This window comes from Zingiber officinale, chromosome 8A (genome assembly GCF_018446385.1).
Source record: "Zingiber officinale cultivar Zhangliang chromosome 8A, Zo_v1.1, whole genome shotgun sequence".
NCBI classification, from domain to species: domain Eukaryota; kingdom Viridiplantae; phylum Streptophyta; class Magnoliopsida; order Zingiberales; family Zingiberaceae; genus Zingiber; species Zingiber officinale.
Genome location: NC_056000.1, coordinates 117,108,626 through 117,180,714, shown reverse-complemented (window position 1 = coordinate 117,180,714; position 72,089 = coordinate 117,108,626). Strand labels below are relative to the sequence as shown.

General features: G+C 43.3%; 2 protein-coding genes across 2 annotated transcripts; one reads left to right on the top strand and one right to left on the bottom strand.

The window, feature by feature from the left end:
- Positions 1-41,768: 41,768 nt before the first annotated feature.
- On the bottom strand, positions 41,769-43,892 carry LOC122010042 (40S ribosomal protein S9-2-like). Its single transcript, XM_042566410.1, has 3 exons — positions 43,744-43,892; positions 43,235-43,616; positions 41,769-42,145 (listed from the first exon to the last, which is right to left on the bottom strand). Exons 1-3 carry the CDS (start codon positions 43,769-43,771, stop codon positions 41,962-41,964), a joined length of 594 nt encoding a protein of 197 aa, XP_042422344.1. The 5' UTR covers positions 43,772-43,892; the 3' UTR covers positions 41,769-41,961.
- A 206-nt stretch (positions 43,893-44,098) lies between these two features.
- On the top strand, positions 44,099-44,674 carry LOC122011155 (protein SRC2-like). Its single transcript, XM_042567577.1, has one exon. The coding sequence runs from the start codon at positions 44,099-44,101 to the stop codon at positions 44,672-44,674; it is 576 nt and encodes a 191-aa protein (XP_042423511.1).
- The last annotated feature ends 27,415 nt before the right edge of the window (positions 44,675-72,089 follow it).

Below are 72,089 nucleotides of genomic sequence, written 5' to 3'. Positions count from 1 at the left end.
TTTAATTATTCACATGTCATACATAATTTAGGCAGGTTAATAGTAGGATGTGCTAACTTTGTGGATGCAGGATCCAACTATTATGGCTTATAGTTATTATGTGTGTGATTGGACCCTTGGACATGTCAAGGGCATTTATTATGTGTGCATGATTGTATTATAAAATACAGCAGGAGCTGTATTTAGTTTTATTAGGATTTTATTTTTTGATCTAAATACATGTACATTCCTTTTATGGAATATAGGATCGATGGATATAAATTTTATTTTATATTCGATCTAGTTTACACATTCCTTCGAGGAATATAGGATCGAAAAATGTAAAATTCTATTTATGTCGCGGATCAAATCTTACAAGGCATGGAACCTTTTGAGGATCAGAGTGGCGTAGCGGAACAAGGAGCAAGATGGATGCGACAACTAGACCCGGTGGCGGTGGCCAAAGATGGCAGCAGCTAGGGATGATGACACACGGAGGACAACAATAGATAAAAGTCATAATAGTTGAAAATTAGTTTTTCTATTTATTGCTTTTGTATTGTGCTGTGTGTGAATGTTAGTGTACATGTTTAGTAGGCTAGCATCATCAAAATTCCTCACTTTAAATAACTAAGTGGGAGAGGAATTTATTTTAGTGAATTCCACGGTCTCCATTACTGGTTTGTAAGTTATGCAAACAAACTTGCGCGTTGGCTCTGAGTGCCTTCCTCCATATCGGATGAGTTTATTTGCGGATCACTAGACCAAACTTCCATTTCGGATGACTATAGGAAATTAATTAAGAGCGTATGATCTTCCCCATCGGAAGGGGCACAATCTTATTAATGGACTTAGTGTCAAGTAATGGTATACACTTAGGCACGTCTAATAGTATCATCCCCATCGGAGTCACTGCTATTATTTGTGTGACCAAAGGAAACCAACTATTAATTTTATTTGTCAAAAAGTTAGGTTGAAAAGATAATAAAATTAATGGGATAAACCCTCCTTTTACAAATGTTGAATTTGTGTACGTCCATACTATCGTGGCATACAAAATTCACGGTGTTTTAAAGTGTTGGTTAATTTAAAATGGTATTGTTTGAGGAATCAATATTATTTTAAATTTAGAGTTCTGACCAAAATTTATTTTGTGATTCTTAGGATGACTTTCAACCCACTAGCCATTTTTCTAAAAGAAAATAAACTTACTGGTCCCAACTATATAGATTGGAAAAGAAACATGGACATTGTTTTAACTGTTGAGAGCTATAAGTTTGTACTGTTAGAGGAATGCCCAGAAACACCTAGCAATGATTCTACCCCAGAGGAGATTCAGCATCATAGTAAATGGGTAAAAGCTGATGAGATGGCGCGGTGTTACATCTTGGCTTCGATGTCAAATGTATTGCAACATCAGCATCAGGACTTACCAACAGCCTATGATATAATGAACAATCTCAAGGAACTCTTCGAACATCAGAATCAGGCTGCTAGGCAAGAGGCAATGAGAAAACTGATGATAGCAACCATGACTGAGGGGACTCCCGTGAGGGATCATATTTTCAAGATGATGGCTTACTTAAACGAAATACAAGTTCTTGGAGGGGAAATTGATGGGGAAACCTAGGTCGATATCATCCTCCAAACGCTGCCCAGAAGTTTTGAGCATTTTCGCCTGAACTATAATATGAATAAAAGGATGTATTCATTGAACTTCAGGCAGCCGAAGGGTTGTTTCGTCAATATTCTCAAATTCACTATGCTGAAAATGATTCTACTTCTAAGCCGAAAGGCAAGAAGAAGAAGAAACAAAGTGGCTCAGCAAAGAAGGTGAATAAACCTCAAGGTGCAGGACAAAAAGATGGAATAAAGAAGCCGAAGGGCAAGTGCTTTATTTGCAAGCAGACTGGACATTGGAAGGCGAACTGTCCTCGTAGGAAATAGAAAAATAAAGGGGTTCCAGGAAACCCGACTACTATTTGATAGAGAGATAACTGTCTACATGGGTAATGCTACTAAGGTGGCGGTTGTTGCAGTGGGAGACGTCTACTTATCATTTGATAGGAATAGGAAATTGGTTTTAAGGAATTGTCTTTATGTACCCAGTTTTAGAAAGAATTTAATTTCAGTTTCTAAACTGTATTTGGATGGATATTCAGTTTCCTTTAGTAACAATGTGGTTATAAAGAGAAATAAAGTGATTATCTGTTCTGGTGCATTGGTTGGCAATTTATATACTTTAAATCTAATCTCTCCCACAAAGCAAAATATAGAAATTAATAACACATCTTCTAACTTTAATAAGAGAAAAGAACCTTTGAAAATGAACCAAACACATCTTTGGCATCTAAGGCTTGGTCATATTAACTTAAGTAGGATTCAAAGGCTTGTAGCCGATGGACTCTTGGGTCCATTAGAGTTGGAAAACTTTCCAACGTGTGAATCCTGCTTGGAAGGTAAGATGACCAAGAGACCTTTTAAGGCCAAGGGTATAGAGCCAAAGAATCGTTAGAATTGGTTCATTCTGATTTGTGTGGTCCTATATCTATCCAGACTACAGGTGGATTTGAATATTTGGTCTCTTTTATAGACGATTATTCAAGATATGGATACATTTACCTAATGTGTCGCAAGTCTGATTGCTTTGATAAGTTCAAAGAGTACAAGGCTGATGTGGAGAAACGTCTAGGTAAAAGTATCAAGACACTACGGTCTGATCGTGGTGGCGAATACCTCTTAGGAGAGTTTAGGAATTACTTATCAGAGGCCGGGATTCAATTCCAATTATCCGCACCTAGTACACTCCAACAGAATGGTGTGGCAGAATGAAGGAATAGGACTCTTATGGAGATGGTTAGATCGATGATGAGTTATTCAGAATTACCAAATTCGTTTTGGGGATACGCTCTAGAAATAGCAGCGCACATTCTGAACTTAGTACCTTCTAAATCAGTATCTTCTACTCCCACAGAATTATGGAATGGGTGGAAGCCCAGTCTAAGACATATTCAGATTTGGGGTAGTCCAGCACATGTGCTGAAACAAGATGCTGATAAGTTAGAATCTCGTATAGAAGTTCGTATGTTTGTGGGGTATCCCAGAGGAATGAAAGGCGGTTTATTTTATAGTCCTAAAGACCAGAAGGTCATTGTTAGCACCAATGCCCAGTTTTTAGAAGAAGACTATATAATGGATCACAAGCCCAGTAGTAAAATTGTTCTAGAAGAACTTAGAGAGGACACGTCTACTTCAGTACCAACAGTACAAGATGAAGTACCACAAGAGACTGCAACACGTGTCACACATGATACACAACCACAGACGGTGCCTCGTCGTAGTGGGAGGGTTGTAAGGCAGCCCGAGAGATTCATGTTTTTGGGTGAGTCTTCGGACTTAATCCCAGGCAAACATGAACCAGATCCCCGGACATATGATGAAGCACTCCAAGATATAGATGCAGTATCTTGGCAAAAGGCAATGAATTCCGAAATAGAATTTATGTATTTTAATAAGGTCTGGGAGCTTGTAGAACCACCTGATGGTGTAAAAGTCATTGGATGCAAGTGGATCTATAAAAGGAAAAGAGGGACAGATGGAAAGGTAGAAACCTTCAAAGCAAGGCTTGTTGCGAAGGGGTACACTCAGAAAGAGGGAATCGATTATGAGGAGATCTTTTCACCGGTAGCTTTGCTTAAGTCTATCCGGATACTCTTATCCATTGCCGCTCATATGAATTATGAGATTTGGCAAATGGATGTCAAGACAGCTTTCCTTAATGAAAGTCTTGAAGAAAACATCCATATGAAGCAACCAGAAGGGTTCATTGAAAAAGGGCAAAGAGCATCTAGTGTGCAAGCTTAATCGGTCCATTTATGGACTGAAGCAAGCTTCAAGATCTTGGAACATCCAGTTTAATGAAGTAATCCAATCATATGGATTTATTCAGTGTCCGGATGAGTCTTGTGTATACAAGAAGTGTAACAAAAATATGGTGGTATTTCTTGTACTATACATAGACGATATTTTGCTAATTGGCAACAATGTCAAGGTATTATCAAACGTAAGGGTATGGTTGTCCAAACAATTTGATATGAAGGACTTAGGAGAATGTGCACACATCCTTGGGATCAAAGTTATAAGGGATCGCAAGAAAAGAATGTTGTGCCTATCCCAAGCTTTATATATAGATACAATCCTTGCTCGTTTTAGCATGCAAAACTCCAAGAAATGTTTCTTACCTTTTAGGCAAGGAGTAGCCTTATCTAAAGAGATGTCACCAAAAACATCAAAGGAGATTGAGGACATGAAGGCAGTTCCTTATGCTTCGGCTGTAGGAAGCCTTATGTATGCAATGTTGTGAACGAGACCAGATATCTGTTTTTCTGTGGGCATGGTTAGCAGATATCAAAGTAACCCTGGACAAGGACATTAGACTGCAGTAAAGCATATATTAAAGTACCTGAGAATGACTAAAGATTATATGCTAGTTTACCAAGCAGACGATTTACTCCATGTGGGTTACACGGATTCGGACTTCCAATCAGATAGGGACAACAGTAAGTCTACATCAGGCTATGTGCTTACTTTAGGAGGTGGAGCCATTGCATGGAGGAGTGTTAAGCAGAAATGCGTCTCAGACTCAACCATGGAAGCTGAGTATGTGGCAGCCTCTGAGGCAGCCAAAGAAGTTGTATGGCTCAGGAACTTTCTAATGGACTTAGATGTGATTCCTGGTTTGCCCAAGATCGTCACAATTTATTGTGATAATAGTGGAGCAGTTGCAAACCCGAAGGAACCACGAGCCCATAAGGCAAGTAAACATATAGAGCGCAAGTACCACCTGATACAAGACATCGTCAAGCGAGGAGAAGTTGTCATCGCCAAAATAGCATCAGCAGATAACGTGGCAGATCTTTCACTAAGGCCCTTCCGGCGAAAGCTTATGATCGGCATGTGGAGGGGATGGGAATCAGATGTATGGCAACAGATATGGCAGCTTAGACTTTTAGTATAAGTGGGAGATTGTTGGAGTGTATACTTAAAAGTTTAGCTTTTGTACACATTTATTTTGAAACAAAGAATCACATTGGTCAAATGTTTACATTTATTTGTTAAATGTAATTGTTCAATTAATTTATATAGTAGATAACATGGAGTGTGGAGTCACACTTAGAAGATCATATTGTCGGTTCTCTATAAATTATAAACAGTTGCTCACGACTAAGATGGAAAGGAACAAACCATCAGAATAGACGTAGTGTAATTAAGTAGTAGTTTATCTTGACTAATAAATTACACTGATACACTTTAAGTGTATTGAGTAGGATCATTTAGGTAAGTTCTTTTGTACTGACTTAGTAAAAGAATTAGACCTTAGTTATTATGGAAGTGTGTGCTCTTAATCCTTATATAATAACAAGCATGTATATTTAATATTTATTTCTTTGACTTATCAAAGGATGAGGTTTAGCTCGATAAATCAATATGCCCGATAAGTTGGGAAATGATATTACTTATAGTATGTGTTGTTGATTATAGAAGAAATCTGTGTCCTAGTTATCTAGGTTGAGAATGTCCTCAAGAGGAGCTCATAAGGATTGTCATGTTAAACCCTGCAGGTGGACCTAGTCCAACATGACAATAAAGTTGGGTGGTGCTACTCTTGGAGCTATATATTAATTAAATGAGTTGTCAGTAACTCACTTAATTAGTGGACATTCGTAATTTTAAACACAGGGAGACTAACACACTCATGATAAGAAGGAGCCCATAATGTAATTTGGGATTGGTGCGGTAGTGCGGTAATAACTCTCTTGTGGAATGAGTTATTATCGATGAACTTGAGTTGTGTGTTCGGGGCGAGCACGGGATACTCAAGCTCATCGGAAGGCCAAAACCAATTTCTCCTCTAGGTCCCTGTTGTAGCCTCAATAAAGCCTCAAGTCCATCCAAAGAAAAGTCTATCTTGGTGTCCAAGAATGGGTCAGATCATTGCTTGGTGACCAAGCAATGGCCGGCCACATATTCTCTAGAAGTGGCCGGCCCTTGCCTTGGGCAAGGGGGCCGACCGCAATATTTAAATTAGGAATGTTATTTTTGAATTTTTAAATTTCCTCAGATATTTACAATTTGTAAAAAGAGAGATTTTAAAAATTTATAAAATTTTCCTAATTTAAATTAAGCCACAAGGTTTTAAAAGAGAGTTGTAAAATTTATAAAACTTTCTTTTAAAAAGAAATATTATTAGAGATGTTTTAAATTTTAAAACTTGGTTTTAAATTTTAAAACTTTCCTTTTAATATCCACATTAGAAAAAAAAGAGAGTTTGTAAAATTTTATTAGAAGTTTTCTTCTTTTAAATTTTATAAAAAAAAATTCTTTCTTTCCCTTTTAATAAGTGGTCGGCCACCTTGCTTGGTGCCCAAGCAAGGGGCCGGTCAAATAATTAAACATCAACATATAGTTGTTTAATTAATAAATCAATCTAGGATTGATTAATTAAAAGGAAAGAAAAAGAAAAAATTAAAAGAAATAGGAATGAGTCTAATTTTTTATAAAACTCTTTCCATAATTTTCCATTGGGAAACTAATATAAAAAGGGGGGAAGGGGAGGCCTTGAAAAACATAACAATTAATATTGTGTTGTTGGAGATCATCAAGTGGTCGGCCCCTCTCTCTCTCTTCCCTTTGCTCTCTTTTGCTCCTTTGAGGTGGTGGTGGCCGAATTCTAGAGAAGGAGGAGAAGCTTTCCGGGTGGTGTTCGTCTTGGAGGATCGTCGCCCACACGACGTCTAAGAGGAGGTGAGGGATACGGCAGAAGATCTTGAGGTTTTTAGCATACAAGGAAGAGGTATAACTAGTATTTAATTTCCCCATCATACTAGTTAATTTTTCTTTGTATAAATACCAAATACAAGAGGCATTCAATTCTTGTTTTTCGAATTTAATTTCGATGTTGTGTTCTTTTTCTTTTTTCCTTGTGATTTGATTGTTCCTTTTGGTTAACCTAGAGTTATATAAGGAAATTAAATATTAACTTTCTTTAAAAGGCTTTGTCTAGTCGGTGGTGGTTGCTCCCATATCCAAGAAGGCCAAGTGCCTCGCCATGCAGCACTAGAAGCTAATTTTGGAAACTAATATTTAATTGAATTTATAACCTAGGTGATTTGGATCAAACGTGTTAACTTCCGCAGGAGATCCAAATCTAAACCTAAAAGAACATATAAGTTAAACTTGGAATCAAACGTGTTAAGTTCCGCAGGAGATACAAGTTTAACTTAAAAGAACACATGGTAGCTAGGAAAGGTTCAGATCACATACAAAATTTTTGTACAGTGGAGTCATTGGGTTTTCCGAGTAGCAACCAACAATTGGTATCAGAGCTAGGGTTTTGCCTCTGTGTATTTGGTATTAGTTTAATTATTCACATGTCATACATAATTTAGGCAGGTTAATAGTAGGATGTGCTAACTTTGTGGATGCAGGATCCAACTATTATGGCTTATAGTTATTATGTGTGTGATTGGACCCTTGGACATGTCAAGGGCATTTATTATGTGTGCATGATTGTATTATAAAATACAGCAGGAGCTGTATTTAGTTTTATTAGGATTTTATTTTTTGATCTAGATACATGTACATTCCTTTTATGGAATATAGGATCGATGGATATAAATTTTATTTTATATTCGATCTAGTTTACACATTCCTTCGAGGAATATAGGATCGAAAAATGTAAAATTCTATTTATGTCGCGGATCGAATCTTGCAAGGTGTGGAACCTTTTGAGGATCAGAGTGGCGTAGCGGAACAAGGAGCAAGATGGATGCGACAACTAGACCCGGTGGCGGTGGCCAAAGATGGCAGCAGCTAGGGATGATGACACACGGAGGACAACAATAGATAAAAGTCATAATAGTTGAAAATTAGTTTTTCTATTTATTGCTTTTGTATTGTGCTGTGTGTGAATGTTAGTGTACATGTTTAGTAGGCTAGCATCATCAAAATTCCTCACTTTAAATAACTAAGTGGGAGAGGAATTTATTTTAGTGAATTCCACGGTCTCCATTACTGGTTTGTAAGTGATGCAAACAAACTTGCGCGTTGGCTCTGAGTGCCTTCCTCCATATCGGATGAGTTTGTTTGCAGATCACTAGACCAAACTTCCAGGCACGTCTAATAGTATCCTCCCCCTCGGAGTCACTGCTATTATTTGTGTGACCAAAGGAAACCAACTATTAATTTCATTTATCAAAAAGTTAGGTTGAAAAGATAATAAAATTAATGGGATAAACCCTCCTTTTACAAATGTTGAATTTGTATACGTCCACACTATCGTGGCATACAAAATTCACGGTGTTTTAAGGTGTTGGTTAATTTAAAATAGTATTGTTTGAGGAATCAATATTATTTTAAATTTAGAGTTCTGACCAAAATTTATTTTGTTATTCTTAGGATGACTTTCAATCCACTGGCTATTATTCTAAAAGAAAACAAACTTACTGGGCCCAACTATATAGATTGGAAAAGAAACATGGACATTGTTTTAACTGCTGAGAGCTATAAGTTTGTACTGTTAGAGGAATGCCCAGAAACACCTAGCAATGATTCTACCCCAGAGGAGATTCAGCATCATAGTAAATGGGTAAAAGCTGATGAGATGGTGTGGTGTTACATCTTGGCTTCGATGTCAAATGTATGGCAACATCAGCATCAGGACTTACCAACAGCCTATGATATAATGAACAATCTCAAGGAACTCTTCGAACATCAGAATCGGGCTGCTAGGCAAGAGGCAATGAGAAAACTGATGATAGCCACCATGACTGAGGGGACTCCCGTGAGGGATCATATTCTCAAGATGATGGCTTACTTAAACGAAATACAAGTTCTTGGAGGGGAAATTGATGGGGAAACCTAGGTCGATATCATCCTCCAAATGCTGCCCAGAAGTTTTGAGCATTTTCGCCTGAACTATAATATGAATAAAAGGATGTATTCATTGGCGGAACTTCTGACAGAACTTCAGGCAGCCGAAGGGTTGTTTCGTCAATATTCTCAAATTCACTATGCTGAAAATGGTTCTACTTCTAAGCCGAAAGGCAAGAAGAAGAAGAAACAAAGTGGCTCAGCAAAGAAGGTGAATAAACCTCAAGGTGCAGGACAAAAAGCTGGAATAAAGAAGCCGAAGGGCAAGTGCTTTATTTGCAAGCAGACTGGACATTGGAAGGCGAACTATCCTCGTAGGAAATAGAACAATAAAGGGGTTCCAGGAAACCCGATGACTATTTGATAGAGAGATAACTGTCTACATGGGTAATGCTACTAAGGTGGCGACTGTTGCAGTGGGAGACGTCTACTTATCATTTGATAGGAATAGGAAATTGGTTTTAAGGAATTGTCTTTATGTACCCAGTTTTAGAAAGAATTTAATTTCAGTTTCTAAACTGTATTTGGATGGATATTCAGTTTCCTTTAGTAACAATGTGGTTATAAAGAGAAATAAAGTGATTATCTGTTCTGGTGCATTGGTTGGCAATTTATATACTTTAAATCTAATCTCTCCCACAAAGAAAAATATGGAAATTAATAACACATCTTCTAACTCTAATAAGAGAAAAGAACCTTCGGAAATGAACCAAACACATCTTTGGCATCTAAGGCTTGGTCATATTAACTTAAGTAGGATTCAAAGGCTTGTAGCCGATGGACTCTTGGGTCCATTAGAGTTGGAAAACTTTCCAACGTGTGAATCCTGCTTGGAAGGTAAGATGACCAAGAGATCTTTTAAGGCCAAGGGTATAGAGCCAAAGAATCGTTAGAATTGGTTCATTCTGATTTGTGTGGTCCTATGTCTATCCAGACTACAGGTGGTTTTGAATATTTTGTCTCTTTTATAGACGATTATTCAAGATATGGATACATTTACCTAATGCGCTGCAAGTCTGAGTGCTTTGATAAGTTCAAATAGTACAAGGCTGATGTGAAGAAACGTCTAGGTAAAAGTATCAAGACACTACGGTCTGATCGTGGTGGCGAATACCTCTTAGGAGAGTTTAGGAATTACTTATCAGAGGCCGGGATTCAATTCCAATTATCCACACCTGGTACACTCCAACAGAATGGTGTGGCAGAACGTAGGAATAGGACGCTTATGGAGATGGTTAGATCGATGATGAGTTATTCAGAATTACCAAATTCGTTTTGGGGATACGCTCTGGAAACAGCAGCGCACATTCTGAACTTAGTACCTTCTAAATCAGTATCTTCTACTCCCACAGAATTATGGAATAGGTGGAAGCCTAGTCTAAGACATATTCGGATTTGGGGTAGTCTCGCACATGTGCTGAAACAAGATGCTGATAAGTTAGAATCTCGTACAGAAGTTTGTATGTTTATGTGGTATCCCAAAGGAATGAAAGGCGGTTTATTTTATAGTCCTAAAGACCAGAAGGTCATTGTTAGCAGCAATGCCCAGTTTTTAGAAGAAGACTATATAATGGATCACAAGCCCAGTAGTAAAATTGTTCTAGAAGAACTTAGAGAGGACACATCTACTTCAGTACCAACAGTATAAGATGAAGTACCACAAGAGACTGCAACACGTGTCACACATGATACACAACCACAGACGGTGCCTCGTCGTAGTGGGAGGGTTGTAAGGCAGCCCGAGAGATTCATGTTTTTGGGTGAGTCTTCGGACTTGATCCCAGGCAAACATGAACCGGATCCCCGGACATATGATGAAGCACTCCAAGATATAGATGCAGTATATTGGCAAAAGGCAATGAATTCCGAAATAGAATCTATGTATTTTAATAAGGTCTGGGAGCTTGTAGAACCACCTGATGGTGTAAAAGTCATTGGATGCAAGTGGATCTATAAAAGGAAAAGAGGGACAGATGGGAAGGTAGAAACCTTCAAAGTAAGGCTTGTTGCGAAGAGGTACACTCAGAAAGAGGGAATCGATTATGAGGAGACCTTTTCGCCGGTAGCTATGCTTAAGTCTATCCGGATACTCTTATCCATTGCCGCTCATATGGATTATGAGATTTGGCAAATGTATGTCAAGACAGCTTTCCTTAATGAAAGTCTTGAAGAAAACATCCATATGAAGCAACCAGAAGGGTTCATTGAAAAGGGCAAAGAGCATCTAGTGTGCAAGCTTAATTTGTCCATTTATGAACTGAAGCAAGCTTCAAGATCTTGGAACATCCGGTTTAATGAAGTAATCCAATCATATGGATTTATTCAGTGTCCGGATGAGTCTTGTGTATACAAGAAGTGTAACAAAAACATGGTGATATTTCTTGTACTATACGTAGACGATATTTTGTTAATTGGCAACAATGTCAAGGTATTATCAGACGTAAGGGTATAGTTGTCCAAACAATTTGATGTGAAGGACTTAGGAGAATGTGCACACATCCTTGGGATCAAAGTTATAAGGGATCGCAAGAAAAGAATGTTGTGCCTATCCCAAGCTTTATATATAGATACAATCCTTGCTCGTTTTAGCATGCAAAACTCCAAGAAAGGTTTCTCACCTTTTAGGCATGGAGTAGCCTTATCTAAAGAGATGTCTCCAAAAACATCAAAGGAGATTGAGGACATGAAGGCAGTTCCTTATGCTTCGGCTGTAGGAAGCCTTATGTATGCAATGTTGTGTACGAAACCAGATATCTGTTTTTCCGTGGGCATGGTTAGCAGATATCAAAGTAACCCTGGACAAGGACATTGGACTGCAGTAAAGCATATATTAAAGTACCTGAGAAGGACTAGAGATTATATGCTAGTTTACCAAGCTGACGATTTACTCCCTGTGGGTTACACGGATTCGGACTTCCAATCAGATAGGGACAACAGTAAGTCTACATCAGGCTATGTGCTTACTTTAGGAGGTGGAGCCATTGCATGGAGGAGTGTTAAGCAGAAATGCGTCTCAGACTCAACCATGGAAGCTGAGTATGTAGCAGCGTCTGAGGCAGCCAAAGAAGTTGTATGGCTCAGGAACTTTCTAATGGACTTAGATGTGATTCCTGGTTTGCCCAAGATCGTCACAATTTATTGTGATAATAGTGGAGCAGTTGCAAACCCGAAGGAACCACGAGCCCATAAGGCAAGTAAACATATAGAGCACAAGTACCACCTGATACAAGACATCGTCAAGCGAGGAGAAGTTGTCGTCGCCAAGATAGCATCAGCAGATAACCTGGCAGATCCTTTCACTAAGGCCCTTCCGGCGAAAGCTTATGATTGGCATGTGGAGGGGATGGGAATCAGATGTATGGCAACAGATATGGCAGCTTAGACTTTTAGTATAAGTGGGAGATTGTTGGAGTGTATACTTAAAAGTTTAGCTTTTGTACACATTTATTTTGAAACAAAGAATCACATTGGTCAAATGTTTACATTTATTTGTTAAATGTAATTGTTCAATTAATTTATATAGTAGATAACATGGAGTGTGGAGTCACACTTAGAAGATCATATTGTCGGTTCTTTATAAATTATAAACAGTTGCTCACGACTAAGATGGAAAGGAACAAACCATCAGAATAGACGTAGTGTAATTAAGTATTAGTTTATCTTGACTAATAAATTACACTGATACACTTTAAGTGTATTGAGTAGGATCATTTAGGTAAGTTCTTTTTGTACTGACTTAGTAAAAGAACTATACCTTAGTTATTATGGAAGTGTGTGCTCTTAATCCTAATATAATAACAAGCATGTATATTTAATATTTATTTCTTTGACTTATCAAAGGGTGAGGTTTAGCTCGATAAATCAATATGCCCGATAAGTTGGGAAATGATATTACTTATAGTATGTGTTGTTGATTATAGAAGGAATCTGTGTCCTAGTTATCTAGGTTGAGAATGTCCCCAAGAGGAGCTCATAAGGATTGTCATGTTAAACCCTACAGGTGGACCTAGTCCAACATGACAATAAAGTTGGGTGGTACTACTCTTGGAGCTATATATTAATTAAATGAGTTGTCAGTAACTCACTTAATTAGTGGGCATTCGTAAACTTAAACACAGGGAGACTAACAAACTCATGATAAGAAGGAGCCCATAATGTAATTTGGGATTGGTGCGGTAGTGCGGTAACAACTCTCTAGTGGAATGAGTTATTATCGATGAACTTGAGTTGAATGTTCGGGGCGAGCACGGGATACTCAAGCTCATTGAAGGCCAAAACCAATTTCTCCTCTAGGTCCCTGTTGTAGTCTCAATAAAGTCTCAAGTCCATGCAAAGAAAAGTCTATCTTGGTGTCCAAGAAGGGGTCTGTTCATTGCTTGGTGACCAAGCAATGGCCGGCCACATATTCTCTAGAAGTGGTCGGCCCTTGCCTTGGGCAAGGGGGCCGGCCGCAATATTTAAATTAGGAAGGTTGTTTTTGATTTTTTAAATTTCCTCAGATATTTATAATTTGTAAAAAGAGAGATTTTAAAAATTTATAAAATTTTCCTAATTTAAATTAAGCCACAAGGTTTTAAAAGAGAGTTGTAAAATTTATAAAACTTTTTTTTAAAAAGAAATATTATTAGAGATGTTTTAAATTTTAAAACTTGGTTTTAAATTTTAAAACTTTCCTTTTAATATCCACATTAGAAAAAAAAGAGAGTTTGTAAAATTTTATTAGAAGTTTTCTTCTTTTAAATTTTATAAAAAAAACTTCTTTCTTTCCCTTTTAATAAGTGGTCGGCCACCTTGCTTGGTGCCCAAGCAAGGGGCCGGTCAAATAATTAAACATCAACAAATAGTTGTTTAATTAATAAATCAATCTAGGATTGATTATTTAAAAGGAATGAAAAAGAAAAAATTAAAAGGAAATAGGAATGAGTCTAATTTTTTATAAAACTCTTTCCAGAATTTTCCGTTGGGAAACTAATATAAAAAGGGGGGAAGGGGAGGCCTTGAAAAACATAACAATTGATATTGTGTTGTTTGAGATCATCAAGTGGCTGGCCCCTCTCCCTCTCTTCCCTTTGCTCTCTTTTGCTCCTTTGTGGTGGTGGTAGTCGAATTCTAGAGAAGGAGGAGAAGCTTTCCGGGTGGTGTTCGTCTTGGAGGATCGTCGCCGACACGACGTCTAAGAGGAGGCGAGTGATACGACAGAAGATCTTGAGGTTTTAGCATACAAGGAAGAGGTATAACTAGTATTTAATTTCCGCATCATACTAGTTAATTTTTCTTTGTATAAATATCAAATACAAGAGGCATTCAATTCTTGTTTTTCGAATTTAATTTCGATGTTGTGTTCTTTTTCTTTTTTCCTTGTGATTTGATTGTTCCTTTTGGTTAACCTAGAGTTATATAAGGAAATTAAATATTAACTTTCCTTAAAAGACTTTGTCTAGTCGGTGGTGGTTGCTCCCATATCCAAGAAGGCCAAGTGCCTCGCCATGCAGTACTGGAAGCCAATTTTGGGAACTAATATTTAATTGAATTTATAACCTAGGTGATTTGGATCAAACGTGTTAAGTTTCGCAGGAGTTCCAAATCTAAACCTAAAAGAACATATAAGTTAAACTTGGAATCAAACGTGTTAAGTTCCGCAGGAGATACAAGTTTAACTTAAAAGAACACATGGTAGTTAGGAAAGGTTCAGATCACATACAAAATTTTTGTATAGTGGAGCCATTGGGTTTTCCGAGTAGCAACCAACAGTTTCAACATCTAATTAATAGGATCTTCCTCTACTGTTCTCCTTTCTCATGGCCTCCTGCCTGGCAGCCCGATTCTTGTGTCCGAAGAGTTCCTTGATATTGAGCATCATGTCATAGGCAGTGGGGAAGGTCTGATGTTGATGTTGCAGCACATTTGACATAGAAGCCAAAATGTAACACCGCGCTATCTCATCTACCTTGACACATTTGCTATGTCTCTCTATCTCCTCTTTACTAGTATTTTTATCAGACACACTAGGACAGACCTCAAGAAGTACGAACTTATATTCTTCAGCAGTTAAGACAATATCCAAGTTTTGTTTCCAATTAATATAATTTGGACCAGTAAGTTTGTTTTCTTTTAAAATAACAGCAAGAGGATTGAAAGTCATTTTGAAATCCTGAGAATCACAAAATAAAATATTTGGTCAAAACTTTAGAATTTAAAATAATATTGATTCCTCAAACAATATATTTAAATTCACCAACACCTCAAAACACCGTGAATTTTGTATGCCACGATAGTGTGGACGTATACTAATTCAAACATTTGTAAGAGGAGGTTTTACCCATTAATTTTATTATCTTGTCAACCTAACTTTATGACAAATAAAATTAATAGTTGGTTTATCTTCGGTCACACAAATAATAGAGTGACCCCGATGGGGAGAATACTATTAAATGCACCTAAGTATATACCATTACTTGATACTTAGTCTATTAATTAGGATTGTGCCCCTTCAGATGGAGAAGATCACACATACCAAATTAATTTACTATAATCATCTATAGAGGAAGTTTGATCTAGTGATCCATAAACAAACTCATCCGATATGGAGGAAGGCACTTAAAGCCAACACGCAAGTTTGAATGCATCACATACAAACCAGTAATGGAGACCGTGGAATTTATTTAAATAATCTCTCTCCTACTTAGTTATTTAAATTGAGAAATTTTAACATGCACACACATCACAGCACATAAAATAGCATATAAAGACAATAAATATGAAAATAAAATTTCCAACTATTATGGCCTCATCCAACGTTGTCCTCCAATATTCTGCCAATGGATCAAGCTGTCGCATATGCCTCTAATGGATCAAGCCATCGCGTCTATCTCCCTTCCTTCTCCGCCGCACCTCCGGTCCTCAAAATAGCACCACGCATAGCAAGGATACAAGCCGCAACAAAAAGAAATAAAATTTACATTTATCGATCCTATATTCCACAAAGGAATTTACATGTAATCTAGATCGAACAAAATGTAAAAAATAATAATACGACAACCAGCTGTATTTTAATTATTACAATCATACACACAAAACAACCTTGACATGCCTGAGGGTTCAAATCACACACAAACATAAAAAGCCATAATAGTTTGATGCCTGCAACCACAGAGTTAATCTATCTTACACATCCTACTATTATCCTGCCTAAACTTGTATATGAGCAGTGCATAATTTAACTGAAAATCAATCACACATAACCAGAAAACTCGCTCTGATACCACTTGAAAGCGCTTAAATTCCGTTCTGTTTTAATTTCCTTGTACAAAAAAAATATACAATAACAGAACTCTTCCTAGCAACTCGCATGTTCGATCAAAGATGTGTTCGATCAATCAAGTAAGTTCTTGAATGGTCAAAGCACACCTTGATCGAAATACAAGATCACTGGAGTCTTGTGTTGGTATTCAAAATCGATACGCAAAATCGATATAAAGAAAAATGAAACTAGATACGCAGCGGAATTAAAGAACTAGTTGTACCTTTTCTTTGTAGCTAAAGACCTCTTGATCTTCTGGCGTATTCCTCTCCTCTTCTTGGGCGTCGTGTGGACGACGATCTACCAAGAACAAAACCACCCTCCTTCTCTTCTCTTCTAAAACCACCGGCCACAAAAAGGAGTCTCTAGGATGGGGCACCTTCTAATCTTCTTCCTCTCCTTCCTCTTCCTTTTCTTCAAGCTGTCGGCCACCAAGAAGAAGAAGTACCGCCGGCCCTAGCTAGGAGAGGAAAGGGGGTGGGCCTTGCAAGGTGAGAAAGGGGCGGGCCTTGGTGGAGGTGGCGTCGGCCCTAGGTGGGGTTGAAGGTGGCGCCGGTCACAAGGAGAAGAAGAGGTGGATGTGGCGCCGACCCTAGGTGGAAGAAGGGGCACCGGCCACAAGGAGAGAAGAAGATTGTGGAGAATTAGAAAGTTAGGTTTTAGGGGCCACATCCTACTCCTTTTTATAGACTTGTCGTCGGTTACAAGGAAAGAAAAATTAACAAAATTTTGTTTAGAGAAAATATAAACAAACTATGTTAAATCAAACCAAGTTAAGTTAAACTAAACCAAGTTAAGTTAAACAAAACCAAGTTAAGTTAGACCAAACTAAGTTAAGTTAAACCAAACCAAGTTAAGTTAAACCAAACCAAGTTAAGTTAAACCAAACTAAGTTAAACCAAACTCGATATGGATGGGTGGATGTGAGGCTTTATATATAGAGGCTACAACAGGGACCTAGAGGAGGAATTGGTTTAGATCTCCTGATCGGCTTGGGTTTCCCATGTTCGCCCCGAACACCCAACTCAAGTCCATCAGTAATAACTCATACCACTAAAGGGTTATTATTGAACTACCGCACCAATCCCATATTACAATATGGGCTCCTTCTCATTATGAGTGTGTTAAACTCCTTGTGTTTAAGATATCGTATGTTTATTAATTAAATGAGTTATTGATAACTCAATTAATTAACATCTAATTCCAAGAGTAGTACCACTCAACTTTATTATCATGTCGGACTAAGTCCACCTGTAGGATTTACATGATAATCCTTATGAGCTCCTCAAGGGGACATCATCAACATAAATAATTAGGACACAGATTCCTTCTATAATCAACAACACACTATATAAATAGTACTATCTCCCAACTTATCGGGCCTATTGATTTAACGAATAAATCTCACTCATTGATAAGTTAAAGAAATAAATATTAAGTATACGTGCTCGTTATTATATAGGGATTAAGAGGGTGTGCATCCATAATAATAGAGGTTTTGTTCTTTTACATAGTCAGTATAAATCGAACAACCTCAAACGGTCCTACTCAATACACATATAGTGTACTAGTGTAATTTTATAGTCAAGATAGACTAATACCAAATTACACTACACCCGTTCCAATGGTTTGTCTCAATCCATCTTGGTTGTGAGCTACTATTTATAATTTATAAGAAACTGATAACATGATCTTCTATGTGGCACCACACACCATGTTATCTACAATATAAATTAAATGGGCAACTACATTGACATATATATAAATATAAAATGCAGACATTTGACCAAAGTGATTCTCATTTCAAAATATTTCAAAACAGATGTTCATACAAAAGATAGGCTTATAGTATACATCCCAACACCATTCACAGGTGATAGTAGACCACTAGAATATTCCCTAACGTATGGCAGTTATTCCCTAACAGGAGGTTACGATTCCCTTACATTGTTATCACTTAGTACTCTCCGCCCCACCCGGGTGTAGCTACAGACAGCTTGGGATGACCGTTTAGATGTACCACCCGCTTAAGTCTTGATGAGGAGGATGAGCTGTGGCAAGGACCCCATCTTTCATGCCTTGAACACTAAAGGATCGGCCAGGAGTTATCTTAGTGAAAGTAGCAGGCCTAGTTACATGGCTCAAGCTAAGGAAGTTCGATGAGTCGAGGACAAGTCAGGAAGAGAACGAACTTCATCTTATGTCTCAGATTTGGGGGCCCTGCCCTGCCTGTGCCTAACCAGGAATTATACAGCTGACGACATGAGGCGGTCTAACTCCCTCTTTCTCCTGACTGTTGACTGACACGTCCCCTTGACTTTTAACTGTCACATCCCCTTCACTATTGACTACCCTTGACTGTCATGTCCCCTTAACTTTTGACTGTCTGACCTTATCAAGCTCTACCTTTATACACCCTATCAAACTGCTACAAGGTGTAGCAGCTAATTGTCCAAGTGGTTGCTGCCTGCAGCGCTTGTAGCAGGCGTCAACCTAGCACGTTGTAATATAAATCCTTCCTTTCTTCTAATATATATTAGGATCACGGTAGAGAATTATAACTTAAAATGAAACGAATTACCATTGGTTATGAAATGTGGGAATTGATGATTGGTCATTTCCCTGCAAATGATATAAGCAAAAACTGATAAGAAAGCAGCTAGCGCTTGTTCATTGTAGGATACATCATTGTACAAGTTGAAAACCAGACAGTGGAGAAAAGCTTACGATCAAGATTGGAGAGAATTTGAAAAGCAAACCAACGTAGTATATGTGTTCGGTGGTAGTTTCGCGAACTTCTAGCCAACTCGAGAACAAGCATGCGATTGTAAGTTGTCCAAATAGCTTGTGTCGCCTTTGCTTTTTCCTGCCCGGCAGGAACATGCTGCGAAGGAAGAGGCGAGAGCGAGAGCAACGAGGGAAATTTAGAATTTGGAAAATTTCTCTTGCCGCCGATTTGAATAGAAGGCGAAAGGGGAGAGAAAATAAAAGGTTTTTTTTTTTTGCAAAGGAATCGAGCTAGCAACACCACGTCTGCGCATCGCTCACCGTCGCGCACAAAGCGTCTCTTAGCATATATATATATATATATATATATATATATATATATATATATATATATATATATAATGTAGGATAAAAAATTATTGATATAAAAAATAACGTGGTTCAGATTTAATATAATATTCTTCTCGATATACTTGTTAGATATATGTCAATAAACAAAAGGTGGAGAGGAAAGATGCTCTATTGTGAATAAGATTTTAATCTCACATTGAGAGTTTCAAGTAATATTGGTTGATTTATATCAATTCACAAGCATTGGCATTGTAAGCAAATGCATGGGGAGAGACTCTCTCTTACGCGTGGGTCGTAAGGGGTGCAAATTCAGGATTCATATTGCAATGAACCAAGTTGACTTATGTGTGAGCACGATCTACGCACGTCAAATGTCAGATCAATCAGGATAAAATTTGCTCAAATGGAACAACTAATATTTTATCACATGAATAATTCTTTTGTTTGTTGCTAATGCAAAATAGATGCATTAATGTGTCATTAATGTGAGAATCCATAACCATCGAGTGAAACGTCCAACCATCAACGGTCGACTGTTGACTTTTTTATCCGAGAAGTAAATGGCCTTTACGCGATCATTTAACACCGTCAAGGGTGGTCACTCTTATATAAGGAGGTTATGATCCTGGGCAATAAAAAAGAAGAGAAAGAAAGCAATAGTAAAAGAAAACTTTATCCACATGTGTTCCCCTCGAAGCCTTTTTATTCGTCATGCAATTTTCGCTCGGTAGATTTCCTGCATTAGCATTCAGGTACGAATCCAGTTCACCGTAGGTGTTTAGTGGTGATCGCAGTCTGCTATTGTATCTTGGAAACAGATGACCCATGACAATCTCAAAGCACCGTTAGAGGTGGGGGTAAATATATTTTAAGGAAATTGAGTTGAATGCAGACCTCGGCTTCTCTATTATTGAGCACTCAGAAATTCACTCGAACTCAAGATTACCTCCTGAGTCCTTAGCAATGACTCAGCACTCGGAGCATTTGGCTAACTTGGCACCTGGAGCATTAGACTTACTCGGCACTCGAAGCACTTGGTTCACTCGACAGTCAACACTTAAGAACTCAACCAACTGTGTGACTTAACACCTTGAGCACTCGGCCAACTCAGCACTCGGGTGACTAAAACTCGAGTAACTCGATAGCTAAGCACTCGGCTAACTTTCAAACAATGAAATAAAAGATTTTGATATCGAAAAAATTAAGTATATTGTTTAAATTTTATTATACAGTAAATGGATAGATAAACAACTTAAATAAGTTCACATTTCTATAAATTTTTAGTTTTTTAACATTTATAATTTTTAAATATTTTTTTATGAAAAAATAAAATATAAATAAAAATCTAGAATAATCATCGCGAACCATAAATCCAATCATAATCAATAGTTTCGAATAGTAAATCATAACTACTTTTGACGGTATAAAAATTTTTTAATCGTCCAACCGATAATTTTAAGAGACAAGTTCTTCTGGATTACTTTTTGTGATTCAAGAGATGTGTCACTTGCATTTACGGTCAAATCACGATCACAATCTAGTCGCAAATAGTTGCGATCCCTTCCTGCGTTCACCATCCCCATCAGGTTATAGTTTTTGTTCGGAGCGGGCGGCCAGAGGCCGCCCGGAGGACACCTCACTTGGTGCCCAATAATCTGACTACTTATCCACCACCGGAGACCTTCGGACGGCCTTCGGGCGGCCTCCGACCACCCGATCCGAATAAAAACTATAATATGATGGAGACGGTAAATCTAGAAAGGGATCACAACCATTTACGACTGGATCACGATCACGATCCAATCATAAATACAAATGACATATCCTTTAGATAAAAAAAATAATCCAAGAAATCTGTGCTCTAATTTTAAATCATCAAGTTATTCTAAATACAGGTCTCCCCGTACCTCCAAGAATGTTGAACTGAACATGCTGACTTTTGAAAATAAATTCATAAACATAACTCTTAAAATATGGATGGTTTAAATAGATATTAAATCATTAAATATTATGGTCAAGTTTAAATTATTTAAACTTTCCATTTTACATATAGCAAAAATAATTAGAGTTTTGTTTAACACGGACTTTTATTGATGAGGATTAGACGAATTTACCCTTTGAGTTCTTTTGTTCCATAATTTTCTAATAAAATCTCTACTTTAATTTGATTCACAGTAGAGTTTTTGGTCATGTGTAGTTCAAAATTGGATAAAAAGTAGATGGACAATGGACATCCCTTTTTTTTTATTTAAATATTCAGAATGATGCTCCTTTTTTCATTTATTATCATACAACACTCTATTTCACGTCAGTTTTTTTTTTTTTAAATTATCCTTACTTTTGATGATATCGTAGGGACTAAGAATTCATAAATTATGATTAATAATAATAACATTATATTTTAGTGGTAATAGAGCCTAGTTATTATAATATGAATATTTTATTTTTATCGACATTAGTCAATAATATAATACAGTCATACTTTAACTCTTATAATACTAAGAGCAACCGCAACGTTGTTAAACTTGGAACATTAATGCTGACATGGATATTGATCCTGTCCGAAAACTGAGTCGGACGAAGGCTGGTCGTGACGGCCTAGTTGTTGACGGAAAGTCGTGGGTGATCCGGCTCCCACGGGCGGCTGACGATGCTGCAGGCCCCTGCACACACTCAGACGACCCCCCCTCACGTTCGAGACCAGAAGCCAGGGAAAAAGTCCCCGAGTCAGGCCCTCCGACGCTCAAGTCAGGTCCTTTTTCCCCAGAAAATGCAAAGAGAAGCAAAAAACGACTGAAAGTGAAAAGCTGTGGAAAAAAGTGACGAGAGAGCGTACCCGAGTACGAAGAATCCTCCCCTTTTTATGCACCTGCCTCGCTTCTAGAACCTGCGACTATGTCAGAAAGTGTTAGACGCGGGGCTTTGTCGTGTAGTCCCGGACACCTGTCGTGCTGCTATTGGTTGTGAAAGCATCTTCTCGTTTAGGAACCTCCGCATTTACACATGGATTTTGTCTTGTAATGAAGGACATCTGTCAGGCTGCTATTGGTTATGAGGACATCTTTTCGTTTAGAAACCTCCGCCTTCGCACATATCGCTGGTATGTAATGATTACCCCTTGAAGGACAATTGTGATTCTCCGACTTCCACACGTCTTAGTTCATCCGATCTATTGTGGCCTGCATCTGCCTCGCATCCTCCAATTAGATCCAGCCTCTAAGCGTCACCTGCCAGTCGGGCTGACTCTGAACAGCTCTGTCGATCTCGGTCTGTACCCTGTATCTTGTATACCCTGGCCCTCGACTGTAGGCCTGTAGATCGAGCTGCCTTTAAACAGCTCTGCCGATCCCGACCTATACCCTGCACTTTGTATTTCCTGGCCCTCGATCGTAGGCCTGTAGATCGAGCTATCCTTAAACAGCTCTGCCGATCCCGACCTATACCCTGCACTTTGTATTTCCTGGCCCTCGACCGTAGGCCTGTAGATCGAGCTGCCCTTAAACAGCTCTGCCGATCCCGACCTATACCCTGCACTTTGTATTTCCTGGCCCTCGACCGTAGGCCTGTAGATCGAGCTGCCCTTAAACAGCTCTGTCGACCGTAGGTCTGTAGATCGAGCTGCCCTTAAACAGCTCTGCCGATCCCGACCTATACCCTGCACTTTGTATTTCCTGGCCCTCGACCGTAGGCCTGTAGATCGAGCTGCCTTTAAACAGCTCTGCCGATCTCGACCTGTGATTTGTGACTTGTACTTCCGGGCCTTCGAATCGCAGGCCTGTAGATCGAGCTGTCTCTACACAGCTCTGCCGATCCCGACCTGTACCATGTGTTCCGCCTGTCGTCTCCCTTTGTCTTTCAACTACTTTGCCCCCTTGATCGACAAGTCTGTCTGACCTCTGACTACCCCATATGCTTGACTTTGACTGCCTAGTCAGTTTACTATTGACTGCCAAGTCACCTTGACTATTGACTGCCACATCATCTTGACTTTTGACCGCTATATGGCATTGACCCTTCTCACTCTTTCCTTTTGGGCCCCTCCATTGCCAGCCGTATCACAAGCCTCCCCCACAAATCTAGTCGAAGGAGGACGACAGTCTGACTGACTAGACCTCAGCACATCTCTAAGATCTCAGCATATCTTTGTGACCTCAGCATATCTCTGTGTCTTACCATACCTTCTGTGCCCCCTGCTTCCTGCCTCACGTACCAACCTTTGTGTCCCGTCGCCTGGGATACCATGCCTCCTTAATTGCTTTACCAGTTGCTTGGGGTACCGTGCCCATGTAGTTGCTTTGACTTGGGTACCCACCCTCTTTTTAAAGAGGCATACAGTCACTTCTGTATTCTATCCTTCTTCTTTCACGCTTTCCTACTTTCTTTTGATAACCCACGTTCCACCAGTTTCTTTCCCACGCGATGCATTCTCCTTCTTCTGATGAGGTTGATCAACCATCCTCCCAAACGCGGATAGATCAACTCGCCTCGTAACTTGCCGAGAAAGAATGCGAACTGGAGCGCATGTCCAGGGATCGAGCCCGTCTGCTGGCCGCCTTGCAGGACATGGGCGCCCTGTATCGTCTTGCAAAATCTCGCGTGCATGCGGAAAAGGCGATGAAGGAAGAACGCCAGTCTAGCCTGCAGCACCAATTTAGCCTCCAAGAACGTTTGCAGCAAGAGCATGATACGGAGCTATCTCTCCTCCGTGCGTGTCTCAACGCTAAGCAAGACACGATCGCTCAGCAACAAACAGTCATCAGATCCTTACACGCGGAGCTGGCTCGAGCCTTGAACTCCCCAGAGGCTCCTGAGTCCCCAGATATTTCTTCACACAGCAGTGCTCATGCTCCATAACCAATCCTTTCCCCGAGTTAAAGCTAGTCCGGGTTTTAGTTGTCTCAGTGGCCTCTGACCCACGGGACGTTCCTTCTTGTAGCCTCAGCTATATCGCCCACTTATCGAGTTGTGCTGCTATACTTGTATATTTGTCCTTTTCCTGCATAGTCTTTCCTGATCAAATTTCCTCTAGCAAGCATTCTTAGAAACTGACCCGTATGTAAGAGATAAGAGTTGCATCATGACCCATTTTTATGAATTTTGGATAATCAAATCAGTATAATACTTGAAAATTAAAACTGTAATGAATGGGCAAAACCTGATTTCGCAATTAATATTGATGCTTTATGGGTAAGGTGGATGACCTCCCGTATTCAGTACCTTGCATATTTGCTGCATATTTGCAATTTGCATAAAGGAGCTAAAACAAGATCAGATGTAGTTGACCTGATTATTTGAAGACGCTCTGCTCAGCGTGAGGCATATCAGTCTGAAAGGTGGTTAGGCGTGGGCGCCGGGCTCACTTTTGATTCTCGCAGGGGAGCTGATTTTTGATTCCCGCATGGGAGCCGACCTGAAAGGTCGTTGGGCGTGAGAGCAGAGCTCACTTTTAATTCTCGCATGGGAGCCGACCCGAAAGGTCGTTGGGCGTGAGAACAGAGCTCACTTATAACTCGCACTAAGGCGAGAGTCTGGGGCTACCAACCTAAAAGGTCGTTGGGCGTGGGCACAGGGCTCACTTTTAATTCTCGCATGGGAGCCGACCCGAAAGGTCGTTGGGCGTGAGGATAGAGCTCACTTATAACTCGCACTGAGACGAGAGTCTGGGACAACCGACCTAAAAGGTCGTTGGGCGTGAGCGCAGGGCTCACTTTTGATTCTCGCATGGGAGCCGACCTGAAAGGTCGTTGGGCGTGAGAATAAAGCTCACTTATAACTCGCACTGAGGCGAGAGTCTGGGACAATCGACCTAAAAGGTCGTTGGGCGTGAGCATAGGGCTCACTTTTGATTCTCGCATGGGAGCTGACCTGAAAGGTCGTTGGGCGTGAGAACAGGGCTCACTTATAACACCGAGGCGAGTGCAGGGCTCACCGACCTAAAGGTCGTTGGGCGTGGGCACGGGCTCACTTTTAATTCGTATGGGAGCCGACCTAAAAGGTGGTTGGGCGTGAGCAGGCTCACTTATAACTTGCAGGCGAGAGTCAGGACAACCGACCTAAAGGTCGTTGGGCGTGAGCACGGGCTCACTTTTGATTCTCATATGGGAGCCGACCTAGGTCGTGAGGGCAGAGCTCACTTATAACTCGCAGTGAGGCGAGAGTCTGGGACAACCGACCTGGAAAGAGAACAGGGCTCGCTTTTGATTCTCGCATGGGAGCCGACACGAAGGTCGTTGGGCGTGAGCAGGGGCTCACTTATAACTTCGCCTTGAGGCGAGTGCAGGATACTCGGTCCGAGACCGGTGGCGGCAGTCTTTGATGCGGGACCGGTGTGATACTCGGTCCGAGGCCGGTGGTCTTATCTTGGCCTGAGACCAGGTATGATACTCCGGTCCGAGACCGGTGGCGATGGTGCTAGTCTGAGATCAGGTATGATACTCCGGTCCGAGACCGGTGGCGATGGTGCTGGTCTGAGACTAGGTATGATACTCCGGTCCGAGACTGGTGGCGATGGTGCTGGTCTGAGACCAGGTATGATACTCCGGTCCGAGACCGGTGACGATGGTGCTGGTCTGAAACCAGTTGGACCCCAAACGGCAAAGGTATAGATGAATTGCCCTTTTCCGCTTTCATCCATCTTGCCTATGCCGACCTAATTGCTTTTGTCGATCTGGTCGTTATTGCTAGCCTTGGGCTTACTCATCCGCACCACTTTTCTCCCTGCAATCGCATTATGTATGGTATAGGATTAGGAATAAAGAAGGGAGCACATAAACCTTATTTGACCCTTGGGCCATAGTGCCCTCGTAGTTTACGATGACCCCACAGCTTTCGTGATGCGCTGGGTTAGATGATCTGATCAGGAGATACCTACGCAGAACTACTTACTCGGATGATCCGAGCAAGCAACACCCCCACAGGCCTGCTCGCTACTTCTCTGATCTGACACTCACTCCTGCTGACCTGCCCTGTCTCATTCTCGGCCCTTTTGAATTGCCTAGATTCTGAAGCTTTATGAAACTTCCCGCTTAGTCTCGGGCCTTTCATGAAGAATGCATCTTCTTTAGGCCACGCCCCTTCATGATTGCTTTGCCATGTCAATCCTTAATGCACTTCTTCTCGCGACGACACCTGTTCGAAGCCTTTATTGCTCACGCCTCCTGACGCCAGCTTCTGACCCTTTTTCGCACCCTTCGGCGCTTACTTCCTATTAGACGACGCTGGGGCGTATTACCCAAAAAAATACTTGGCTCGACTCTCGATGTTTCCTAGGAATGAATGGACTTTATAAACCCTAAAGGTAGTCCGCCGTCTTCACTTTGACGCTTCGCTATCCTCTTCCTCTCGTTCGTGGCTGTTTCTGGTAGTGCAACTTCTCGTCTTCCTGCTTGCGCCCGACCTGTGACCCCTCTTGTCTTCGACCCCCTCAATTGCTTACTCCTTGTAATCATGGATGGTAAGGAAATCTTCTTGTATTCATGCTATATCTCTGATTTAGACCATCATGACCTGTCTTTACTGCAATCCCACTTGAAGCTAGATTCCCCATATGAGCTTCGTCTCCCTTCGCCAAATGAACACCCTTCTTCTCCTCCCGAAGGTTTTGTCACTGTCTTTAGGGATCAAATCTTAGGCGGCCTTCGCTTTCCTTTACATCCTTTCTTCTCCGAGTTGTGTCAGTATTGCGGCATCGGCATTTCTCAGTTTGCCCCCAATGTATTCCGAGCCATCTGCGGAGTCATCATCTTGTGCCACATTTATCAAATTCCCTTGACCGCTCAACTATTCCATCATTTCTATTCCTTCAGGCGGGCCGAGCCGGGGGTGTTCAACGTACAGGCCAAGCCGGGCTATAAATTTTTTAATGACTTACCTTCTTCCAATAAAGGCTGGAGATCTCACTTTTTCTTTCTTAAGCCCCCCGTCCCCTTAGCTGGGCCTTCCCAATGGCGTTCCATCCTTCCTTCGGACTTCCCTTCACATGTTCATGAACCTGCCTGCTCCACAGCCTCGGACAAGCTGACCGGTGTTGTTGTTCGCTTGTCCGTGCTGATGCTAGAAGGCATTCTGTGCGCTTTTGGTCTTAGCCCTGTTTCAACAGAAATTGGAGCTCCTTTTGGTAAGTTGCTATTTTTTATATGTCGTTCTTCGCTAACTGAGGTGCTTTTTCCTCTTATTTTTGTAGTGGCTTCCATTCTCCGTTCTTTTGCCAGTCAGGAGAAACCATCTATGGCCGTTCTGCAAGCTCTGAACGAAGAGTTAACACAAGGCCTATCTTCTGATCCCGCTGCTTCCGTCGGTCTACAGCCTTTGGAACCCCAAACCTCAGATGCGGTAGCCACCTCGATACTTATTGAACCACCTGCCCCCAGCCCTACAGACTCAGCCATACTCCGAGTCCCTGATCGACCTGCAACTGAGCTATCGCCGGCAGGACAAGTGCCCTCTCCCCCTCCTACTATGAAGCTGCGTCTTGCGCGCAAGGGCAAAAGAGTGGCACCAGTCACCGCGACTTCTCCTCCACCCCCTCGTCGTCAACGTGTAGTTGGTATCTCTTCTCCTTCTAGGTCCTCGGATACAAGATTGGCCCAGGAGAAGGCCTCTGATCTGGGAATTGCAGACCTGTCATTGTACATGACAGCTCCGGCACCGATCCAGAGCTTATTACCTGCCCCGTCTTCGTCCTCTGGAGATCGGTCCCAGGGCTCGATGACTCCCTCGACCTCTCCTCTTCTTATGCCTACAAGCTCAGCTGCACCGACCCCGGAACTGTCTTCCACGGAGCTAGCTTTCGAGGCTTCCTGGAGACTTCCCTCAGAGACCGATCCGACTTATGCACCCGCTACCGCCCTACCTTCTATCCTTGGTAGGGTTGATTTCTATGGGGACTTGGCCACTTCCTGGCAATCAGCCAATCGTCAATTCTGGGAGAGCAGTTCCCCTTTGGAGGGGTTTGATCAAATTGCCCGTTCCTTGGTAGCGGTAAACTCCTTTTCTTCTCCTGGGTATTCATACATTTCTATAACCCCCTTTCCCTTCCTATGGCCATTTGCAGACCTGTTTCGCGAGTTTAAGCGCCGTTCAACAAGCGGCTGAGCTTCAGTGAGAGAATGCGGTGCTCAAGGCCCGTCTTCGGGAACTAGAGCCTCCTGTGGCTTCCTCAGCTCCTCCTGAGCCTTCACTTGGAAATTTGGATGCCTATCTGCGTGCCGCTGGGGAATCTGCGGCCTCTGCCCGAGCCATCTCCCATGCCGCCTTCGATAAGCTACAAAAGTTGGAGGCGTCCTTAAAGACAAGTGAATCCTCATTGGCTTCGGAAGCGGAGCACCATCGAGCGGCAGTTTCTGAACTGAAAAATAAAGAGGCAGAGCTGCTTTCCCGATCAGCTGAGTTGACACTGTTACGGCAAAGTCAGGAGCTCCTGCAAATGGGACTGGCCGATGCCCAAGCTCTGGCTCTTGCTTCCGCTGCCCGGGAGGCAACCATGCGGACTGGGAAACTTGCCAAGCCACTCTTCAGTCTTTGCAAGCAGATCTCTTGAAGGCCCAGGAAGCAGCATCTCAGGGCCAGAGCGACTTATCCATGGCCCGCGCTGCGGCTGCCGAGAACAAAAACAGCTTGGAAGTATACCAGGATGGCGAACCAGGGCGGCTGAAAGCCTACAAACTGGCCTATATCCGCTCTTCCTTATTCCTCCGAAAGCTGGGGAGCTGGATGATCTTGCTGCTATGTCATGGGGCCGTTGGCGGGGTCAGACATGCATTCGAGCAAGGTTTTCTACGCTCGGCACCTCCTGCCACCTTTCTAGACACAGCTCGCTTATCTAGGGAATTGTCGCAGGAAACTTTTCCTTCCTTTGAAGCGGATGATGGACTTTTCCTCCTGGAGGATCCTCCCCTTTCGGCCGACCAGACTTCCATTAATATTTCTGCCCAAGGTCTTCCTGCTACTGTTCCTGAAGCGTTTGCTGATCTTGCGTCTTCCTCCATAGTGCTGGCCGAACCCGTGCTCCTTCCATTAGTATCCAATGACCCTGCAACCTCTTCCCCGGATGTTGCGTAGTCGGAAACATGCTGTAATGTTAACATTTATGCGCTAATGCTGAATCTCTCATGACTATACTTATCTGTGTGGTTATGCTGAACTTTTGATGACTATACTTATCCGCCCTTATATCTGGATGGTCATGCTGCTTCCCCTCCATGTATCCTTAGCTTGCCTCTTTTCTTAGTAGGTCGTCCACGGCTTTAGCTGATCTCTATTAATAAGCTCGCCCTTGCTTATTTTGCTTTGCTACGTTGCTCTTCTTCTAATAATTGCTTTTATACCGAGCCCGGCGAGAGCTAGATTTTATTTTTTATCTCTGATGCATGTCCATGAAGCCCGCTGATTTGATCTACCTACCTTTCTAATAGCCCTTCTGTACACTTTTGTCCTGTTCGGAGCGATCACTTTATGAGGCATCTCGTATCTCGAGCCCCTGCCTTTCCTATAATGCCCCCTGGTTATACTCTCGAGGATCATCACAAGGCGTTCCCTGTCTATCTCTGCCCCTGTATCAACCGTCCGTTGTCAACTTACGAAAATGTCCTTCCTCCGTAATACCTATAAGTATCTTCTTACTCTCTTCCTTCTGTTATGATTCGCCATCACCACGGAGCACTCAGACGTCGCCGCCGTAGACTGACTTCCCCTGAGACTTTGCCGAGATCCTTCCTTTTCTCCAGGCCTCTCCTTTTCGCTTGTTCTTTCTCCTTCCTGAGGTAATCTCTTTTGTAGTACCTCTTCTTTTTGGTTCTCCCTACTAGCGGAGCACTTCCCGGACGCTTCGACTTTTGCTGAGTTGGATTGGGATGACCTACGGTATACTTACAAAATCCCTACTAGCTTTCGCCCCATCATCCCTACTGGTGCGAACCTATACTTCGATCCTCCGCCTGGTTCTTGTACTTTCTTCACTGAACAATTTGTATCTGGCCTTCGTCTACCCCCACATCCTTTGTTATCTGGAGTATGCCGCTACTTTAAGATCCCCCTAGGTCAATTGACTCCCAATTCCATAAAGATTTTGTGTGGCTTCGTAATACTCTGCGAAGTTTGTGAGGTTTCCTGGTCAGCTCCCCTTTTTCACTGCTTCTTCGCTCTTGCTCGGCACGCTGACGGTCTTTTTTATTTCCAAACTCGCAGTCATACTGCTTTCTTCTCTCCTCTTCCTCCTCCCAGCGCTAACTGGAGGAAAAAATTCTTTGTTTCTAGAGGAAACAAGCTGGCCTATGCATTGGCAATTTGAGCTGCCTCTACCTCCGGCACTGGAAGAATTCCATATGGACCTCCCCTTTACTATGGCTGCAACCCAGATGGAGGATTGGCGCTTGAATCTAACAAGACTGCTATCTGAAGACCTACTTTCTTATTTCAGGCTGAGCCCCCCTTCTCCTGAAACATCGCACTCCTTAGGTAAGTTCATGCTGAGCCCCCCCTTTCGATCATTTTCTCTGTTAGAATGACCTTTCGTGTTGGTGCCTACAGCTGAGGTTTTGTATCGCGCATCAGAGGTTCTGTCTTTGCCCCTCAGTGATCTGGAAACACTGCGGCGCGGTCGGGTAATCTTGGAGAGGAGGTTACTCCCTCATCTTGGATCCACCTCATTTGGGGCAACGACTCAGCCTACTTCCAACCCCGCCTCACACAACGCTTCTCCTTCGTCTGCCGCCCCGAGCCAAAGTCGGGGTCGTGATCAAGCCGGCCGTCTGGCCAGACGCGTCTTCCGAGGAGCCTCCCGGGCTTCTAGACGTGCTCGCACAGCCCTTCATCACGCAAGTCAAGGCTCATCCGGTCGGGACGCTACAGACAGGGGTGCTTCATCCTTTTCACAGGGTCAGCCTTGCTCTGATAATTCTGACTCTGACAACCAACCCCTGCTTCACAGACGGCATCGAAGACCAGGTCTGACTTCACAAACGCTTGATCCTGTTCCTTCTACTACCATATTGCTCCCCGCTGCCACCGTGGCTGGCTCTAACACCACTCCCCTCTTCATTCTTGTTTTATTTATCTGGCAGCCTCTCCCAACCCTTACAGGGGAAGACCAGCGGCATTCCGCTCTGCCCCTACCCCTGCTGAGGAAACCAGCTCAAGCGAGCGTCATGACACAGTGCCAACTGAGCACATTCCCAGGCCACCTCCTGCTGCTCCTGGTTCTGCCGCCGGCCCTTCTCGACCTTCCTCCTCCGACCACTATCGTTACAAAATCACTATCCCTTCTGAAGCTGCTTTAGTTCGGCGACATGACGTCCCCACGAGCCTTCTGATGATGAAAGGCTGTCTCGACAGTTTGTGGGCAGAGAGCATGAGTCAAATGGATAGCGCGCCGCCATTAGTCCAGATGGATAGGTTCTCGAAGTCCTGGGCTAAAGTAAGTACTCCTTACCTTACACTTGTTATTAGTTTGCCTTAACTGAAGGTTATATCTTCCATCCAGACTGATGCAGAATCTTTAGTTCTGAACCAATCTTTCCACAACCTCCATTATCAAAGCAAAGAACTCCGAGAGAGAGTCTCTGAATTAGAGCTGCAACTGAATGACCCAGCCCAAGCTAGTTATGCATTGCGAGCAAAAATCCAAGCCTTAACCAATTAGACCAACCGACAGAAAAGGTCCCTGATACAGGTCAAAAATGAGCTCCAAGCTTTGAAGGAGGAAAGAGATGCATCTGAGGCAGGGTATCAGCAACAACTAGCCCACCTGGCTCAGGAAATACAGTCCAAGGACACCCTTCTGCAGGAGAGGAACAATAAATTGGAGGTTCAGGCAGCTCAGTTGGAAACTCAAGGAGCTGAGCTGAGGGCTCTGAGGGCGGAACTATCCTAGTCTCGGGCGGCTTTGACGGGAGTATCTACTGCCCTGGCGGTCTATCAAGAAGGAGAGAATGATCGTTGCCTGCGAAGTCAAATGTCCTATCTGAGCTCTCCTGAATTTTTATCCCAGGCTGGGGCATGCTTTTCTGCGACCGTACCCTACACGGAGACTGGAGTTATCCGACAACTTCACGCACAGAACTTCTTGAACTCCATCCCTCCCGCAGACTTCTTGGATCAAGACAAGATCATTCAAGGTTTTCCGGACGAGATCTTTGCCCCTTTTAAATGATCTGTACCAACTGCTTAAACTGACGAATTTTTACATGTACATACGTATCTTTGAGTTTTTACTTGACTATCCTACTATCTCCAGGCCCTTCGCCTGACCTGGCTTACACCAACAGAGTCAGCCCCCTCAAACCCGATAGGGCCGTAGGTAGTTAGCACTCCAAGGTCGGTCTAGCTTCCTTCCTTGAGCATCCTGCAAATAATAGGCCCCTGATGTCAATTTCTTGATAACTTTGTATGGTCCGTCCCATTGAGGCGCCAACTTTGTCACTTCCCCTAAGGGTTTCACCTGCTTCCAGACTAGGTATCCTTCTCCGAAGAATCGGGGGATCACCCTTCTATTATAATTTTGTCTCATCCTCTGTCTATAGGCTTCCAACCTGGCAGCTGTTTGTTCACGAATTTCGCTAATGAAATCTAGTTCGGCCAACCGCCGCTCTGTGTTCCCTTCGTCATACATCATTCTTCTGACGGATGGTATCCCGACCTCCAAAGGTACCACTGCTTCATTGCCATATACTAAATGGAAATGTGTCAGACCTGTACTTTCTCGGGGTGTCGTACGATAAGCCCACAAAATACTCGGCAGCTCGTCCACCCAATTGCCTCCCGTGTGATCCAGCTTCACTTTGAGCCCTCGCACTATTTCTCGATTGACTACCTCTGTCTGACCATTGCTTTGAGGATGAGCCACCGAAGTAAAGGCATGAGCTATGCCGAACCCCTTGCACCAATTTTGTATCTTGCGTCCATGAAATTGTCTGCCATTGTCCGACACTAACTTATGAGGCAAGCCGAATCTGCAAAAGTTATTCTTCCACAAGAACTGGATCACCGCATCTTCAGTAATTCTGGCCAGAGCTTCCGCCTCTACCCACTTGGAGAAGTAATCTACTGCTACCAACAAAAAGCATCTTTGCCCTGTAGCCATCGGGAAAGGTCCTACAATATTCATACCCCATTGGTCAAATGGACAAGACACGATAGAAGTTTTCAGCAGCTCTGTGGGTCGGTGCGTCAAGTTCTGATACTTCTGGCATGACAAACAAGTATTCACCAGCTTCTGTGCATCCTTTTGCAGGGTAGGCCAGAAATACCCGGCCAATAGTACTTTCCGAGCCAGCGTTCTTCCGCCTGCCTGATTGTCATAGCACCCCAAATGTATCTCCCGCAAGACCTGATCTGCTTCTTCCATATTCAAGCACTTGAGTAGAGGTCTGGAGAAAGACCTTTTGTACAGTTGATCTCCAATCATAACATAAGAATGGGCCTGTCTCCTGAGCATACGCGCTTCCTCTAAGTTGGTTGGTACAATTCCTTGCTGGAGGAAATTTATTATGGGTGCCCTCCAATCAATTACTCCTCCCAGGTTATTTTGTAGATCTATCTGAGCTACAAGTACGGTCTGTGCTATAGATCTGTCAAGTACCCAAGTGGTCAGGGAGCTGGCCATTTTAGCTAATTCATCCGCTCTTTCATTTTCAGCCCTGGAAATCTTAGTGACTGTGACTTCTTTAAAGTCTTTTCTCATCTTCTCATAGGCTTCCTTGTAAACTTGCATCTTTTCGTTGTTTACCTCAAAATGTCCAATCACCTGTTGAGTTACTAGCTGTGAATCTGAATATATTACGACTCAGCTTGCCCCCATATACCGAGCTGCTTGCAGACCTGCTAATAGGGCTTCATATTCTGCCTCATTGTTGGTAGCTCTGAAATTTAGCCGTACAGCCAGCTGCATAATGTCTCCCTGCGGAGATATTAGAAGTGCACCTACACCACTTCCATGATGGGTAGCCGACCCGTCTACATAAACTTTCCAAACCTCCTCCGAATCTGCTTGATAAACCTCTGTCAAGAAATCCGCCAGGGCCTGTGCTTTGATCGCGGTTCGGGGATGATACTATATATCATATTCCCCTAACTCGGTTGCCCATTTGATAAGCCGACCTGCTACTTCCACCTTGGTGAGAGCTCGACCCATTGTACTGTTTGTCAGGACGATAATAGGATGCGCCAAAAAATACAGTCGGAGGCGCCGAGCCATGAGAACAAGTCCGTAAACCAACTTCTCCAGGGCTGTGTACCGAGACTCAGCCCCGTTCAATAGATGGCTGAAAAAATACACTGGCCGTTGTACATTGTCCTGCTCTTTAACTAGCACGGCCCCCACGGCCTCGGGGGTGGCTGATAAATAGACCCAAAGGGGTTCTCCAACAACATGTTTGAACAGCGATGGTAAAGATTCCAGGTATTACTTTAGCTCCTCGAAGACCTGTGTGCACTCTTCCGTCCACTGAAACTTAGCTGCTTTCCTGAGCACTTTGAAGAAGGGCGCGGCTCGATCTGCAGATCTGGAAATGAATCTGGACAGCGCCGTTATCCTGCCTACTAACTTCTGCGTTTCCTTGAGATTCTGAGGGATATGCATGTTTCGGAGTGCTTGAACCTTCTCAAAATTGGCTTCTATCCCTCGTTCAGTCACCAGATATCCCAGAAACTTCCCTCCTTTGGCCCCGAACAGACATTTCAGAGGATTCAGCTTTACATCATATTGTCTCAGAGTCCCACAGGTCTCTTCTACATCTCTTATTAGATTGGACGCCAGGGGGGAATTGATTAAGATGTCATCAACATAGACTTCAACGTTCCGCCCGATCTGACTCTGAAAGACTTTGTCCATCATCCTTTGGTAGGTGGCCCCAGCATTCCTAAGTCCAAATGGCATGACCGTGTAGCAGAAAGTACCATCAGCCGTTATGAAGCTAACCTTCTCCTGATCCTTCCTAGCTAAGGGTAGCTGATGATATCCTTGATAAGCATCCATCATGCATATCCTCTCACAGCCAACAGTTGAATCCATCATCTGATCGATCCGCGGGAGAGGATAACAGTCTTTGGGGGTGGCTTTATTGAGGTCGCGGAAGTCTATGCACACCCTCCACTTGTTGTTAGGCTTCTTTACTAATACAACGTTAGAAAGCCAGGACGGGAATTGCACCTCCCGAATATGTCCCGCCTTCTTGAGCTGATCCACTTCAGCTCGGATAATTTTATTCTGGTCGGCAGAGAAATTTCTCTTCTTCTGCTTGACTGGCTTGGCTTCAGGTATTAAATGCAGCTTGTGCTCAGCTATCTCTGGTTTGACTCCGGGCAGTTCTTCCGGGGACCAAGCAAAAACGTCCCTATTACGGATCAGACACTGTATCAGCTCCGACTTAAGCTCCGGTGGTAAGTCACTAGCAATGCGAGTGATGCTCTCTGCTCTGTCAGTATGCAACTGAATCTCTTCCCAAGGGATAGGCTCCTCGGCAAGAGGTAGAGGCTCCTCTTGGATAGCGTGCACACCACCGTCCTGAGTCCTCCTGCTCTTGCGTGCCTCCACCCGGACCATATCAATGTAGCAACTACGAGACACCTTCTGCTCTCCCTTGACTTCTCCGACCCGCTCGCCGACCGGGAACTTAATCTTCTGGTGAAAAGTGGAAACAGCAACCCTGAACTCATGCAGAGCTAGCCTTCCCAGGATGACATTGTAAGAGGAAGGAGAATCTACCACTATAAAGGTGCTCCTCCTGGTGCGCACCAGTGGCTCAGTGCCCATGGATATGGCCAGCTTAATCTGACCCATGGGCTTGACTTCGTTACCTGTGAACCCGTATAAAGAAGTGGTTATGGGTTGGAGCCTTGCAGCATCAATCTGCATCTCCTCGAACGCAGCTCTAAACAAAATATTGACCGAGCTCCCGGTATCCACAAAGACCCGAGCCACTCGGCTGTTAGCAATAACGGCCTTGATTATGAGAGCATCGTCGTGGGGTAGTTCCAGACCCTCCAAGTCTTGTGGCCCAAATCTAATAACAGGGCCAGACGCCTGCTCGTAGCTGCACCCCACAGCTCCCACATATAACCGCCGACCGTGTGACTTACGGGCCCGGCCTGAGTCCCCGTCGGTGGGCCCTCCTGAAATTATGCCGATCTCCCGTATAGCAGCGTTACCCCGGTTTTCCAGCTCCCCGACATCTCTTCGGTCTTCCACGGGACCAGCTTGGTTAGAAGGACCAGCTAGGTCGGGTCGGGTCTGACGAGCACGTCCGGCTGCGGCCCGTTCTTCCTCCATTCTTTGTACTTGGGGCGCTAACTCCGGAGGGGGCAAACCCTGCTCTGCAGCTCGCTTGGAATCACGGGCGAATTGGAAGCAGTTACTGAGATCATGCGTCCTGGACCGATGATATGTGCAATATGGTACTCCCCTTGGTCCAAGTCTGGGCGCGTGTATGGCAGCAACTCGCGGAGCTGGTCTGACTCCCTGAGCGGGCTGAGGGGCAGGCCTGGGTTGAACGCGCTGAAGAGGCTGAGCTGGCTGTGGTGCTCTCCTTTCAGGTCGGTTACCAGGAGCCACTGTCTTTTCGTCCTTCCTCCTAGCTGCCTGAGCTTCCTCCACTTTGATGTAGCAAGAAGCTTTCTCCACCATATCATCAAAACTTCGGGCGGGGTTTTTGATGAGGTCCCTGAAGAATTCTCCTTCTAGCAATCCGTGGGAGAAGGCGCTCATCAGTATTTCTGAGGTGGCGGAGGGGACGTCATTGGCCACCTGACTGAACCGATTGATATAGCTCCGCAGAGACTCGGTCGGACCCTGTTTAAGAGCGAAAAGACAGTGGTCGGTTTTTTGATACTTACGACTGCTGGCGAAACGACGTAAGAAGGCCGTTTTAAAATCCAAGAAGCGATTGATGGACTCTGGGGGCAGTCCATCGAACCACTTCTGCGCCGAACCCGACAGGGTATGTAGGAATACTCGGCATTTGACAGCATCGCTGTATTGATACAACATAGCCGCGTTCTTGAACTTTCGCAGATGCTCTTCCGAATCTTTGCTTCCGTCGTATTCTCCGATGTTCGGGGCTCGATAACCCCTTGGTAGGTTTTCCCTCAAGATCTGAGCCAAGAAGGGTACCTTGTCATCCGGATCTTCGGGCAGATCTTTGGCAGAGATTATAGCTTTTCCCTTTCCTGAATCCCGGGGTGGATGTAGAGAGCTTTCCGCCACCGACGCCTGCGGCTCTTCTTTCTTCGGACTATGCTCGCGAGGTCCAGGTTGATGATAGTTGCAGCGAGGCTCTCGGAATGAAGTACGAGGGAGTTCTTCTGGCTGCTTCCTCTTTGAGCCCCTGTCCGAGACAGGAGCTGGTTCTTTGGATGCTTCAGGCGCTAGGCGAGGTCGTGAAACTGTTCCTTGTTTTTCAGAGGCGGCTCGCTTTTTGACCTCTTTGAAGAGCTCGTACTCCCCCGCAGTCATGGTGACATTAATCCTCCTGCTGGAACTTCGACCAGAGTCCTCCATCTTCACGCTTCGGATCAGGATGTTGTGCTTCCCACAGACAGCGCCAAATTTGATCCTGTCCGAAAGCTGAGTCGGACGAAGGCTGGTCGCGACGGCCTGGTTGTTGACAAAAAGTCGTGGGTGATCCAGCTCCCACGGGCGGCTGACAATGCTGCAGGCCCCTGCACACACTCAGACGATCCCCCCTCACGTTAGAGACCAGAACTCAGGGAAAAAGTCCCCGGGTCAAGCCCTCCGACGCTCAAGTCAGGTCCTTTTTCCCCAGAAAATGCAAAGAGAAGTAAAAAACGACTGAAAGTGAAAAGCTGTGGAAAAAAGTGACGAGAGAGCGTACCCGCGTACGAAGAATTCTCCCCTTTTTATGCACCCGCCTCGCTTCTAGAACCTGCGACTATGTCAGAAAGCGTTAGACGCGGGGCTTTGTCGTGTAGTCCCGGACACCTGTCGTGCTGCTATTGGTTGTGAAAGCATCTTCTCGTTTAGGAACCTCCGCCTTTACAAATGGGTTTTGTCTTGTAATGAAGGACATCTGTCAGGCTGCTATTGGTTATGAGGACATCTTTTCATTTATAAACCTCCGCCTTCGCACATATCGCTGGTATGTAATGATTACCCCTTGACGGACAATTGTGATTCTCCGACTTCCGCACAGCTTAGTTCATCCAATCTATTGTGGCCTGCATCTGCCTCGCATCCTCCGATCAGATCCAGCCTCTAAGCGTCACCTGCCAGTCGGGCTGACTCTGAACAGCTCTGTCGATCTTGGTATATACCCTGTATCTTGTATACCCTGGCCCTCGACTGTAGGCCTGTAGATCGAGCTACCTTTAAACAGCTCTGCCGATCCCGACCTATACCCTGCACTTTGTATACCCTGGCCCTCGACTGTAGGCCTGTAGATCGAGCTGCCTTTAAACAGCTCTGCCGATCCCGACCTATACCCTGCACTTTGTATTTCCTGGCCCTCGACCGTAGGCCTGTAGATCGAGCTGCCTTTAAACAGCTCTGCCGATCCCGACCTGTCCTCGACCGTAGGCCTGTAGATCGAGCTGCCCTTAAACAGCTCTGCCGATCCCGACCTATACCTTGCATTTTGTATTTCCTGGCCCTCGACCGTAGGCCTGTAGATCGAGCTGCCCTTAAACAGCTCTGCCGATCCCGACCTATACCCTGCACTTTGTATTTCCTGGCCCTCGACCGTGGGCCTGTAGATCGAGCTGCCTTTAAACAGCTCTGCCGATCCCGACCTGTGATTTGTGACTTGTACTTCCGGGCCTTCGAATCGCAGGCCTGTAGATCGAGCTGTCTCTACACAGCTCTGCCGATCCCGACCTGTACCCTGTATTCCGCCTGTCGTCTCCCTTTGTCTTTCAACTGCTTTGCCCCCTTGATCGACAAGTCTGTCTGACCTCTGACTACCCCATATGCTTGACTTTGACTGTCTAGTCAGCTTGACTATTGACTGCCAAGTCACCTTGACTATTAACTGTCACATCATCTTGACTTTTGACCGCTATATGGCCTTGACCCTTCTCACCCTTTCCTTTTGGGCCCCTCCATTGCCAGCCGTATCAGATATCAACGCTGTTAAACTTGGAACGTTAATGCTGACATGGAATCCTTTTATTGCACTGTAGCATTAACGCGTTCAAAGTTCTGAACGCGTTAATGTCTATAGTTTTCAAAAAAAATAATAAAAAAAAATTATTAGCGTGTTCAAACGTTAAAGCGTTGCAGTTGCTCTAAAAACACTAGTTAATATTAAATTAGTATAGTTACTATAACTATACAAATCATAACTACAACAATTATATAACAGTTACCTATGATATATGATCTCTAAGATACACAACCAACTATACATAATAATAATAATAATAATAATAATAATAATAATAATAATAATAATAATATTTAAACTCTACTCTATTTTATTATATTTTTACTTTTTTCTTTTTTTTTATTTTTTTTATTTTGTTTGTTATTTTTATTTTTTTTATTTTTTAAAGTTTTTTTATTTTTTAAGTTTTTTTTATTTTTTTAAAAAAAATTTTGGTTTTTAATTTTTTTTTATGTTTTCTTACATTTTTATTTTTATGTTTTTTAACATTTTTTATTATTTTTTACATTTTTAAAAAAATATATTTTTTTACGTTTTTTCTATTATTTTAAAAAAAATTATGTTTTTTTCTCATTTTTAAATTTTTTTAATGTTTTTTATTTTTTAAAAAAGTTTTTTTTAAATTTTTTATTTTTTATTATTTTTATGGGTGTTTATTATTTATACATTTTTTAAAATTTTAAAAGTTTATTTTTTAAAAAAAAAATTTACGTTTTTCTTTTTTGTCACATTTTTCTCTTATCTAAGGGTATTTTGGGTAAAAAAAATTCATTGACCCCAGAATCAAGAAAAATCTCAATTTTTCAAGATTTTCCGATTCCTGATTACATGCCCTTTTTGTCGACGTATCGGGCATAAAACATTACCCAGGAATAATCAATTACCTAAATCAAAAAGAGTTTTTTTGATAACTTTGGATGGATAACTAAGGTTACCAAGAATAATTGTCAACCAAACGCACCCTTATGGTAATCATAATCCTAAACTTATAAACCCAAATTCATTATAGGATCTACTATGTCACATCACTCGCATGATAGTACGATAATTAAGATATAAAGTGTTGTCACATAAGATATTGGAGTTAAAACTTGACACATCCGAGCATAGCTTCCCCCATGCTTTAGCCAATTACACTAATGACTAGTAGTCATCTGTAATTTATCTTCCCGTGTTGTCCTAGGGACGGGTTGACAAGAGTGTTGGGGGTGAGTAAGAGTGATCGTGGATCGAGTTAGTTTGATTTTGGAGGTAAAAAACTATCCAGCCCTACTAGCTAAGATAAAGCAATATCAGAACCCTACATCCGGCCCTATATCCGACGATTCTTATGTATCAGATATCCGACAGATTGTCAAGTATTTGGATATCGAATTTTATATCTAATGAAATATAAAATATAAAATATAAATATAAATACACTAAAAAAATAAAATATTTTAAAATGATAATAGACATTACTCATTACACGTTGTAGCAGCTTATCAACAGTAGCTGCTATAAGTAGGGATGATCGTGGATCGAATTAGTTCGATTATTGGGGTAAAAAACTATCTGACCCTACTAGATCAGATAATACAGTATTAGGACCCTACATCCGGCCCTATATCCGATGGAATTTTTTTCGATTTGATTTGGATCAGTATGAGCAGGTTGATCGATTTGACGGATTGATTGCTCACCCCTAACGACAAACACATCGCATTTTACCACAAATATGACAAAAGTTGATTCGTTCGCCCTCAGCGCCCCCCCCCCTCCCCCCCGGGCCCCACGTCAACTTGTCTATAGGTCAATATAAAAAAAAAATAAATCGCAGATAACTATTAACTATTAGTACAGTGGTCAAGACATGAAAAAAAATATAATCAGACAAGCCGAGTTTCGACCCAATAATCTAATATAATAATACTTCATATCTTAATCATCGTATCATTTCGAGAGGACATATACTCATACATAATAGCACATTAGCCTAGTTTTTTTTTTTTTTTGCAGAATAATAAAAAGGGCTTAAAAAATTAAACATATCTGTTATTGTAAAAATATCCTTATGCTTTTATAACTTTGTTCCAAATTAATACACGTATTAACCTTACTCAAAACTGCTACAACTACTTATAACATAAATCAACATATTGAACAAAACTGCTGCAACAATATTAAAACAAATTCAACTTACGACAATAACAAATTTAATCAAGTAGAAATAATTTTTCTTTAGGTTGTAGCACTTTTAACTAAAGTTATTATCTATTTTTGCACCCCTAATTGTTGCTGTGCTTTATCCTCATCTTCTGACCTTATCGTTATCAGTTCACTCTCTATTCATACGAACAATCAAATAAACAAGGACACCAAATCAACTGTTGAAGCAAATAAACAAGGAGCTTGATAATCTCTGAGAATAATCATCAAAATCCATGTTTAGTAAAATGAGAAAATGACTGGTGTTGATAAGTTAAACTACTGAATTGGAAATGAAAATAAATAGATAGAAAACTCAATGGGAAAATAAAAAATAGAGAGCTACTAATTCAAGTTAATGCTTAAACATAATGCTCATTCCTCATCATCCTCATCACCGTCGCCTCCGGCTGCCTTCTTTGCAGCAGCCTTCTGGTTCTTTCTCTTAACTCTTCCAGGACGGCCACCTCCAAATGGACTAGTCAATGAGAAATCGATATGCTTGGCAGAATCGACTCTAACCATAAATGAAGGAATGTTGACAACTTGCCTTCCGACTCTGCAAGCAAGGCCAAAGTTTAATATTATAACACTAGCCAAACAAAAATCATTATATGATATCGAGGAAAAACTCGTATACATACAACACAAAGAGAGTAAGTTCAATGCCAACAAGAATAATAGGTTTACATAGAAGCCTACACGTCTTCTTAGCAAATAAAATTAGTGATGATGACAACAATATGTACATAATAGATTATGCAAGACAATAAATAAAGATCTTGTTACAATCAATAATTGGTCATTTATCAAGGGGTGCTAATCTGATATTGTCTGCATTCTCAGTCAGAAGGATACTGCTCCTTGATCTTCACCTTATCATGGCAAAGTTAGATCAAACGCGCACACACACATATAAGCAGGATAATATATGAATGTCTTGTTGAGAAACTAGATGGTTTTTCAAAATGCCTTCTAGTTCTGAGGAGCATCTATCTATATTCAAGTTTTAATAGGTCCAAAAAATATTTCCACAGCAAACACAACTCTAACAGCATGTTTTCTATTGTTTGGGTTTTGACTAAGACACTAGACCATAATGCGATAATCCAGATAGTTAAGTGGCAATACAATATCCATTATCACTTATGAAACAAGAGTGTTCATCAATTGACATGGAAACAAGAGAACAGAACCAAATTTTCGAAACAGAAAAAAGAATGGAACAAAACTATTTAGCCAAAGGAAACATTCTTTTTATCCCTATACTAAGGATACAATCTTCAAACAACCGCATTTTACGAACTCAAACATCATATGCAAAATTAGAAGTGGCCACAATGTTTTTTGCCACAATCACTAGAAACTAACTTACAAACTAACTTCAAGTTCATACTTTCTGTTCTAAGCATCCAAATTGATAGTAGCAATTCATATGTAACCAAAGAAAAAGAGGGTAAAAAATACAAAAACAAACACTTATAATCACAAAAAGGTAGCATCCACTGAGATAAACGAAGTGATTCTAACTGCTCATGTTCAAGTAGAAGTAAAGATGACAACAGAAGCGAAAAGTTAAGGCTTTTCAACAACTAAATGGATAAATAATTAACATGCTCTTTGGCTCATAATAGGAAAGCCAACTAACCTGATGTGTCGCTGCCTGATCAGTACACGAGCGTGGTGGATCGACTTGGCCATCCCTGACTTGAACACGAGCGTCTGAAGGCGGCGTTCCAGAAAGTTCTCCACAGTAAGCGCAAGAACGTAATCGAGCTTGTTCTGACCCTCCCCCAGGAGTCCGTAACGGTTCATCCTCCGGAGCAGGGCCTCGCCCTCAAAGATCCGGCGGGGGTTCTTCTCGTCGAGGGTGAGAAGCTCCCTGGCAGCGTTCCGGATACGGCTCAATGCGTACTGGACTCTCCACAGTTCGCGCTTGCACCGGAGGCCATACTCACCCACCAGCTTCAGCTCCGCGTCCAGCCGCTCCTTCTCGTAGGGCCGGCGGGGCTTCTTGAAGGTCTTCCCATCTACCAAACATCAACCGTTAACTACGATTTTCGAAGCAGATCCAGACCAGAATCCGGGGGAAAAAAATATTATCTTTCATGCAGTACGAATGCAACCCAATCGAAGATCAATAGAAGAGGATCTTACAGTTGCGGTAGAAGCTGACATGCACCATGTCTCGTTCGCAAGCTTTGCCTCAAGACGGAGGAGATCAAGAGCCGCCGCGGCGGAAGAAATGACAATATAGCACAGTTCGTTGCCCTTGTCGATGATAATAGAAACCCTAAAAATAGACCGGTCCAATAAACCGCACCGTATACGAGATTGCATGCGGGCCGGTGGTCCGGTCTGGTTTTTAAACGTTGATTAATATGCATCGCCCAGTTTGCGGTCTTCCTCGTCCCCGATTCCCCCTCTGCGATCCCTGGCGGAAGGCTGGAAGCTCCGTCGAGGTCGGCCAGGCGATGGGTTACCCGCCGTGGAAAATCCGCTGAGATCGGCCATGGATTACCGCACGCTGGAGATCACATTGGGCTCGGCCAAGGGCCTGAAGCAAGTCAACGTCTTCTCCAAGATGGCTGTCTATGCCGTCGTCTCCGTCTCCAGCGACCGCCGATCGTCCCACCGCACGCCTTCTGATCCGCACGGCGGGCGCAACCCTATCTGGCATTCGACCCTGCGCCTCGCCGTCCCCGCTGAAGGCGCCCTCTCCGGCAGCCACTCGCTCCACATCCTCCTCCGCACCGAGCGCGCCTGCCCCCTCGGCGATCGCGACGTCGGCGAGGTCCGCGTGCCCCTCGCCGATCTGTTCAACTCGGAGGGAAACGAGGGACGGCGGAGCGTCCGGCACATCAGCTACCAGGTTTGCCCGATCGGGTCGGGCAGACCGAAAGGGGTGCTCAATTTCTCTTACAAGCTCGGCGAGCGCATCCCGGCGCCGGATCCTGATCCGATCACCGACTTCGCCTACCCGTCCGCCGTGGACGCTCACGGCGCGCGGCCTTGCTACCGTGACAGCAGGCGAGCTCGTGACGGCGACGCTCCCCATCTAGTCGACCCCTATTCGCCGCCCCTGTGATGCAAAGGAAACGCCGGTACTTCAATTGCGGTAAAATCCCAATGAAAAATAATTGCAACGAATGAAATCCAATCGATTCGAATTTTATTGAGACGATCATTGTTGTTGCTGCTGTTGTGGTTGGAGGGGACACAATTTTTTTAAGAAATAATTTTTTTAAAAAATAACTATTTGTTTTTGATCGATTTTGTTCAATGTATTTAACTTGCGTTGATTCAAATCTCACTTCCTTTTGCCTTCTCTAATGATTAGTGATACGGAGAATACAGGGAGATCCCATGCAGGATAAAACGGTCGGGTAGAGTCTCCCACCCATCGGATCATCCGAGATACTCTCGATAGGATTTCTTGAATCGTTAGACTCTGCTCCCTTGATATTCCGTATCAGATTTCTTAAGTTATTAGGCTCTGCTCACTAAGACTCTCAACCTCTTAATACAAAAACGAAATACCCGTAATATATGGGTGATGTGAGTGCACAATATTATAAAAATATATTAATAAAATATTTTCCTTACTTTAATATAGCATTTAATCATGACATTTATTTAATACGGAGATTGCAAAGTGCTATAAAAGGATCCCGCACCCTGCAAGCACAAGTATACTTCTTCATCAAAAAACACTTACTGACATCTACTGTTCTTTACATATATTTCCTCCACCTCACTAATTTGAGTGTCAGAGTAGCATCGCCGAGGACCCCCTCCCTTGGTCTATCTACTAATCCTCCTTCTTCCTCCTTTGGTGTCTTCTGTAAGTCTCCTCTTCTCGAAGTCTTCTTCTTTGGTCAACCTTCTAGCCAACTCATCAATGCTCCAGCTTCACCAATTTCAAATGAGATCAAATTTGATGTCGTTTGTGGGAACATACACCTGATATGGAACGTGAAAATCGATAACGTCGAAAAATTCACAATTGTCACCTTGTCACAGGAAGACCTCGACTTGCTAGTGATGACTATATATTTGTTTATTTTCTTATTCAATGATATGTTTATAACTTGTTCTTGTGTATTGTGTTTTATACATGTTTGACGAAATGTGTGTGTGGTGTATACATATGGATTGTGGTGGATTGATCACCTTATAGAGGAGAAGTGTTAGATTGTATGACCGTGGGGTGGCCATGTGACAGGGGGATCCCCTTTAAGTAGACTTTCTAGAACGATTCTCTTGTAAAGAGACTGATTCTCTATAAAGGAATTTCTAATTAGAGATTAGAGATTTTTTTCCCAAATTAATGTTAGGAAGTAACTTATATAATCTAGCAATTATATGACCTAGAGACCCTATGACAGAGGATATCCCTTTAATCGAACTCTCTAGGTCACCTCTTCCATTTAATTGTATTAATCTACCATTAGAAAGTGTATTAGATAACTCTAGTGATTGTATCACCGAAGGGGCATAGGGTAACCCTTTAACTAGACTTTCTAAAGTTGGTTCATTACTTAATGACGTTAGAACTTAAGTAAACTCTTTGGTGCGATTTTTGCGGGATTGTGCCGGACTTTAGTTAGAAACCCTACAAGAATGTAGGTATAGAGGTAAGGAGATGAATAATACATAGGGATATTAACTAGCATCATAGTAAAACTGAAGCCCTAGAATCTTCTGTTGGTGCAATCGACCTCTAAGGTTTCGATATTTGACAATGTACCGAAGTCTTCTTCTTTGGTCAACCTTCTAATCAACTCATCGGTAGTCCAGCTTCACCAATTTCAAACGAGATCAAATTTGATGTCGTTTGTGAGAACATACACCTGATATGGAACGTGAAAATCGATAACGTCGAAAAATTCACAATTGTCACCTTGTCACAGGAAGACCTCGACTTGCTAGTGATGACTATATATTTGCTTATTTTCTTATTCAATGATATGTTTATAACTTGTTCTTATGCATTGTGTTTTATACATGTTTGACGAAATATGTGTGTGGTGTATACATATGGATTGTGGTGGATTGGTCACCTTGTGGAGGAGAAGTGTTAGATTATATGACCGTGTGGCGGCCTTGTGACAAGGTGATCCCCTTTAAGTAGACTTTCTAGAATGATTCTCTTGTAAAGAGACCGATTCTTTATAAAGGAATTTCTAATTAGAGGTTAGAGATTTTTTTCCCAAATTAATGTTAGTAAGTAACTTGTATAATCTAGTAATTATATGACCCGGAGACCCTATGACAGAGGATACCCCTTTAATCGAACTCTCTAGGTCACCTCTTCCATTTAATTGTATTAATCTACCATTAGAAAGTGTATTAGATAACTCTAGTGATTGTATCACCGAAGGGGCATAGGATAACCCTTTAACTGGACTTTCTAAAGTTGGTTCATTATTTAATGACGTTAGAACTTAAGTAAACTCTTCGGTGCGATTTTTACAGGATTGTGCCGGACTTTAGTTAGAAACCCTACAAGAATGTAGGCATAAAGATAAGGAGATGAACAATGCATAGGGATATTAACTAGCATCATAGTAAAAATGAAACCCTAGAATCTTCTGTTGGTGCAATCGACCTCTAGGGTTTCGATATTTGACAATGTACCTAAGTCTAGTCAGTTTGGCCAAGGATTGAATAGAACTTAATGTTTGGAAGAAAGAAGTCTAGTCATGACTAAATGACTAGAAAGGATAAGTCTTAACCAAAAGATAGGCAAGTGAGAAGTTTACTAAGTGACTAGTCCTAACTAGAGGTTAGGCAAAGGAAAGTCTTGGTGAGTGAAGTCATGATCTAGTAAATAAAGGTAGGTAATGGAAGTCCTGGTGAGTGAAGTCAGATCCTAGTGAATGAAGTTAGGTAGTGAAAGTACTAGTGAGTGAAGTTGGGCCCTAGTGAGTGAAGCTAGGTAGTGGAAGTCCTAGTTGTTGGGGATCAGTGGCAGGCTAGAATGGGGTTGAATAGACAACGCCCCCAATTTGTGGTTCTTCTTATAATTGTTAGTTACACAGTGGAATAATACAAAACAAACAAACTAAATACTAAAGGAAAGACAAACCGCTAACACGCTCATTTAACGTGGTTTGGAAACAAAGCTCCTACTCCACGGTTGTCTGTAAGATGAACGATCCTGATCCGTTGGTGGATAACTCTCTAGCAAACTCCGGCTAGCTCACATAGCTTCTTGTAGGTGGAAAAATCTCACCATAACTCTCACAAGAACATTTGAGACGGTAGGTCACTGGTAGACTACTAATAGAGGTTAACCACCTCTATTTCGTCAACCTTAACCAAGCTCCCAAGCCTTGGTTATATAGGTCACGGGTTGGAAAATCCTGCCTACCATTCGACTTCCCTCTGTGAAAATTCGACCATTACATCCCAACGGTTTGATACTAGTCAACTGATGAAAGTATCAATTGATAGTACCCCGAGTACAATCTTTCAGTACTCGGACCCTCATGCTCACGACTCACTTAACTCTTTCTCGTAGCTTTCATCTCTTACCTTCAAGCCTACTTCCTTTGGATCTCGTCCCTCGGATGCATTCAAGCCTATGGTTTGTCCCAATGTCATCCTTCGCGTATACCTCAAAGTCGCTTCCCTCGGCTCTTGTCCTTGCTATCTTGTCCACGACCCCTCGGATGCTCCATCCTTCACCGGACTTGAAGCTATCAAACTGAGTCATATGTGTATCCTGCAAATCTACACACTAGTAGTACACTCCTGACGATATCCAGTGATATCCTTTTGGGAGTTAGTGTCGTCGACACTGGGCATGGGCTGCCAGAAGATCGTACGGCAGAAACTTTCACTATCACTTCAGAGATATGCTCGGCCTATTAAGGTACTGTGTTAGAGACATTTTACTGACAAGTCTTTTCAGGGAATGCTTTGAGAAGCGTGCTCACTTTAGGAAACATGAACGTGCGCTATCGGAGCTCTGTATAAAGGGGGGTCCATGTATCAGCGGACGTATACGATATTCACTGTTTGCGCTATAGTTTTCTTGTTGCTCTGCTTCATTCCTCATCACCGATGACTGACTTGAGCGTCGGAAGGCCAACGCCGGGGACCCCTTCCCTGGCTCAGCACTGACGTAGTCTGTGTTGTAGGTCTGCACAAAGTCCACAGGAGGTCAGCGTGAGCGCCACATCCCTAGCTTTCCGTCTCTTCGATTTTCAGACAGGATCATATTTGGCGACATCTGTAGGAACGTCACCTACATCCGAGCCGAGAAGATGGAGAACGCTGGACGACTCACCACCGTAACGCTCACTCAGGAAGAGGTTGATATGCTCATTCAAGCCCGAGTAGCAAAAATGATCGAGTAACAACAACAACAGGTGCTAGCCGATCGGCAAGCGCCACTGTAGGCGAGCGGAGCAAGAAGATCGAGCGGAGCAAATCTCTGTATGGGGGCAAAATAGAAGGTCGGCCGCCACACAAGGGGAGATGCCGCCCGCGTCGATCCCCTTTCACCACGCCTTGTTCCAAACCCCCTCGGAGATAGCCCAGGTGCATCAAGAGCGGGGATCGTCTTCGGATGACGCTCCCATTCAATATGCACGAAAAGGCAAGGCTCGCCCGAACGGATCAACCGGCAGTTCTCAGAGGAGATCTTACAAGACCCTCTGCCCAGACACTATACCCCGCTGGCGATCGGGACGTACAACAGATCAATCAATTCAGACGATCATCTGGATCGGTTCGACAATGAGGCCACGTTGCACCAATATACAAACGGAGCAAAGTCTAGAGTCTTTCTCACTACGCTCTCTAGATCGATGCAGCACTGGTTCTGAAGATTGCCGGATGGCTCAATACGGAGCTTCAATGACTTCCGATCCGCGTTCCAGCACCATTTCGCCAGCAGCCAACACTACCAGAAGACGAGCGTCAGTCTCTTTGCCCTGAAGCAAGGGTCCAAGGAAGCGCTCCGAGCGTACATACAGTGCTTTAACCAAGTGACCATGGACATCCCCTCAATCTCGTCTGAGACAATGATGAACACCTTCACTCAGGGGCTCGCCGAGGGAGATTTTTTCCGATCGCTCATTAGGAAGCCGCCCAGGGACTTTGACCACATGCTCAAGAAAGCCAATGAATACATAAATGTGGAAAAAGCTCTAGCAGACAGAAGAAAAGAGGCACCGATCAAACCTTCAGCGTCGACCATCAAGCAGTCATCAGCCGCCCAAGGGGCCAAGGGCCGAAGGAGCACGGCCGCACCAGGAGATCAGGACGTATTTCGTTAAGCATGTGGCTTCCGATCCGCCGAAGACAACAAAAGGAAAGTTGTGGGTGCCGATGTTCTGCTCTTTCCATCAGTAGGCGACACACAACACGCATGATTGCCGTCTGACACCAATCGTCAGTCGACCGGCTCCGCGCGGATACTGCCGCCGATCTCCTTCTCTTGATCGGCGACAAAGGCATCGATCTGCTGATCGGCGAGATGGAGACAAGAGGGCGCCCGAGCGGCACCACCAGCATCAGCGGAGGGATGAAACTGACCCCTCCCGAGTCCAAGCCGAGCGAAACACACCCTCTGCTCGGGAAGAAAAAAATAGGAACAACGCTTCTCGAGGAGAGATAGGCATGATCGCTTGAGGACCAACCGACGGCGACTCCAACAGAGCCAGGAAGTCATACGCTCGATGGTTGAAGATCCACGCAGTGGGATGCAGCAAGGAGAAGGTCGAAGGGCCCTAAATCAGCTTTGGTCCCAGCGACTTGGAGGGAGTGGTGATCCCTCACGATGACTCACTGATCATCCGAGCGGTAATTGCTAACTACACAATTCACCGAACTTTTATTGATACAGGAAGTTCGGTGAACATTATTTTCAAGAAGACATTCGATCAGTTACAAATTGATCGAAGCGAGCTGCTGCCTATGACGACTCCACTATATGGCTTCACAGGTAATGAAGTACTACCGCTCGGACAAACTCGCGCTGACCATCTTACTCGGAGAAGAGCCATTGAGGAGAACCAGGACCACCAACTTCATCATGGTGGACGCGCCATCGACCTACAATGTCATATTGGGCCAACCGGCCCTCAACGAGTTCATGGCGATAGCATCTGTTGAGACCTTGATGTCCGCTAGAGGGGGTAAATAGCGTCTCACCCAAAATGTCGCTTCCTACAATGGTTAGTATGTACAGCGGAATATAAAAATAAATACTAACAATAGAAAGCAAACCTAACACGTTGATTTAACGTGGTTCGGAGATAAAGCTCCTACTCCACGACTGTCCGTAAGGTGGACGATCCCGATCCGTTGATGGATGATTCCCCGAAGAACTTCCGGCTAGCTTTGCGTAGCTCCTTGTGGGTGGAGAAACCTCGCCACAACCTCGTACAAGTACGCTAGATCACTTGGGCACTTGGAGACTCTAATTAGGGTTAAGCACCACTAATTTTGTCAACCTTGTCGAAACACCCCGAGCTCTATTAAATAGAGCTCGGGAGGAAAACACCTACTATTTTCCTCGCCACCAATCGACTGGTACAACCACCAATTGACTGGTCCTAAGTGAAATTTGACCGTTACAAGCCAACGGTCTGCTACCAGTCAACTACTACAGTATTGCTATAGTAATGTTGTAGTAGCGCTACAGTAAAACCCTAATCCTAGGATTTAACCCCCGAGTACATTCACTCAGCACTCGTCCTCGCCCGACCAACCTAGACCTAGTCTTCTAGCCTCTTCCATCAGCCTTACGCCCCTCGGATGCCTCCCCATCCTTCACGTCTTGCCTTCTAGAGATTCCATCGGCCTTGTCATTGTTGTCGGGTCTTCCTTTGCGAAGAGGTTGCGCCCCCGGGACTTCATCCATTGCCAAATTACACTTGGACTTATGTTGCAAAGACTACATGCTTGTACTTACACCGCCAAGACTTATCCTTGGACTTTCCTCCTTTGCCAAGATCACACTTGGACTTTCCTTATTGTACTTGTTGTTGGACCGCGGCGGCCGGCTAGAAGGGGGGTTGAATAGCCTGAAAATAAAAATGCAAACCCTTCTCGAACTCTTAAACTAACACTTGCAGCAGTCTTTAACTTTATCTAAGTCTTTTAAAGGACAGGATTTATCTAATATTATTTTTAAATTCTTAATTTCTCTTTCTAACTTGCAGCAGTCTTTGGTTAGCAACTTAACAAATTTAAAAAGTTTATCGGGAGGAAGAGATCGTACCTCACTTACCTTGTCGATCTCGTTGTCCGTGTCTCCCCCTGAACTACTGCTTTCTTCCGACGTAGCTCCCCCTTCATCGATGCTCTCGATGATCATCTCGGAAGAACTTGAATCGCAGTCGTCGTCTTGCTGACTTGACATTAATGCGAGTCCGGAGAATGCCTCGACTTCCGATTCGGATGACGTATCGTCCCACGTCGCCTTTAGGACTTTGCGCTTTTGGACAGGCTTCTTACCTTTATCCTTATCCTTGTTCCTCAGCTTGGGGCAGTTGTCTTTGACGTGTCCTTCTTCGTCGCAGTGGTAGCGTATGGTCCTTTTCTTTCTGCCCTGCGAATGGTTAGTAGTTCTAGATTTACAAAGCTTTTTAAACCGTCTTACCATCATTATCATTTCCCCATCGTCGAGAGAAGATTCCAACTCAGGTTTGTCTCTCAATGCTTTGAGGGTGACGTTGTTCTTGGGCTCCTTCGTACCTGCACATCTTGATTCGTGCACTTCAAATGTCGAGAAAAATTCTTTTAGTGTAATTTTTTCTAAATCTTTCGAAATGTAAAAGGCTTCTAATAATGATGCCCATTTTGAATTTCTTGGAAAAGAATTTAAAGTGTACCTTAGCGAATCTCGGTTACTTACCTTTTCTCCGAGATTCGACAGTCCGGTGATGATCTCTTTGATTCTCGAGTGCAGATGCGCAACTGTCTCGTCTTCCCCAAGTCGCAGGCTGGTGAGCTGATTGCGAAGTAGATCCCGTCTAGCGAGCTTGGCTTCGAACGTTCCTTCGTGCAGCTCAAGGAACTTCTCCAAAAGTTCCTTTGCCGAGTCGTAGTTCCCTATCTGGTTGACTTCTTGTGGTAGAAGAACGCTTAGCAGATGGTATTCTGCTTTGTCATTCGCCACGTAGTCGGCCTGTTCCTTTTTCATCCATTGATTTTTTTCTTTGCCCTCTGAAGCTATAAAGCCAAATTCCATTATTAAAATTAATTCAAAATCAGTTGTAAAGAATACCTGCATTCGCTTTTTTCAGGTAGTGAAATCCCCTTCAAATTTCGGCGGGTAGATGCTTGGTCCGACCATTATCTTTGCTTCGATTGACGATTAGTCCTCCTGAAGCGCCTTGGCTCTGATACCACTTGTTGGACCGCAGCGGCCGGTTAGAAGGGGGTTGAATAGCCTGAAAATAAAAACACAAACGCTTCTCGAACTCTTAAACTGGCACTTTTAAAATAATGAAAGCAGAAAGTAAATCAGAAAAGACGAGGCACACTGGATTTGACTTGGTTACAACCGGGGAGGTTGTTAATCCAAGAAAGATGATCGCACTACTATCTCCTTCAGGTGGAGAAGCCTCTTACAGCAATGAAGCACAAAAAAAGAAGCTAAACTACAGATGAAATACAAGTGCTGAAAAGAATTGCTTGAGTTCTGATTGATGAAAAGCTTCTAGGCCTTGTCAGGGCGCCCTGAGGGTTCTGGGCGCCCTGGGGGGATAAACTTTATCCCCCCAATGTTCAAATCGAGTCAAAACTTGATCCTGTGAAAAAGTCAACTCCGGGCACCCGGAAGGGTTCTGGGCACCCTGGGGGATAAACTTTATCCCCCAACGTTCATATCGAGTCAAAACTCGATCCTGTGAAAAAGTCAACTCCGGGCGCCCGGAAGGGTTCCGAGCGCCCCGGACAGCTCCAGGCGCCCCGGCTGGAAAAGTCAACCCCATTGACTTTTTCCATCCCGGGTCTTCTGCTCCGGCTCCGTTCGCCTTAGACCGAGTCTTCCGCTTGCTTGGGTGATCTCTGCCATCCAGAATAGGACTCACCCGAACCTAACTTCCGGTCTTCTCGAGCAGGCTTCCGCTCCGACTTCTTGTTCCTCGGAATCGCCACGTGTTTCCTTCTCGTCTGTCAACGTACTCATCCGTAGTCTTCGTCTCTCAGTCGCACCCCGTGCCGACCTTCTCGCTAACTGCGTCTCTTGCTCCCCGAGCAGTCTTCCGCTCCGGCTTCTCGTCCCTCGGAACCACTGCACGCTTCCTTCTCGTCCGCTGGCGTACTCTTCCACAGCGCCTCATCCCTCGGATGCACCGCGTGTCGTCCTTCTCGCTAGCTGCGTCTTCCGCTCGACTATCTGTGTTCCTAAGTTCCTGCACACTTAGCACTTAGATACAAGGTTAAAAATGCGCAGGGCTTAGCTTAACTTGTTGATCACACCAAAATAATATTGGGGTTCCAACACCTGTATCCTGCACACTTACAATGCATATCAAATACAATAATAAACCTAACTTAAACATTTGCCTAAACATCAAAACTTAGGGCACCTAGATTGCTCCAACAGTATCTACTTATTGCCAAAAAATCAAGTTCATGGTAGAGGACTAGGTCGGCGAGCTCAAGAACGATCAGCTGGCCGCTCAGCGGTGTTACGTCGAGATGGTCAAGTCCGAGGTGAGAAGCGCTCGGAAGACTCTGCGATTGGAAGTAAATGCGATCATGGAAAAACCTCCTACCCTGGTGTATGAAGAAAAGGAGGAGGTTCAGATCCACCCTAGCCGAGCGGAAGCCACAACCTTCATTGTCGCCGACCTAGAGGTGGAAAAGAAGGCAGAGCTGGTCGCCTGCCTTCGACAAAATCACAATGTGTTTGCCTGGTCGACCCATGAGCTTCCCGGTATCTCCCCAAGTGTTGCTCAACATGAGCTTCATGTTCGACGGGACGCTCGGCCGGTGAAGCAAAGAAAAAGGCACTTCAGCACGGAGCAAAATGTGATCATATGGGTGGAGATAGAGAAGCTACTGGAGGTCAGCCATATAAGGGAAGTTCAATTCCCAAGCTGGCTAACCAATGTTGTGTTAGTCTCCAAGCTGAGCAACAAATGGCAGGTCTGCATCGACTTCCGTGATCTAAATAGGGCATGCCCGAAGGACTTCTATCCCCTGCCCAGGATAGACCAGATGATGGACTCGACGGCGGGCTACGAGCTGATCTGCATGCTCGATGCGTATCAAGGGTACCACCAAGTACCCATCGCCCGAGAAGACCAGGAGAAGGTCAGCTTCCTTACGGTCGATAGAACATACTATTACAACATCATGTCGTTCGGACTCAAGAACTGTTGCTTGGTCCTAGGAAGATTGTACCGGCTCCATTGTATAAAAATTTTGTACAAGTGTCGAACCTTTCCTAACAACCTATTGTGTTCTTTAGAAATTAAATTCGGAATCGTAAACGGAACTTAACATTATTGATTCCAAATTTAACTTATCTGTTCTTAATGGTTTAGACTTGGATCGCAAACGATGCTTAACATTATTGATCCAAATCCACCTATGTTATAAATTTAATTAAATATTAATTTCAGAAATCGACTTCCAGGTTAAACATGGCTAGGCACTAGGCCTTCTTGGATATAGGAGCAACCACCACTTCCTAGACAATGTCTTTCAATGAAATCTAATATTTAATTTCCTTATATAACCCTAGGTTTAACCAAAAAGAACAATCAAATCACAAATTTAAAAAATAAAAAAAAAACACAAACTCGAATCACAAATTCGAAACCTAGAATTATATGTCTCTTATGTTTGGAATTCATACAAAAGAAAAACTAGTATGATGCAGAAAACAATTATTAGTCATACCTTTCTTTGTATACAACGACCTCTTGATCTTCTACCGTATTCCTCTTCTTATCTCGGACGTCGTGTGGGCGACGATCTACTGAGACGAGAACCACGCAAGCTCCTTCTTCTCCAAGCTAGTTTCGGCCACCACAAAAAAACTCCAAGAGTGTGAGGTTCGGCCACCACCACCAAGCTCCAAGCGATGCTAGAAACAAAGCCTCATTTCTCTCCTTCTTCTCCAAGCAAGATCCGGCCACCTTCCAAGCTCCCAAGGATGAAGAGGTTCGGCCAAGGAGAAGAAAGAAAAAGGAGAAGAGAGAATAAGAAGGGTCGGCCACACCAAGGAAGAGAGTAGGAGAATAGAATAGAGTTGTTACCTATGAATGCACCCCGACCCCCTCTTTTATAATCCTTGGTCTTGGCAAATAAGGAAAAATTAAATAAAATCTTCCTTATTTTCTTTGCCATGAAAATAAAATTTTAATTAATTAAAAATAATTTCCTTTTCTTAAATCCACATGGTCGGCCACCTCATTGCTCCAAGCAAGGAAAGATTTAACACAAAATTAAAACTTCCTAATTTGTTTCCGAAATTTTAAAATAAAAATTTCTCTAATAATTTTCCCTTCATGGTTGGTTATAAAAGGTTTAAAATCTTTCTATTAAAACATGTGGATGATTTCCAAAAAGGAAAGTTATCTTTAAAATTAAAATCTCCTTACAATCAACAAATAAAGAAAGATATCAAATCTTTTCTTAATCTTTTGTAAAGGAAATATTTAATTTAAAACTCTCTTTTTAAATCATGAACATGGTTAAAAAAAAAGAAAGTTTTATCAAAAATTAAAATCTTCCTTTTAACTACAAATAAAGAAAGATATTAAATCTTTTCTCTTAATCTTTTGTAGAAAGCTATAAAAGGAAGGATTTAAATTTTAAACTCTCTTTTAAAACCATGGCTTCCACATAAGAAAAATTTTAAAACAAAATCCCTTTTATTTTCCTAGCGGCCGACCACCTAAGCTTGGGACCCAAGCTTGGCCGGCCACCTTAAATTGGCTCCACTCTTAACTTTGGTCGGCCCTAGCTTGGGCTCCAAGCTAGCTTGGTCGGCCACCTTAAGGTGGGTAGAAAGGTGGGTGTAGGTAGGTATAATACTTTATAAATAAGAGGCTATGATAGGGACCGAGAGAAGGAATTGGTTTTGGTCTCCCGATGAAATTAAGCTTCCCGTGTTCACCTCAAACACCCAACTTAATTTCATCAAGAATAATTCATACCACTAAAGAATTATTATTGAACTACCACACCAATCCCAAATTACATTTTGGGCTCCTTCTTATCATGTGATCCGGTGGTAAGGACGGGGGACCCTCATGGGAGGAGGGTCAAAGACACGTGGAGGTCAACCCCAAGTTCACACCGAACGGAGGATGCCGGGCCGAACGGAAGGATGCCCTGCCGAACGAAGGATGTCGGGCCGAACGAAGGATGCCGGGCCGAACAGAAGGATGCCGGGCCGAACGAAGGATGCCGGGCCGAACGGAAGGATGCCCTGCCGAACGGAAGGATGCCGGGCTGAACGGAAGGATGCTGGGCCGAACGGAAGGATGCCCTGCCGAACGAAGGATGCCGGGCCGAACGGGAAGGATGCCGGGATGAACGGAAGAATGTCGGGCTGAACGGAAGTATGTCGGGCCGAACGAAAGGATGCCCTGCCGAACGGAGGATGCCGGGCCGAACGGAAGGATGCCCTGCCGAACGAAGGATGCCGGGCCGAACGGAAGGATGCCCTGCCGAACGGAAGGATGCCGAGCCGACCTGACATTCGGCAAGGATCTTCCCGGGCCAGACAGAAGACAACCCGACCATGGGCGGGTTTCCGACGCTCATAGTGAAAAGGGTTACCTGGCCGAGCAGATAGCCCGCTCGACCGAAGCATAAAGCATCGTTGCTGTGGAACACTCTCAGCCGAGCACCCGGTCTATCACGTATGACCGGCCGGACGAAAAGGGATTGCTGACTGGCCGGACACTCGCCATATAGTAAGGAGAACAGGACAAGGAAACATCCTCTGACAGCGGGTATGTCCGAGGAGCAGGCCATACGCAAGATCTTATGACAGGGGTCCGCTGTCCCGTCAAAGACGTGCTCGGACTGTAGCAGTAAGGGGTCAGGTAAGCTTTTCTGACAAGCCCATATGGAGGTATGGGCTAAGGACACGTATTCGTCTCGATATGTGTGTGTGAGTCCCTTTCCAGCCCTATATAAAGGGCCTCACCCTTCACCGGATGTAGGCATTCTGTGATTTTTGGAGCCACTTCTTTGCTGTCGAGCTTTGCCTGACTTGAGCGTCGGAGGGTCGTCGCCGGGAACCCCTTCCCGGCCCGACTTCCTTGCAGGTTCGCCGGAGGTTCATACGACTGGCCGGAGATCTACGTCAACGACTCGGAGAGCGCCACGTGCCCAGCGTCCGTTGATTCAGCTTTCGGACATGATCAAATTGGCGTCGTCTGTGGGAACGCACCTACATCCGAGCGGAAGCAATGGACGAAGCTGGACGACCGCACACAGTGATGCTCTCCACGAAGAAGCTCGACGCTCTAATCAAGGCAAGAGCAGCTAAGCTTGTGGAGCAACAGAGAGAGAATGCGCAAGCCGAGTGGCTGAAGCAACAAACAACGTCAGCATCAGGTGGCCGAGCGGAAGCACCGCCTACCACGGTTGCATTTCATCAGGCCCTATTCCGAACGTCTCCTGAAGTCGCAATAGGTAAGGCTCCCCGAGCGGACGCCTCCCCCGAGACAAAGATCTAACCGGCATTCAAGGAGGAGCACCGCCGAGCGGATGAAGATGGATTGAGACTTGGATCAACCATGAAGCGCAAATTATCTCCAGCCTTTCCGGGGCAGGGTGAAAGGTGCGCCAATGTAATGTATGCTGTATATTTTCCATTTGGCTATATATTTGAAATGAAGGGAGTAAAATGTTAAAAACGCAATTGGCATTATCCGCCGAGCGGCCTATCTCTATGATGTATACGATCCGAGCCACCGACTCAATGGCGAAGACCCCGTGCCGATCGGCCGGGCGTATAGTTACACGAGTCAAAAGCTCGATGGCGAAGATCCCGTGTCGTTCGGTCGGGCGTAAAAATTAACCGAGCCAAGTCATCGAAGACGAAGACCCCCTCGCCGCTCGGTAAGGCGTATATCATCCGTGTTAAAATTAGCCTTAAAAGGCCGTCGAGCTCCGACGTTAAAAATCGAGAGACGAGCCGGCGTCTATAAACCTTCTGAGCGGAAGACCGTCGAGCTCCGACGTTAAAAATCGAGAGACGAGTCGGCGTCTATAAATCATCCGAGCGGAAGACCGTCGAGCTCCGACCTTAAAAATCGAGAGACGAGCTGGCGTCTATAAACCCTCCGAGCGGAAGACCGTCGAGCTCCGACGTTAAAAATCGAGAGACGAGCCGGCGTCTATAAACCCTCCGAGCGGAAGACCGTCGAGCTCTGACGTTAAAAATCGAGAGACGAGCCGGCGTCTATAAACCCTCCGAGCGGAAGACCGTCGAGCTCCGATGTTAAATATCGAGAGACGAGCCGACGTCTATAAACCCTCCGAGCGGAAGACCGTCGAGCTCCGACGTTAAAAATCGAGAGACGAGTCGACGTCTATAAACGTCCGAGCGGAAGACCGCCGAGCTCGAGAGACGAGCCGGCGTCTATAAATCTCCCGAGCGGAAGACCGTCGAGCTCCGACGTTAAAAATCGAGAGACGAGCCGGCGTCTATAAATCATCCGAGCGGAAGACCGTCGAGCTCCGACGTTAAAAATCGAGAGACGAGCCGGCGTCTATAAATCATCCGAGCGGAAGGCCGTCGAGCTCCGACGTTAAAAATCGAGAGTCGCGCCGGCGACTATAAACCCTCCGGCCGGAAGACCGTCGAGCTCCGACGTTAAATATTGAGAGTCGGACCGGCGATTATAAACCCTCCGGCCGGAAGTAATGCTATTTAGCGGTAATTCCCGTTAAAGCCATGCATGTATTCAACTAAGCGAGTCCGACGGACCAAGTTTGCAAGCGGCCGGGTTACCAAGAGTACCTCGTAAACATCTGACGTAAATCCCATTTGCGAAATGAGATATATTCAGCCGCTCGGCACTAGAGAAATCCCTTGCAAAATGCAAGAGAGGTGGGATGAGAGGCGATTAACGAGGAGAAGCGAAGGATGGTTTCTTGGATGCGCCGCTCGGCACTACGGGCATCCAGTCAGTCAGACTATGCGCCTCCTTCGACTAGACTTGAAGGGGAGGCATGTGATCCGGTGGTAAGGACGGGGGACCCTCATGGGAGGAGGGTCAAAGACACGTGGAGGTCAACCCCAAGTTCGCGCCGAACGGAGGATGCCGGGCCAAACGGAAGGATGCCCTGCCGAACGAAGGATGCCGGGCCGAACGGAAGGATGCCCTGCCGAACGGAAGGATGCCGGGCTGAACGGAAGGATGCTGGGCCGAACGGAAGGATGCCCTGCCGAACGAAGGATGCCGGGCCGAACGGGAAGGATGCCGGGCTGAACGGAAGGATGCCGGGCTGAACGGAAGGATGTCGGGCCGAACGGAAGGATGCCCTGTCGAACGGAGGATGCCGGGCCGAACGGAAGGATGCCCTGCCGAACGAAGGATGTCGGGCCGAACGGAAGGATGCCCTGCCGAACGGAAGGATGCCGAGCCGACCTGACATTCGGCCAGGAGCTTCCTGGGCCGGACAGAAGACAACCCGACCATGGGCGGGTTTCCGACGCTCATAGTGAAAAGGGTCGCCTGGCCGAGCGGATAGCCCGCTCGGCCGAAGCATAAAGCATCGTTGCTGTGGAACACTCTCAGCCGAGCACCCGGTCTATCACGTATGACCGGCCGGACGAAAAGGGACTGCCGACCGGCCGGACACTCGCCATATAGTAAGGAGAACGGGACAAGGAAACATCCTCTGACAGCGGGTATGTCCGAGGAGCAGGCCATACGCAGGATCTTATGACAGGGGTCCGTTGTCCCGTCAAAGACGTGCTCGGACTGTAGCAGTAGGGGTCAGGTAAGCTTTTCTGACAAGCCCATATGGAGGTATGGGCTAAGGGCACGTATTCGCCTCGATATGTGTGTGTGAGTCCCTTTCCAGCCCTATATAAAGGGCCTCACCCTTCACCGGAGGTAGGCATTCTGTGATTTTTGGAGCCACTTCTTTGCTGTCGAGCTTTGCCTGACTTGAGCGTCGGAGGGTCGTCGCCGAGAACCCCTTCCCGGCCCGACTTCCTTGCAGGTTCGCCGGAGGTTCGTACGACAGGCCGGAGATCTACGTTAACGACTCAGAGAGCGCCACGTGCCCAGCGTCCGTTGATTCAGCTTTCGGACAGGATCATCATGAGTGTGTTAGTCTCCCTGTGTTTAATATGTTAAATGTCCACTAATTAAATGAGTTACTGACAACTCTCTTTAATTAATATCTTAGTCCAAGAGTAGTACCACTCAACCTTATCGTCATGTCGGACTAAGTCCACCTGCATGGTTTAACATGACAATCCTTATGAGCTCCTCTTGGGGATATTATCAACCTAGATTACTATGACACAATTTCTTCTATAATCAATAACACACACTATAAGTAATATCATTTCCCAACTTATCGGGTCTTTTGATTTATCAAGCTAAATCTCACCCTTTGATAAGTTAAAGAAATGAATACTAAATATATGTGCTTGTTATTATATTAGGATTAAAAGCACACACTTTCATAATAATTAAGGTCTTGTTCTTTTATTAAGTCAGCACAAAAAGAACTTACCTTAAATGGTCCTGCTCAATATACTCAGAGTGTACTAGTGTAATTTTATAGTTAAGATAAACTAATATCAAATTACACTACAACTATTCCAATGGTTTGTTCCTATCCATCTTAGTCGTGAGCTACTGTTTATAATTTATAAAGAACCGATAACATGATCTTCTGTGTGTGACACCACACACCATGTTATTTACAATATAAATTAATTGAACAACTACACTTAACATATAAATGTAGATATTTTTTACCAATGTGATTCTTTATTTCAAAATAAATGTTTACAAAAGCTAGGCTTTTAGTATACACTCTAACAATCTCCCACTTATACTAAAATACTAAGTTGTCATATCTGTTGCCATACATCTGATTCTCATCCCCTCCACATGCCGATCAAAAGCTTTCGTCGGAAGAGCCTTAGTGAAAGGATATGCCAGGTTATCTGCTGATGCTATCTTGGCGACGACAACTTCTCCTCGCTTCACGATGTCTCATATCAGGTGGTACTTGTGCTCTATATGTTTACTTGCCTTATGGGCTCATGGTTCCTTCGAGTTTACAACTGCACCGCTATTATCACAATAAATTGTGATGATTTTGGGCAAACCAGGAATCACATCTAAGTCCATTAGGAAGTTTCTAAGTCATACAACTTCTTTGGCTGCCTCAGAGGCTACCACATACTCAGCTTCCATGGTTGAGTCTGAAACGTATTTCTGCTTAACACTCCTTCATGCAATGGCTCCACCTCCTAAAGTAAACACATAGCCTGATGTAGACTTACTATTGTCCCTATCTGATTGGAAGTCTGAATCAGTGTAACCCACAGGGAGAAAATCTTCTGCTTGGTAAACTAGCATATAATCTCTAGTCCTTCTCAAGTACTTTAATATATGCTTTACAGTAGTCCAATGTCCTTGTCCAGGGTTACTTTGATATCTGTTAACCATGCCCATGGTAAAACAGATATCCGGTCTCGTACATAGCATTACATACATTAGGCTTCCCACAGCTGAAGCATAAGGAACTGCCTTCATGTCCTCTATCTCCTTCGATGTCTTCGGAGACATCTCTTTAGATAAAGCTACTCCATGCCTAAAAGGTAAGAAACCTTTCTTGGAGTTTTGCATGTTAAAATGAGAAAGGATTGTATCTATATATGAAGCTTGAGATAGGCACAACATCCTTTTCTTACGATCCCTTATGACTTTGATCCCAAGAATGTGTGCACATGCTCCTAAGTCCTTCATATCAAATTGTTTGGACAATCATACCCTTACGTCCGATAACACTTTGACATTGTTACCAATTAACAAAATATCATCTGCGTATAGTACAAGAAATACCACCATATTTTCGTTACACTTCTTGTATACACAAGACTCATCTGGACACTGAATAAATCCATATGACTGGATTACTTCATTAAATCGGATGTTCTAAGATCTTGAAGCTTGCTTCAGTCCATAAATGGACCAATTGAGCTTGCACACTAGATGCTCCTTGCCTTTTTCAGTGAACCCCTCTGGTTGCTTCATATGGATGTTTTCTTCAAGACTTCTGTTAAGGAAAGCTGTCTTGACATCCATTTTCCAAACTTCATAATCCATATGAGCGGCAATGGATAAGAGTATCCGGATAGACTTAAGCATAGCTACCGGTGAAAAGGTCTCCTCATAATCGATTCCCTCTTTCTGAGTATACTCTTTCACAACAAGCCTTGCTTTGAAGGTTTCTACCTTCTCCCATCTGTCCCTCTTTTCCTTTTGTAGATCCACTTGCATCCAATGACTTTTACACCATTTGGTGGTTCTACAAGCTCCCAGACCTTATTAGATTCTATTTCAGAATTCATCGCCTTTTGCCAAGATACTGCATCTTTATCTTGGAGTGCTTTATCATACGTCCGGGGATCAAGTTCATGTTTACCCGGGATCAAGTCTGAAGACTCTCCCAAAAACATGAATCTCTCAGGTTGCCTAACAACCCTCCCACTACGACGAGGCACTATCTGTAACTATGCATCATTTGTGACACGTGTTGCAGTTTCTTGTGGTACTTCAACTTGTACTGTTGGTATTGAAGTAAACGTGTCCTCTCTTATTTTTTCTAGAATAATTTTACTTCTGGGCATGTGATCCATTATATAGTCTTCTTCTAAAAACTGGGCATTGGTACTAACAATGACCTTCTGGTCTTTAGGACTATAAAATAAACCACCTTTCATTTCTCTAGGATAACCCACAAACACGCGAACTTCTGTACGAGATTCTAACTTATCAGTATCTGCTTTCAGCACATGTGCTGGACTACCCCAAATCCGAATATGTTTTAAACTAGGCTTTCGCCCATTCCACAATTCTGTGGGAGTAGAGGGTACTGATTTAGAAGGTACCAAGTTCATAATGTGCGCTGCCGTTTCTAGAGCGTATCCCCAAAACGAATTTGGTAATTCTGAATAACTCATCATCGATCTAACCATCTCTATAAGAGTCCTATTCCTTCATTTTGCACACCATTCTGTTGGGGTGTACCAGGTGCGGACAATTGGGATTAAATCTCGGCCTCTGATAAGTATTTCCTAAACTCTCCTAAGAGGTATTCACAACCACGATCAGATCGTAGTGTCTTGATACTTTTACCAAGACGTTTCTCCACATCAGCCTTGTACTCTTTGAACTTATCAAAGCACTCAGACTTGTGGCGCATCAAGTAAATGTATCTGTATCTTGAATAATCATCTATAAAGGAGACAAAGTATTAGAAACCACCTCTTGCCTGGATAGACATAGGACCACACAAATCAGAATGAACCAGTTCTAACACATCTTTGGCTCTATACTCCTTGGCCTTAAAGGGTCTCTTGGTCAGTTTACCTTCCAAGCAAGATTCACAGGTTGGAAAGTTTTCCACCACTAATGAACCCAAGAGTCCATCAGCTATAAGCCTTTGAATCCTACTTAAGTTAATAGGTCCAAGCCTTAGATGCTAAAGATATGTTTGGTTCATTTCCGAAAGTTCCTTTCTCTTATTGGAATTAGAAGATGTATTATTAATTTCCATTTGTTGCTTTGTGGGAGAAATTAGATTTAAAGTATATAAATTGTCAACCAATGCACTAGAACAGATAATAACTTTATTTCTCTTTTTAACCACATTGTTATTAAAAGAAACAGAATATCCATCCAAATACAGTTTAGAAACTGAAATTAAATTCTTTCTGAAACTGGGTACATAAAGACAATTCCTTAAAACCAAAATTCTATTCCTTTCAAAAGATAAGTAGACGTCTCCCACTGCAACAACCGCCATCTTAGTAGTATTGGCCATGTAGACGGTTATCTCTCCTTCAAATAGTCGTCGGGTTTCCTGAAACCCTACAAAGAGTTGCAGACATGATCAGTGGCTCCCGTATCTACACACCAGATACTGGTAAATAACACCGCTAAACATGTTTCAACTACTAAAGAATGAGATATACATTTATTGTTCTCTTTCCTACGAGGACAGTCAGCCTTCCAATGTCCAGCCTACTTGCAGATGAAGCACTTGCCCTTCGGCTTATTCATTCAGCTTTTGGTCTTGTACCTAGAGGTTTATTCACCTTCTTTGCTGAAACAACCCGTTTCTTCTTCTTCTTGCCTTTCGACTTAGAAGTAGAACGATTTTCAGCATAGTGAATCTGAGAACTATGATGAAATATACCTTCTGTTGCCTGTAGTTCTGTCAGAAGTTTCGTCAACGTATACTCCCTTTTGTTCATGTTATAGTTCAGGCGAAACTGCTCAAAACTTCTGGGTAGCGTTTAGAGAATAATATCGACCTGGGTTTCCCCATCGATTTCACCTCCAAGGATCTGTATTTCGTTCAGATAAGTCATCATCTTGAGGATATGATCCCTTACGGGTGCCCCCTATGACACGGTAGCTGTCATTAACTTTCTCATTGCCTCTTTCCTAACAGTCCGACTCTGGTGTCCGAAGAGTTCTTAGAGATTGTTCATTATATCATAAGTCATTGGTAAGTCCTGATGCTGATGTTGCAATACATTTAACATCGAAGCCAAAATGTAACACCGCGCCATCTCATCTGCCTTTACCCATTTCTTATGATACTCAATCTCCTCTACACTAGAATCACTATTAGGTGTATTAGGGCAGACCTCTGTCAGTACAAACTTATAGCTTTCAGCAATTAGGACAATGTCCAGGTTTCTTTTCCAATCTATGTAATTGGGACCAGTAAGTTTGTTCTCTTTCAATATAATGGCCAGTGGGTTGAAAGACATCTTAAGAATCACAAAATAAACTTTGGTCAAGACTTTAAATTTAGAATAATATTGATTCCTCAAACAATACTATTTAAATTTCCCAACACCTCAAAACACCGTGAATTTTGCATGCCACGATAGTGTGGACGTATACAAAATCAAACATTTGTAAGAGGAGGGTTTACCCATTAATTTTATTCTTGTCAACCTAACTTTATGACAAATAAAATTAATAGTTGGTTTTCCTTCGGTCACACATATAATAGCAGTGACTCCGATGGGGAGGATATTATTAAATGTGCCTAAGTGTATACCATTATTTGATACTTAGTTCATTAAATAAGATTGTGCCCCTTCCGATGGAGAAGATCACACGCTCCTAATTAATTTCCTATAACCATCCATATGGAAGTTTGATCTAGTAATCCGCAAACAAACTCATCCGATATGGAGGAAGGCACTCAGAGCCAACGCGCAAGTTTGTTTGTATCACTTGCAAACCAGTAATGGAGACCGTGGAATTTATTTAAAAATCTCTCTCTCACTTAGTTATTTATGGTGAGGAATTTTAACCTACCAAACACACATCACACACATAACAGCAAATAAAAACAATAAATATGGAAATTAATTTTCTAACTATTATGCCATTTTTCCATCACTATCCTTCGCGTGCTGCCAGCCCTAGGGTTCATGCCATCAGGTCCATCGAGCATCCTTTTCCGCTACGCCTCTAGTCCTTCAATCGCACCATGCCTCGCAAGGATACGATCCGCGACAAAAAAATAAAAAGTTTACATACATCGATCCTATATTCCACAAAGGAATGTACATCAAGTCTAGATCGAACATAAATGTAAAATCCTAGGGCCAATACAGCTCCTGCTGTAATAGTTAAATACAATCATGCACACACAATAAAATGCCCTTAACATGTCCAAGGGTCCAATCACACACAATATCTGTAAGCCATAATAGTTGGAGCCTGCAACTACAGAGTTAGCATATTCTACTATTATCCTGCCTAAATTATGTTTGACATGTGCATAATTAAACTGAAAATCAAACACACAGAGGCAAACCCTAGTTTTGATACCAATTGTTGGTTGGTCTTAGGAAGATCGTACCGGCTCCATTGTACAAAAATTTTGTACAAGTGTCGAACATTTCCTAACAACCTATTGTGTTCTTTAGAAATTAAATTCGGAATTACAAACGGAACTTAACATTATTGATTCCAAATTTAACTTATCTGTTCTTAATGGTTTAGACTTAAATCGCAAACGATGCTTAACATTATTGATCTAAATCCACCTATTTATAAATTTAATTAAATATTAATTTCAGAAATCGGCTTCCAGGTTAAAAATAGCTAGGCACTAGGCCTTCTTGGATATGGGAGCAACCACCACTTCCTAGATAAAGCCTTTCAATAAAATCTAATATTTAATTTTCTTATATAACCCTAGGTTTAACCAAAAAGAACAATCGAATCACAAAATCGAAAAATAAAAAAAAAAACATAAACTCGAATCACAAATTTGAAACCTAGAATTATATGTCTCTTGTGTTTGGAATTCATACAAAGAAAAACTAATATGATACAGAAATTAATTACTAGTTATACCTTTCTTTGTATGCAACGACCTCTTGATCTTCTACCGTATTCCTCTTCTTATCTCGGACGTCGTGTGGGCGACAATCTACCAAGACGAGAACACCCAAGCTCCTTCTTCTCCAAGCTAGTTTCGGCCACCACAAAAAAACTCCAAGAGTGTAAGGTTCGGCCACCACCACCAAGCTCCAAGCGATGCTAGAAACAAAGTCTCCTTTCTCTCCTTCTTCTCCAAGCAAGATTTGGCCACCTTCCAAGCTCCCAAGGATGAAGAGGTTCGGCCAAGGAGAAGAAAGAAAAAGGAGAAGAGAGAATAAGAAGGGTCGGCCACACCAAGGAAGAGAGGAGGAGAATAGAATAGAGTTGTTACCCATGAAGGCACCCCTACTCCCTCTTTTATAATCCTTGGTCTTGGCAAATAAGGAAAAATTAAATAAAATCTTCCTTATTTTCTTTGCCATGAAAAGGCAAATTTAATTAATTAAAAACAATTTCCTTTTCTTAAATCCACATGGTCGGCCACCTCATTGCTCCAAGCAAGGAAAGATTTAACCCAAAATTAAAACTTCCTAATTTGTTTCCGAAATTTTAAAATAAAAATTTCTCTAATAATTTTTCCTTCATGGTTGGTTATAAAAGGTTTAAAATCTTTCTATTAAAACATGTGGATGATTTCCAAAAAGGAAAGTTATCTTTAAAATTAAAATCTCCTTACAATCAACAAATAAGGAAAGATATCAAATCTTTTCTTAATCTTTTGTAAAGGAAATATTTAATTTAAAACTCTCTTTTTAAATCATGAACATGGTTAAAAAAAAAGAAAGTTTTATCAAAAATTAAAATCTTCCTTTTAACTACAAATAAAGAAAGATATCAAATCTTTTCTCTTAATCTTTTGTAGAAAGCTATAAAAGGAAGGATTTAAATTTTAAACTCTCTTTTAAAACCATGGCTTCCACATAAGAAAAATTTTAAAACAAAATCCCTTTTATTTTCCTAGCGGCCGACCACCTAAGCTTGGGACCCAAGCTTGGCCGGCCACCTTAAATTGGCTCCACTCTTAACTTTGGTCGGCCCTAGCTTGGGCTCCAAGCTAGCTTGGTCGGCCACCTTAAGGTGGGTAGAAAGGTGGGTGTAGGTAGGTATAATACTTTATAAATAAAAGGCTACAATAGGAACCGAGAGGAGGAATTGGTTTTGATCTCCTGATGAAATTAAGCTTCCCGTGTTCGCCCCGAACACCAACTTAATTTCATCAATAATAATTCATATCACTAAATAATTATTATTGCTACCGCACCAATCCCAAATTACATTTTGGGCTCCTTCTTATCATGAGTGTGTTAGTCTCCCTGTGTTTAAGATGTCAAATGTCCACTAATTATGAGTTACTGACAACTCTCTTTACTTAATATCTTAGTCCAAGAGTAGTACCACTCAACCTTATCATCATGTCGGACTAAGTCTACCTGCAGGGTTTAACATGACAATCTTTATGAGCTCCTCTTAGGGACATTATCAACCTAGATTACTAGGACACAGTTTTCTTCTATAATCAACAACACACACTATAAGTAATATCATTTCCCAACTTATCGGGCCTTTGATTTATCAAGCTAAATTTCACCCTTTGATAAGTTAAAGAGATGAATATTAAATATATGTGCTTGTTATTATATTAGGATTAAGAGCACACACTTCCATAATAACTAAGGTTTTGTTCTTTTATTAAGTCAGCACAAAAAGAACTTACCTTAAATGGTCCTGCTCAATACACTCAGAGTGTACTAGTGTAATTTTATAGTTAAGATAAACTAATACCAAATTACACTAGAACTATTCTAATGATTTGTTCCTATCTATCTTAGTTGTGAGCTATTGTTTATAATTTATAAAGAACCGATAACATGATCTTCTGTGTATGACATCACACACCATGTTATCTGCAATATAAATTAATTGAACAACTATACTTAACATATAAATGTAGACATTTTTTACCAATGTGATTCTTTATTTCAAAATAAATGTCTACAAAAGCTAGGCTTTTAGTATACACTCTAACAAGAACACCGAAGCCACCTACCAGAGGCTGATAAACAAGGTGTTCCAACAACAGACCAACCGTAATATAGAGGTATACGTCGATGACATATTAATTAAATCCCTCCGAGCTGCTGACCTATGTGCAGATATCAACAAGACTTGTCAGATGCTGAGGACTTATGGGATAAAACTGAACCCCAGCAAGTGGCTATTCGGCGCGAAGAGTGGTCGTTTCCTGGGCTACATCGTCACCGAGCGAGGCATTAAAGCCAATCCAAGCAAGGTCAAAGCTTTGCAAGACATGTCGTCACCTCGAAATTTAAAGGAAGCTCAACGGCTGACCGATTGGATCACGGCGCTGCCCAGATTTATATCCAAGTCATCTGATCGGAGCCTACCATTCTTCAAGGTGCTCCGCCGAGCCACAAGATTCCAATGGGACGCTGAGTGCAATCGGACATTGGAAGAGCTCAAGGAATATTTGAATTCCTTGTCAATACTGGTCAAGCCAATTGTTGGTGAGCCGCTGATCTATTTATCATCCAACGAGCATGTGGTCGGGTCGGCTCTAATTAGGCAGAACGGCTAATAACAGCAACCTGTATTTTTTTAGTCATATATTGAAAGATGTTGAATCTCGTTACACCGATCTTGAAAGACTAGCGTATGCTTTGATTCTTGCCGCTCAGAGGCTTCGTCCATACTTCCTTGCGCACACAATTATTATGCTAACTAACAGTGCCCTGGGGCGAGTCCTTCTCAACCTGAAAGCATAAGGAAGGCTAATCAAATAGACGACCGAGTTAAGCGAATTCGATATTCAGTATCAACCCCGAGCGACAATCAAGGCTCAAGCCTTAGCGGATTTCATCATAGAAGTCCAGAGTGATGAGCCGGCGGCAACATGGAAGATATATGTGGACGGCTCTTCCACTCGGCAAGGCAATGGAATCGGCGTACTGCTTACCTCACCATGGGAAGATCGGATGCAGTTCTCCATTCGGCTGGACTACAGAGCCACTAATAACGAAGCAAAATATGAGGCGCTGATAGTCGGCCTGCAAGCAACTCGGCATGTGGGAGCAGTTAAAGTCCTCATCCACTCGGGCTCCCAGCTTGCCGCCCAGCAGCTATCCGGAACATTCGAGATAAGCAACACTCAGCTAAGGCTCTATGCGGAGGCTTTCGAGAAGCTGAAGACCAACTTCCAGGAGGTCATTATACAGAATATCCCCCCCCCCCCCGATTGGAGAACCAGGAGGCGGATGAGTTAGCGAAACTAGCCAATTCGTTGACGCCGATTGTCATAGGTCAGCCGATCGAACAAGTCTCGCTTGTGGTGCATATCGACCGAATGAAAGGAATAACCTTCCCGAATGACTGGAGGACAACTCTGACAGAGTTTCTGCATTCGGGAAGTACACCTGTCGATCCGAAAGAAGCCCGCTTGTTGAAGAAGAGGGATGGGTGGTTCATCTTGATCGGGGACCAGCTTTACAAGAGAGTCTTCTCCAAACCCCTCCTCAAATGCGTCGGATCTGAAGACGTCGAGTACATTCTGCGAGAGGTGCACCAAGGCTCTTGCGGGGGTCATCCGAGCGGCCATGCATTAGCCCGAAAGAAACTCCTAGCCAGATATTTCTGACCAACCCTCCAAGAGGATACCGCTCGGACGGTGACCACCTACTTGTCCAGATAGAAGCATCACAACATGTCGCACCAACCGACTTAGGAAATGAAGGCGTCCACGGTATCATGCTCATTCGACCAATGGGGCATGGATATCATTGGGCCTTTCCCCATGGTGACCGGTCAGTGGAAATTTCTTCTCATCGCAGTCGACTACTTCTCTAAGTGGGTGGAAGTTGAGCCGCTGGCAAGAATCATCGAGTAGATGGTCATTAAATTCGTTTGGCAGAACATCATTTGCCGATTCGGCATCCCACATCGACTCGTATCTAATAATGGAAGACAGTCCATTGGTCAGAGCCTCAGAGAATGGTGCGAGGGCTATGACATCCAACAAGTCTTCATCTCTGTGGCCTACCCCCAAGGCAACGGGCAAGCCGAAGTCGCTAATCGGAAGATCCTCAGAGTTTTGCGCGCTCGGTTTGACCACATCGGAGGTGGCTGGGTCGACGAACTCCTAGCATATTATGGGCCCTCTGCACAACCCCGAAGGAGGCGACCGGCTTGCCCCCCTTCCATTTGGTATATGTCGGCGAGACAGTCGTCCCCGTGGAGATCGGAGTAGAATCCGATCGGGTGCAGCACTACGACGAGGGAAACGTCGAACGGAGTCTCATGGAGCTCGACTTGGTGGATGAAACATGGGCAAAAGTAGCGGTTCAGCTAACAGCATACCGGTAACAGATGAAACAGAACTACAACTGGAGGGTGATCCCGATATCCTTCTAGGTCGACGATCTCGTCTGGAAAAAAGTGAAGTCAGCTAACGATGTCACCAAGCTCGAGGCCTCATGGGCAGGGCCTTTCAAGGTCATGCAGAAGCTCCGTTTGGGCGCTTATTATCTGGAGGATGAAGAAGGAAGGCAGCTTGAGAGGCCATGGAGTGAGAACCACCTTCAACCCTACAAGGCTAGATGAGAGGTGCGTGGGTGAATACTATGTACTTTTTGTATTTTTTTGTATGTCACTTGAACGCAGGGCAAAATATGAATAAAAAGCGAAGGCCTCTTGAAGTGCATCTCTATCAACGGTGGAGCGACGACTTTAAACCCAAGTTTACTTCAACGGTCGAGCGGTGATCTTAAACTCGAGTTTACTTCAACAGTCGAGCGGTGACCTTAAACTCGGATCTACATAGAGTTTACATCAACGGACAAGCGGCGACCTTAAACGCGAGTCGTCACCAAC

Bases quoted from the DNA above. Each gene is read 5' to 3' on its own strand.
- LOC122010042 (XM_042566410.1), bottom strand. From the start codon at position 43,771: ATGGTGCATGTCAGCTTCTACCGCAACT. The intron at 43,617-43,743 runs GTAAGATCCTCT...GATGTTTGGTAG, and splicing joins TGTCAGCTTCTACCGCAACT to ATGGGAAGACCTTCAAGAAG. The intron at 42,146-43,234 runs GTTAGTTGGCTT...CCTTGCTTGCAG, and splicing joins ATCAGGCAGCGACACATCAG to AGTCGGAAGGCAAGTTGTCA.
- LOC122011155 (XM_042567577.1), top strand. From the start codon at position 44,099: ATGGATTACCGCACGCTGGAGATCACATTGGGCTCGGCCAAGGGCCTG.